Source organism: Cetorhinus maximus, unplaced genomic scaffold (genome assembly GCF_964194155.1).
Source record: "Cetorhinus maximus unplaced genomic scaffold, sCetMax3.hap1.1 HAP1_SCAFFOLD_749, whole genome shotgun sequence".
Classification (NCBI taxonomy): Eukaryota; Metazoa; Chordata; class Chondrichthyes; order Lamniformes; family Cetorhinidae; genus Cetorhinus; species Cetorhinus maximus.
The window spans coordinates 1-56,180 of record NW_027596691.1 but is presented as its reverse complement, the minus strand read 5'-3'; the positions used below and the strand labels follow the sequence as shown (position 1 = coordinate 56,180).

Sequence of the window (56,180 nt, the reverse complement as noted above, 5' to 3'; positions counted from 1 at the left end):
CGAGGTGAATAGCATTTAAGGGAAAGAGTTAGGGTGGGGGTGGTGGTAGTGAGACTAACCCGATCGCTCGTCAGAAGTGCTGGCACGGACTCAATGGGCTCAATGGTCTCCTTCAGTGCTGCACAAATTTGGTGAATGGGAGCAAAATTTCTGCCAAGTTTTCTTTCTATATCCAAACTGGTTGGGTTCAGTCCTGTCAACACATATTTGTACCGCCCTGTGGTAACCCACTCCCTCTCGAAGGTGCCGCACTGCCTCCCTCGTGGGGAATAGGGGACAGCTCTGGAGCACCGGAAGTTTGTTTCTCAGGCAGTGGGTTCAACAACCTCGGTCGTTGGTAAGATTTTAGAGTCCATTATTAAGGATGAGATTTCAGAATACTTGGAAGTGCATGGTAAAATAGGGCAAAGTCAGCATGGTTTCATCAAGGGGAGGTCATGCCTGACAAATCTGTTAGAATTCTTTAAGGAGGTAACGAGTAGGTTAGACAAAGGAGAGCCAATTGATGTTATCTACTTGGACTTCCAGAAGGCCTTTGACAAGGTGCCGCACAGGAGGCTGCTCAGTAAGATAAGAGCCCATGGTGTTAGAGGCAAGGTACTAGCATGGATAGAAGATTGGCTATCTGGCAGGAGGCAGAGAGTGGGGATAAGGGGGTCTTTCTCAGAATGGCGGCCGGTGATTAATGGAGTTCTGCAGGGGTCAGTATTTGGACCACAACTTTTCACTTTATACATTAATGATAGAGATGAAGGAACTGAGGGCATTCTGGCTAAGTTTGCAGATGATACAAAGATAGGTGGAGGGACAGGTAGTATTGAGGAGGCGGGGAGGCTGCAGAAGGAGTTGGACAGGTTAGGAGAATGGGCGAATAAGTGGCAGATGGAATACAACGTGGGGAAATGTGAGGTCATGCACTTTGGTAGGAAGAATAGAGGCATAGACTATTTTCTAAATGGGGAGAGAATTCAGCAATCTGGAGTGCAAAGGGACTTGGGAGTTCTAGTCCAGGATTCTCTTAAGGTTAACTTGCAGGTTGAATCGGTAGTTAGGAAGGCAAATGCAATGTTGACATTTATTTCGAGAGGACTAGAATATAAAAGCAGGGATGTGCTGCTGAGGCTTTATAAGGCTCTGGTCAGACCACATTTAGAATATTGTGAGCAATTTCGGGCCCCGTACCTCAGGAAGAATGTTCTGGCCCTGGAGAGGGTCCAGAGGTGGTTCACGAGAACGATCCAAGGAATGAAAGGCTTAACATATGAGGAACGTATAAGGACTCTGGGATGGAGTTTAGAAGGATGAGGGGGGATTTAATTGAAACTTACAGAATACTGAAAGGCCTGGATAGAGTGGACGTGGGGAAGATGTTTCCATTAGTAAGAGAGACTAGGACCCGAGACCACAGCCCCAGAGTAAAGGGAAGACCTTTTAGAACAGAGATGAGGAGAAACTTCTTTAGCCAGAGAGTGGTGAATCTATGGAATTCATTGCCACAGAAGGCTGTGGAGGCCAGGTCATTGAGTGTATTTAAGACCGAGATAGATAGGTTCTTGATTGGTAAGGGGATCAAAGGTTACGGGGCGAAGGCGGGAGATTGGGGTTGAGAAACTTATCAGCCATGATTGAATAGCAGAGCAGACTCGATGGGCCGAATGGTCTAATTTCTGCTCCTATGTCTTATGGTCTTATGGGTTCGGCACAGCTCCGGGGAAAACAGTACGGAGCCAGGAAAAGGCTGCTGGTGCCCTCCTGCCACACCTGGTATAGCCTGGCACCTTCACAGTCAGCTATTTGAGCTGTAAATGATTGGGCATTGATATCGTGACACCTTACCTACGACCATCAGGGTTTTCGCTGGAGTAAACAAGGAGAAACTGTTTCCAGTGGCAGGAGGGTCGGTGAACAGAGGGACACAGATTGAAGAGAATCGGGAAAAGAACCAGAGGGGGAGATGAGGGGGATTTTTTTTTTTACACAGCGAGTTGTTGTGATCTGGGAGGTGCTGCCTGAAAGGGTGGTGGAAGCAGATTCAACAGGAACTTTCAAAAGGGGAATTGAACAAATACTTGAGGGGGAAATGTTTTCAGGGCTATGGGGGAAAGAGCAACGTGGGGGAAGTGGGACTAATTGGATAGATCTTTCCGAGAGCCAACACAAGCACAATGGGCTGAATGGCCTCTTCCTGTGTTGTAAGATTTTATGATTCATTTCTTTCTGCCCACACACTGGATTGTGCATCCTCCACAGTCACTAACTAGCACATTTGCTTGTTTTTGTCACTGTTTTCTTCTGGTTCTCTGTCATGTCCGCCTTCCTCTCCCTCTTCCGTTTTCCCTCTCCTCCTCTGCTGCTCTCCCACTCTCCCCAGTCTCTCTCTCTCCTTCCCTCCGACTCTCCCATTCTCCCCACTCTCCTTCTCGTTCTCTCCCGCTCTCCCACTTCCCCGGTCTCCCTCTCCTTCTCTCCCACTCTCCCACTCCTCCTGGTCTCCCTCTCCTTCTCACCCGCTCTCCCATTCTCACCGGTCTCTCTTTCTCTCCTTCTCTCCTGCTCTCCCACTCCCCAGTCTCTCTCTCTTGTTCTCTCCCACTCCCTGGTCTCCGTCCCTTTCCGTCCTGCTCTCCCACTCCCTGGTCTCCCTCCCCTTCCTTCCTGCTCTCCCACTCCCCCTGATCTTCCTCTCCTCGCCTGCTCTCCCACTCCTCCCAGTCTCTGTCTCCTTCTCTCCCGCTCTCCCACTCTCCCCAGTCTCTGTCACCTTCTCTCCCACTCCTCCTAGTCTCTGTCTCCTTCCCTCCTAGTCTCCCTCTCCTTCCCTCCTACTGTCCCACTCCACCAGTCTCCCTCTCCTTCTCTCCCGCTCGCCCACTCTCCCTGTTCTCTCTCTCCTTCTCTCCCACACCCCCGGTGTTTCCTTCTCTCCCGCTCTCCCATTTTCCCTGGTCTCTCTCTCTCGCTCTCCCGTTCTCCCCGGTCTCTCCTTCCCTCCCACTCTCCCACACCCCGGTCTCTCCTTCTATCCCACTCTCCCACTCCCCATGGTCTCTCTCTCCTCTCCCGCTCTCCCATTCTCTCCAGTCTCTCTTTCCCGCTCTCCCGTTCTCTCTGGTCTCTCTCTACCACTCTCCCATTCTCTCGGGTCTCTCTCTCCTTCTCTCCCGCTCTCCCACTCCCCCCAGTCTCTCTCCCACCCTTCCATTCTCCCAGGTCTCTCTCTCCTTCTCTCCTGCTCTGCCATTCTCTCCAGTTTCTCTCTCCTTCTCTCCCACTCTCCCATTCTCCCCGGTCTCTCTCTCTCCTTCTCTCCTGCTCTCCCGTTCTCTCCAGTCTCTCTCTCTCCTTCTCTTCTGCTCTCCCACTTCCCAGTTAGGGGAGGCGATGGCGTAGTGGTATTGTCGCTGGACTAGTAGTCCAGAGACCCAGGGTAATGCTCTGGGGGCCTGGGTTCGAACGGTGGTGGGTTCAGATGGTGGAATTTGAATTCAGTAAAAATCTGGAATTAAAAGTCTTACGATAACCATGAAACCATTGTTGATTGTTGTGAAAACCCATCTGGTTCACTAATGCCCCTTTAAGGAGGTCATCCTTACCTGGTCTGGCCTACATGTGACCCCAGACCCACAGCAATGTGGTTGACTCCTAAATGCCCTCTGAAATGGCCAAGCTGACACTCAGTTGTATCAAAACCGCTACAAAGTCTCGAAAAAGGAACGAAACAGCATGGGCCATCTGGCATTGACATAGGCACCGGAAACGACAACAGCAATCTCAGCCCCGTCGACCCTAAGTCCTCCTTACCAACACCTGGAGGAGCCATTTAAATACTGTGGCTACAAGAGCAGGTCAAAGGCTAGGAATCCTGCGACAAGTAACTCACCTCCTGACTCCCCAAAGCATGTCCACCATCTACAAGGCACAAGTCAGGAGTGTGATGGAATAATCCCCGCTTGTCTGGATGTGTGCAGCTATGGTTCCTGTTAAAGTTTCTCAACCAAGGACAGACATGTCTCCGATGTCTCTGTCGGAGTGGAAGACACTGAACTGCCTGTGCCTAATGAGGTACCTGATGTTAATGCGGTTCCAGAGAATATGGTTCCTGCAAAAGAATCGGAAGTCGTGGAGCTTCGACATTCCACACAGATCAGGAAACCATCTTAAAGACTGAATTTGTAATTTCATGACCTGTGTAAATATTGTGATGGCATGAGATAAATGCAAAAGGTACAGAAAAGTTTAAGGTTGGGGGCGGGGGCGGGGGCGGGGGTGGGGGGGGTGGCTGCAGTAATTATAGTTCTGATAAATGTAGGACTGTAGCTTTAAGAATACTCCTGTGTTGTAAGATCACATGATCTGTATGGACCAATGAGTTAGCAGCACGGGGACCCACGAGGAGAGAATTCTTCTGTAGATATAGAGTTAGATGCACACATGTAACTGCTGCTGCCGTCTTTTAAATAAAGTTCAACGTTTCCACCAAGCAAAGCTGCCTAGAAAATCAACTCTATCACACTTTCCTTCCCGAAAGTACATCAGTGAAACAAACAGGGTATTTATGACAATTGATGGTCACCATTACTGAGACTAGCTTTCAATTCCAGATTTATTAATTGAATTTAAATTCCACCTACCACTGTGGTGGGAATTGAACCCATGTCTCCCAGAGCATTAGCCTAGGCCTCTGGCTTAGTAGTCCAAACATTAATGCTATGCCACCATCTCACCTTTTAGTGACAATCAAATATTGATAGCCCTTAGTTCTGGTCTCACCCCACACAGATAGAAAGACTTTCTCTACCCTATCGAAAAACCCCTTTCATCGTCATAATCAGGTCACCCCTCAGCTTTCTCATTTCTAGAGAAAAGAGCCCCAGCCTGTTCAGTCTTTCCCGAGAGTTATAACCTCGCGGATTTTGGCAGTGTAGGAAATGCAGAATAGATGAAGAATAGCCTTCTTCGGTGCTGTGAAGTCCTGAGATGATCGGGAAAAGGAGTTTAATTTCACTCCACCTGGCGGAAACTGCACAGCAACAGACTTAAAATGGTAGCGGACAACTTGCTTCTCTCCAGCCCTTTTGGCACCGGGTGGCGGGGCTGTGACAGGAAGAATAAAAAATAGGCATATTATCTAAATGGTGAGAGATTGCAGAGCTCTGAGATGCAAAGGGATCTGGGTGTCCTAGTGCATGAATCACAAAAGGCTAATAGCCTTTACATCAAGTAATTAGGAAGGCTAATAGAATGTTATCGTTTATTGCGAGGAGAATTGATTGTAGGGAGGTTATGCTTCAGTTCTACGGGGCACTGGTGAGACCGTATCTGGAGTACTGTGTACAGTATTGGTCACCTTATTTAAGGAAAGGTGTCAATGCGTTAGAAGCAGTTCAGAAGATGTTTACCAGGCTAATACAAAGAATGTGTGGATTGTCTTATGAGGAAAGGTTGGACAGGTTAGGCTCGTATCCACTGGAATTTAGATGAGTAAGAGGTGACTTGATTGAAACATTTAAGATCCCGAGGGGTCTTGACAGGGTGGATGTGGAGAGGATGTTTCCTCTTGTGGGAGAATCTAGAACGAGGGGTCACTGTTTAAAAATAAGGGGTCGCTCATTTAAGACAGAGATGAGGAGAACTATTTTCTCACAGAGGGTCGTGAGTCTTTGGAACTCTCTTCCTCAAAAGGCGGTAGATGCAGAGTCTTTGAATATTTCTAAGGCAGAGCTCGATAAGTTCTTCGTTAACAAGGGGTTGAAAGGTTATCGGGGGTGGGCAGGAATGTGGGGTTGAGGTTACAATCAGGTCAGCCAAGATCTTATTGAATGGAAGAACAGGCTCAAGGGGCCGAGTGGCCTACTCGTGCTCCTTATTCATAATTTGTGATGTGTCCATCTGAATTCATACACATCAGGGCTCCAGTGGGGTACAGGACACACGTGTGCCATTGTCAGTGGAGTGCCCTCTGGGCTGTACAAGGGTAATTAGACTCTTCCTCCCTCTCTTCACCACCCCCCGCCCCCACCTCCCTCCTCAGGCCTTTACCCACCACCCTCCCTCCTTCCTCCATTACTTTCCCTGGGCTCCCTAGTTTTGGGAGAAGTGGGGCCAGCGAGACCCAACGGCCAGCGAGAGGCCCTTTCATTACTCCAGGTTCTCCAGATGTGCATTGACAAGGTTCGCCCCCTCCTCCCTGCAGCTCAATAGAGAATGGGACCCTCCCATGGGAGCGGCTGTCCCGCTTGTGATCCTGGTTGGAAATGGTGGGAAACTGGGAAATATTGGTGTGCAGAGGGACCTGGGTCTCCTTGTACACGAATCACAGAAAGTCAGCATGTAGGTACAGCAAGGAACTCGAAAGGTAAATGGCATGTTCGCTTTTATTGCAAACGGATTGGCATATAAAAGTAAAGAAATCTTAAAATAATTATATAGATCTTTGGTGAGACTACACCCGAATATTGTGCACAGTTCTGGATCCCTAACCTCAAACCCAACCCTAACTCCCTAACCCCATCCCTAACTCTCCAACCCCATCCCAACTCCCAACTCCAGCCCTAACCCCATCCCTAACTCCCCAAACCCCACGCCTAACTCACTACCCCTAACCTAACCCCATCCCTAACTCCCTACTCCTAACCCTAACTCCTTAACCCCATCCTTAACTCCCTAACCCCATCCCTAACTCTAACTAAACTCATTCCTGGGATGAGAGGGATGTCCTATGAGGGGAGATTGAGCAGAATGGCCCTATATTCTCTGGAGTTTAGAAGAATGAGAGGTGATCTAATTGAAATGTACAAAATTCTTCAGGGGTTTAACAGGGTCGATTCTGGGAGGCTGTTAACCCCCACCCCCTCCCATGGCTGGGTAGTCTGGAACAATGGTGGGGGTCACAGTCTTAGGTTAAGAGGTCAGCCATTTTGGACTGAGATGAGGAGAAATTTCTTCACTCAGAGGATTGGGAATCTTTGGAATTATCTACCCCAGAGAGCTATGGATGCTCCATCATTGGGTATACTCAAGACTCAGATTGATAGATTTTTGGGCACTGAGGGTGGGAAAGTGGAGTTGAAGTAGAACATCATCCATGATCTTATTGAATGGGTGGGGCAGGCTCGAGAGGCCGAATGGCCTCCTCCTGCTCCGATTTGTCTGGTTGTTTGCTAGTTCTTGGGAGTATTGTGTACCTTTTTCCGATTGGATCAATGGATCCTCATCCTCAACCTCCCTTGGTTGTCATGGCTACAGGAGTACGCCATTTGACCTATTGAACTTACTTCCCTGCTTCACTCACCACCTATTTTGGAGCTTTTTAAAGACCATCCGGTTCATTAACAGCTCTAACCTGTTTCTTGTACACCCCTTGCAGGTATACAGCGGGTGCCATGCCAATGCTCTACAATATCCAAGCGGAGAGTCACGTTGATGATAACCATGGTTTGGATGCTGTCCTTCGCAATCTCATGCCCGCTTCTTTCGGGCTAAGAAAACACCCTGGTAAGCTGTGCCCATAAAGAACCCTTCTTTCATCTTTTATTCCTCTATTGTCTCCTTCTATGATAAGGGAGCGGCATGAGAATTCTCACAGCAGTCCCAAGGATTGGGGAATTCAGTTATATGGAGAGACCAGATCAGCTGGGATTATTCTCCTTAGAGCAGAGAAGGTTCAGGGGGAGATTTAATTGAGGCATGCAAAATCATGAGAGATTTTGACAGAGTAAATAAGGAGAAAGTGTTTCCAGTGGCAGGAGGGTCGGTAACCAGAGGACCACAGATTGAAGAGAATCGGGAAAACAACCAGAGGTGGGGAGGAGGAGAATTTATACTCCACATGAGCCCACTCCCACCCCCTCTTTATCTCCCCTATCATCATTTCCTTCTATTCCTTTCTCCCTCATTTGTTTATCCAACTTCCCCATTAAATACATCGATATTATTAACCTCAACCACTCCCTGTGGGAGTGTGTTCCACATTTTCCCCACTCTCTGGGTGAAGAAGTTTCTCCTGAATTCCCCATTGGATTTACAAGTTGTTGCCCTATACTGATAGTGCTGGTATCCCACCACTGCCAACCATATTGTATTATGGTGTGCAGTGGTGTCTCAACGATGTGACCTTGAGACTTGTAGATTTAAACATGAACTCTTTATCTATTTACAGATCTCAAGTTACTGTCATGCATGGCGCTGCTACCTCCATGCAGGCTGGTTCCAGAGTGTTCTCTCTAGACTGTTCTCTCAGTCTGTTACCATGTGACTTTATACATCATACCGTGGGTGGTGCTATTCTCCAGTCCCTCTCTAACCCTTACTCTGCCGTGTACCTTTACATTACAGTGGCATGCAGGCACATACAACACTAGTGACTATCTTATATTGAGGGCCGTCTAGTTCTGGTCTCCCACCAGCCCTACCCTCCCCCACCCCACCCCAAAAATGGAAACAACTTCTCTACGTTCACCCTGTCAAAACTCTTTCATAGTTTTAAAGGCTTCTATCAGGTCACCCCTCAGCCTTCTCTTTTCTAGAGGAAAGAGTCCCAGCCTGTTCAGTCTTGCCTGATAGTTATAAGCTCGTAATTCGAGTGCCATCTTTGTGAACCTTTAGTTACACCTTCCCCAGTGCTCAATGACAGTTTTTGCAATTATGGAGACCAGGAATGTGCTCTGTCCTCTTCCAGATAAAAGGGAAGAGACCATCTGTGCCATCATGAACACTTCTTTCATCTTATATTCTTCCATTGTCTCCTTCTACGTTCCCATCATCATGACGCTGTTAGTTTACGTCCAGATCTATGCCATGCTGAGATGGAGGAGGAAGCGCATGGCAGCTAAGAGGATCAGCGTTGCCATGGAGCATGAAACCCAACCTCCCATAAAGGCCGAAAGAGTAAATAACAAGCTCAAATATTAAAATGAGGGGATGTGCGTACTGGGCGTGGTGTAAGTGACTGACCTTTAACCTCTAGACATTGCAATTAAATCCTGCCCAAGTTTGCTTTGCGTAGAGGCTGCACGGGTTCAATTCGACATGGGTTAGAGTGGCTTCGATCCATTTTGTATCAGACACGCTGTCATGATGCAGAGTTGCTTTCAACCTGTCATTTAAGGGAGGATACAGGATGACTGAAGAAGTGATGTCACCACAAGTATAGGATGTTGGTCATTTGTAAGAGGCTGCAGATTGGCAGGGATAGAGGGAAATATACATTTAACCCCATGTAGTAGCTGCCCTGGGAGTGTTTGATGGGGACAGTGTAGAGGGAGCTTTACTCTGTATCTAACCCCGTGCTGTACCTGTCCTGGGAGTGTTTGGTGGGGACAGTGTGGAGGGAGCTTTACTCTGTATCTAACCCCGTGCTGTACCTGTCCTGGGAGTGTTTGAAGGGGACAGTATCTTGCTTTATTATTTAAAAAACATGCTTTTTAGAGTGAAATTTCCTTGTGCAATATTACTGTACGTTTCACACAATCATATTCCACCTGAAACATTCACTCCCTCCACCACCGACGCACAGTGGCAGCACAGAGTACCATCTACAAGACGCACTGCAGCAACTCACCAAGCCTCCTTAGACCGTACCTCCCAAACCCATGACCATGACCATCTAGAAGGACAAGGGTAGCAGATAGATGGGAACACCACCACCTGGAGGTTCCTCACCAAGTCACTCACTATCCTGACTTAGAAATACATCGGCTGTTCCTTCACTGTCACTGGGTCAAAATCCTGGAGCTCCCTCCCTAGCAGCAATGGGTGTACCTATACCACATGGACTGCAACGGTTCAAGAAGGCAGCTTACCCCCACCTTCTCAAGGGGCAATTAGGGATGGGCAACAAATGCTGGCCCAGCCGGCGAAGCCCACATCCCATGAACGAGTAATGTTTTTAAAATGCAGTACTTAAGTGAGTAATTTTGAAAGGATTTTTGCCCTATTTAATGGATAATCTCTCAATTCAAATTGTAAACAATGGGTTTTCTTTATGGCCAATATGAAGTATTTGTATCCATGTTCGTGCCTACACTGTTGCCAGGGTCGATAATTCCATTTTTTGTTTTATTTAGTTTCAGAATAAGTGCACACACCTGGAAGATGTCAAACTTTGCACTTTAATGGTCCAATCAAACGGGAGCACCAGTGTGAGTAAAAAGAAATTGGTGAGGCCTCATCTGGAGACATCAGAATCCTCGGAGCTGATTGACAAATTCCCAGTTCAATTTGAGTGGCCGAAATTCCCACTTGTCACTAAGGTCACCAATCATTCCAAAGGTCATTGATCAACTCTCTTCCCATTCGCTGCCATCGCACAGAATCTCAATGGACCCAAACCTCTTCCCACTCACTCCCATTGTACACAATCCCAATGGAACAAGCCCCTTCTCCTTCAGTCCTATTGCGCAGAATGTCAATAGATGGATCCATTACCATCGCACAGAACCCCAATTCCTTTCACTTCCATGGGGAGATTGGAGAAGTTGGGATTGTTCTCCTTAGAGCAGAGAATGTTAAAAGAGAGATTTAATCGAGATGGGTGAAATCATGAGGGGTTCGGATAGAGTAAATAAGGAGAAACTGATTCCTGTGTCAGGAGGGTCGGTAACCAGAGGGACACAGATTGAAGAGAATCAGTGAAAGAAAGAGGGGGAGATGAAGAGATTTTTTTTTTCTTTTTGCACAGTGAGTTTCTGTGATCTGGAAGGCACTGCCTGAAAGGGCGGTGGAAGCAGATTCAGTAGGAACTTTCAAAAGGGGAACTGGATAAATAGTTGAAGGGGAAAAATTTGCTGGGCTGTTAGGCTAAGAGCGGGCGGAAGTGTGGGACTAATTGGAAAGCTCTTTCAAAGAGCCAGCAAAGGTTCGATGGGCTTAATGGCCTTCTCCTGTGCAGTATGATTCTGTGAACAAGTTGACTGCCCACACCCCATGTACAAAATGGTGACTTGGAGACAAGGGCCCTTTGTCATTCCCTTCCTTGTCCTCTCCTGTGATTTGTGTGTGCTCTGGTCTGTGCTATTGGCTGTTGGTAACACCCATTTTCTCTTCTTTTTGGCATCCTAGACACTGGTGCGAGAAGCAATCCCTTACTCCGAAGAATCTGAGAGAGCCCGCTTTGTGGGGCCTCCAGAGAGGTCAAGGCCAATAGGAACTCCGCTGCCTTTCCAGCTCGGGACCACTTCCAGATCGTGCCTGATGGCTGCTAAATGGAAGGCCCCTTCCCCCATCGAGGTATCCGCGGACCCCGAGTGCGATGGCCAAGCAAGGTTCTTCAGGCGGAGCGCTTTTGTGGTGTGGATGGTGTCAGATGAGAAACAGGTGCCAGTGGCCAAATCAGCAGCGAAAGCAAACTGTCCCACCAGAGGGAGAAGAAAGCAACAAATGTTGGTGGTTGTCTTAGGTGAGTCGAGAACAAACTAGAACAATAGACTATGTTCCACCGAGTCACAATGCTCTAGAACAATAGCCCAAGATCCACCGTCTCTGTGGTCTAGAACAATTGGTTAGGTGCTGTTGTGTCACAATGATCGAGAATAGGCAAACGTCTACCGGTTCTTACAATGGTCTAGAACAACAGACCGAGTTCTATGTAGTTACAACTATCTAGAACAATAGACGAGGTTCCATTGTGTCTCAATGATTTCGAAGAACAGGATAGATTCCTTGGATCTTGCAATGATCTTGGACTGTAGGCTAAATTACATGCTCTTTAACTGTGGACTAACTTCCATAGTCTTGAAATGATCTAGAAAAATAGGCAAAGTTTCGTTGTGGCACAGTGATCTAGAACCATAGGTTAAGTTGCATTGTAGCACAATGATTTAGATCAACAGTCCAAGTTCATGGGTTTTGCTGTGATCTAGAACAATAGGCTGCGTTCCACCAGACCGCAAAGTTCAAGAGCAATAGGCCAAGCTGCACGGAAATGTAATTATCTAGATTAATTGGCTGTGTATAGTGTTACCATACTCCCAGTAGATTAGTCTGAGTCCTATAGTGTCACAATGATCTAGAACAATAGGCTAAGTTGTATGAAATCGCTATGTTCTAGGATTGGATTCTATACTGATGATACCAAATTTGTAAGCTTGTGTGCCAGAGATGTAATGTGAATTTTAGCAAAGAACTAACAACTATAAGTAATTAATGGATGCCCTGTTGCCATATGGTTGAGGAGTTGAGTGGGGTAGGAACCCTTTCGCGAGTCACTGTGTTGCGATGACAAATGGCCCACACGTGCATTGACGACTCTTTTCCTTTCTCTCTCTCTCTCTCTGTCGGATTGGCAGTCGTCTTCATCATCTGCTGGCTGCCGTTTTTCATTACTCACATCCTGAACGTCCACTGCCAGAGGTGCTACACCCCGCCGGCGCTCTACAGCGCCTGCGCCTGGCTGGGTTACGTCATCAATCCCATCATCTACACGACCTTCAACGTGGCGTTCCGCAAAGCCTTCATGAAGACCTTGCATTGCTGACTCTGGAACAGGGACTGACTCTGGAACAGGGACTGCTGAAGCACAGTCGCTGGCAACTGAGAGCCAAGCGGACCAGACCATGAAACTTTCAACTGATGTCTCCACATGAGAGACACAGGCTTTTAAGGATCCCAGACTATAAACACCTTGTCTCTGCTGTCTTCACCACACCATAACAGGAAGCCAGAATGATCCCTTCCTGCCAAAGATGGAGGAACATGAGTGCACCACACACTGGCACCTTCTGAACACGACAAGAAAAGGATGAGTGCTCACAACACAATGTTAAGTAGTTTACATACAATCTCTCTACACCTAAACACCTTCCATCGCCACCTACTCTGAGTTTAGTTGTTGTGTTCCTTACTGAAGTTCCCACTTCCTCGCACCCAAGCTAGTATCCTCAGAATGAAATGCAACCCTTGATTATTGTGCCACCACGAAATGTAACGTATGGGTCATGTGGAGATGAGCAGAGAGGCATTGGGCCAAACCTAAAGGTGGCAGGTCCCTTATTTTGTTCATTCATGGCTGGCATTTATTGCCCCTCCCTCATTTCCCCTTGAGAAGATGATGGGGATTTGCCTTCTTGAATTCCACTGAGTGGCTTGCTGGGCCATTGCAGAGGGCAGCTAGGAGTCAACCACATTGCTGTGGTTCTGGAATCTCATGCAGGCCAGACCGGGTCAGGATGACAGATTTCCTTCCCTAAAGGACATTAATGAACCAGATGGTTTTTTACAACAATAATTATAGTATCATGATCACTTTTACTCACTTTTAATTCCAGATTCATTTAATGAACCTAATTTAAATTCCTTCTGGCCATGGTGGGATTTGAACTCACGTTTCGAGATTATTAGTCCAGTAACATGACCACAAGGCTACTGTTCAACTCAACAGAGTTGGTAAGGTGGTAATAAAAGCAAATGGGTTCCTTGAGTTTATAAATGGAGGCACAGAATATAAAAGCAATGTGATTGTACCAGAACTTGCATGACTGTTCTTTCAGAGAGCCAGCAGTCACAATGGGCCAAATAGCCATCTTCTGTGCTGTAACTTAATGGCAACGCAAGCCTTTTCTTCTCCTTAATCCACTCTTGGACAGAGATAATGCCTCGAAGCAGTGAATATACTGAGAAATATACGCAATTATCCTGATTCCCGTTTGGGTAGAGATGTGACCTCTGTCCTTGTCTCACTTTACAGATTGTGATGGAAAGCTCAAATCTTTATCGATCTCTAGTCATGCACATTGTGCTAGATGATTCACCAAAGCTGTCCCAGAAACGAGATGGTGCCTGAAAAAAATACCATATGCCAATCTGTCCACCATCAAGTTAGAATTTGAGACAATAAGCGATCACTTTATTTTAAAAAACCATTCACAGGATGTGGGCTTCGTTGGCTGGGCCAGCATTTATTGTCCATCCCTAATCGCCCCTTGAGAAGGTGGTGTTGAGCTGCCTATTTGAACCGCTGCGGTCCATGTGGTGTAGGTACACCCACGGTGCTGTTAGAGAGGGAGTTCCAAGATTTTGACCCAGCGACAGTGAAGGAACGGCGATATATTTCCAAGTCCGGATTTCCACCTTGGCTGGAGAGGCAGAACGGGGGCGGGGGCGGGGGTGGGGTGGCGGGGTGGTGGGTGGTGGGTGGGTGGTGGAGTGGGTGGGCGGGCCGGCGCAGCCTCAGGATAAAGGGTTGGCAATTTCGGACTGAGATGAGGAGAAAGTTCTTCGCTCAGTGCATTGTGAACCTTTGGAATTCCCTGCCCTAAAAAATTGTGGATGCTCAGTCGTTGAGTATATTCAAGACTGAGATTGATACGTTTTTGGATATTAAGGGATATGGGGATATGTCAGGCGAGGAAGTGGAGTGAGGTAGAAGATCAGCTACGATCTTATTGAATGGCGGAGCAGGCCCTTCTGCTCCATGATGGCCCCTTCTTGCCTAATAATCTATTGTCTGACTGATTAAACTTCGCCATTCAGTATAACCTTAGCAGTGCACTCAGCTAAATTGTACAGTGACACACTAAACTCAGGAGCATCTTGGGGGATGAACAATTTGAACCATTTCTTTAAGTAACATTCGTGAATCGTTAAGTGCCAGGCAATGACAATTGCCAACAAGAGAGAATCTAACCATCTCCCCTTGATGTTCAATGACACTACCATCACTGAAACCCCCACTATCAACACCTTGGGAGGGCACCATTGGCCAGAAACTGAACTGGACGAGCCATATAAAATACTATAGCTACAAGAGCTACAGACTGGGAATTCTGAGGTGAGCAACTCACCTCCTGACTTCCCAAAGCCTGTCCACCATCTGCAAGGCACAAGTCAGGAGTGTGATGGAATACTCTTCACTTGCCTATATGAGTGTAGCTCCCACAACACACAAGAAGCTCGACACAATCCAGTTCAAAGCAGCCCGCTTGATTGGCACCACATCCACAAACATTCACTCCCTCCACCACCGACGCACAATGGCAGCAGTGTGCCCCATCTAAAAGATACACTGCAGCAACTCACCAAGGATCCTTTGACAGTACGTCCCAAACCTGCAACCTGCATCGCCTTGAAGGACAAGGGCAGCAGATAAATGGGAACACCACCACCTGGAAGTTCTCCTCCACGTCACATACTATCCTGACTTGGAAGTATATCGCCATTCCTTCACTATCGCTGGAACTCCCTCCCTAACAGCACTGTGGGTGTACCTACAACACAGGGACTGCAGCTGTTCAAACTCTTTCGAGTTATCAACAGTCACAACTCTTTCGAGTACAATCACAGTTCTTGGTTTTCCGGGAGTGGGACATGAACCCACAACCCTCTGATTCAAAGGCGAGGGTGCTATGAACTGAGACACAGCTGACACCTCCCTGCAGCTGTTCAAACTCTTTCGAGTTATCAACAGTCACAGATTGCAACTCTTTCGAGTACAATCACAGTTCTTGGTTTTCTGGGAGTGGGACATGAACCCACAACCCTCTGATTCAAAGGCGAGGGTGCTATGAACTGAGCCACAGCTGACACCTCCCTGCAGCTGTTCAAGAAGGAAGCTCACCACCACCTTCTCAAGAGGCAATTAGGAATGGGCAATAAATGAAAGAATGAAAAAACAATTTTACAACAGGACAAACTATCTTTAAGTTTTAAAAAAAAAGTTTTTAATTTTAACCATACCAATTCCTAGCCCTGTGTAAGCACGTCTAGAGGATTGGGTATTAAATGTCATACATTGATAGAGACAACAAGAAGATGGCCAGTAATCATTGATCATCCCAATAATTTCTTAGTTCCACAGGAAGGTGGGTTGCATGGAGCACATCAACGGTAACAAGCAATTCAGTTGAAGAGAATTAGCTGCTAAATGCCAACTGGAGAAGACAGGGCCTCAGTTTAATGTGTCATCCGAATGTCATCCCTCCGACAGTGCAGCATTCCCTCAGGACTCATCCTCTGACAGTGCAGCACTCCCTCAATACTGATCCTCCGTCAGTGCAGTGCTCCCTCAATACTGACCCTCTGACAGGGCAGCGCTCCCTCAGTACTGACCCTCCGACAGGGCAGCGCTCCCTCAGTACTGACCCTCCGACAGGGCAACACTCATCCTCTGACAGTGCACCACTCCCTCAGCACTGACCCTCCAACAGGCCTGCACTCCCTCAGTACTGACCCTCCGACAGGGCAACACTCATCCTCTGATAGTGCACCACTCCCTCAGCACTGACCCTCCAACAGGCCTGCACTCCCTCAGTACTGACCCAACCCACTCCCTCAACAGTGCAGCACTCCCTCTGCACTGACCCTCCAACAGTGCAGCGCTCCCTTAGTACTCACCCTCTGACAGGGTAGTGCTCCCTGAGTACTGACCCTTCGACAGGGCAGCGTTCCCTCAGTACTGACCCTCCGACAGAGCTGCACTCCCTCAGTACTCACCCTCCAACATTGCAGCATTCCCTCAGTACTCACCCTCCAACATTGCAGCATTCCCTCAGTACTCACCCTCTGTCAGTGCAGCACTCCCTCAGCACTGACTCTCCAACTGTGCAGCACTGCCTCAGTCCTCACCCTCTGACAGTGTTTCACTCCCTCAGTACTGAATCTCCAACAGTGCCAAACTCCCTCAGTATTCACCCTCTGACAGTGCAGCACTCCCTCAATACTGACCCTCCGTCAGTGCAGCGCTCCCTCAGTACTGACCCTCTGACCGGGCATCGCTCCCTCAGTACTGACCCTCCGACAGGGCGGCGCTCCCTCAGTACTCACCCTCCCCACCCCTAACAGTGCAGCACACCCTCAGTACATCTTGCCTTCAGTGCTGACCCTCTAAGAGGCAGCACTCCCTCTGTTCTGACCCCCGCTCCAACACTGCAGCACTCTCTCAGTACTGACCCTCCAACAATACAGTGCTCCTCATTTCTGACCCTCTGACAGTGCAGATCATCCTCAGTGCTGACCCTCTGACAGAGCAGCACTCTCTCAATACTGGCCCTCTGACAGGGCAGCACACCCTCAGTACTGGCACTGAGGAGTGTGAGACTTGATGTTGTGCTCATGTCTTTGGAATGGGACTACAAATCTACAACCTTTTGATTCGGGGGCGAGATTGCTACCCCTTGCACCCTGACTACTATTTAACTGTCGTGTCCCAAGGGGGTGGCCATTTTACTTGACCATGATCATGTCTAAGTGGATGCAACATTTCACAATTGGTTTCTGAGTCAAGTTAGTCACTTTGGATGCCCCTTTGCTTCCATTAACCAATAATTGGCTCAATGAGATGGTGGAGATGTTACATAATAAATATTCTGAGAGGCGACAATGAGTCAATGGAAACTGGGCTGCACCTTTTTCAAATTGACATAGGTGCTTCAGTTAAGTAGTCAGAAGAGATCAATTAGCATTATATAAAAGCTGTGGGAGCATTTAGCAGAGTTGAATGATTGGGTGGTTAGTGAAGGATATTCATCCAGGTAAGTGGATGATGGACCTTCAGTTGAAGGCAAACCGGAAATGTTGGGAGCAATCAGCAGGTTGGGCACTATCTGTGGGGAGAAAGGAGAAAAACAAGTAGAGTTAATGTTTCAGGTTGATGACCTTTTATCAGAACTGAGTAAAGATAGAAATGGAATAGATTTTCAGCAAGTGGAGAGGATTGTTTTCAAAATTGAAATGTAAGTGATTGAAGGATGAGTGGTTTTATGGTGTGGTGTCAAGGGAATTAGTTTTAGGATAAGTAAAGAAACAAAATGTGTCTATAGGTGTGAAGGGCAGAATTTTTAAAGCCGCTGTTGTCTGAATGCTTTTTTTAAAAAAAAAAGTAAAAGTGAAACTGGCAAAAGAAACAAAATGGGGGCAGAGATTAGTCTGAAATTGTTGAACTTTGAAGGCTGTAGGCAGTGTCTGATTTGAGATGAAGTGCTGTTCCTTGGGCTTCACTGGAATAGTGGAGTAGGCTGAGGACAGGTTGGAGTGAGAGTAAGGTAGAGAATTAAAATGGCTGGCAACAATTTTTGTGAACTATTGAGGAAAAAACTCATTGTTCCCCTCATCTCTTGGTCATGGCACTACTATCGTTTTTAGCATGCTTGTTACTTTGGTGAGTGAGGAACCTAAAGGTCTTGAAGTAACATTCCCTTTGCGTTTTTGACAATTTGAATTGCTGAGCAGCTCCTTGTCTGTCCTTCCACTAAACAAATTAGGGAGGCTCTGATTGTTTCCAGTGATCTCAGACTTTTCCAAAACCATTAAAGTTTCTTAGTGAATGAAATGGAATAACATGTCTAAGAGGAAGAAGGCTATTTGTGTTGGATTATTTGAAAGAGCTACCTCTTTGTCCTGTGATAGTGACTGGTAGCGCAGAGCCGATCCTCCTTTAATAAGGCTAATGTTCGTTGGAGCTGTTGGCCTCCAGCCTAAACCAGAAAACAGATTTGAAATTGAGATAGAAATGGTTATTGGGAGAAGGAAGGTGATGTTGGGTCTGTAATTAATTCCCAGTACCTTTTTTATCACGATATAATCTCAGTTGAATAATGCTGTCTTGGTGGAGATATATGTTAAATCTAAATGTGCTAAACACTGCAGTGATAGATTAATCAGGCCATTGAGCAGCTTTTCATAATTAATTTGATTTGAAATCCTATTGATTTTTCCTGACAAATAATGATGCTCATTAATTTGAGTTACTAGTATAAAGTTCTGACTGAGTTTTAATGTTACATTATTTTGCAATGAAAAATCTGACTTTGTTCTAAATTGGATATTCTGGCTTGTTTTTTTTTTTGAGAATCATCCAATCACGTTCCCTAGTACTTAGCTTTTAGATGCTGTCTGGGGTCTTTTAAAACATATAAATGTGATTATAATAGGTTTCCACTTGTGGGGGAGACCAGATTTAGGGATCCTCAGAGTGCGGGAGAGTGTGGAACTCGCTCCCACAGGGAGTGGTTGAGGTGAATAGTGTAGATGTATTTATCCATCTTCCCCCTTTAAATACATTAGGGAAATGGGAATAGAGAGGTATACTGAGTTAGGTGGGAGGAGGCTTGACTGGAGCATTACCACTCGTGTGATTAGGAGGAGTTGTATTAGGTTTCCCTATGTTCCAAAGAAAATATTGATTGATATATTCTCTAGATTCACAATGATTCCTGGGATGAAGAACTGTAGCTATAAGGATAGGCTGGGACTCTTTTGGAGAAAATAAGGCTGAGAAGAGACTAGATAAGAGAGATTCAAGATCCTGAGGGGTATGGACAGGGTAAATAGTGAGAAACTGTTACCACTCAAGAGAACATCAAGAGCTAGAGGGTACAGATTCAAAATAATTGTGGGAAAAGGAGTAAATGTGATGTGAGGAAAATTATTTCACCCAGAGGGTGGTTGGAGTCTTGAACTAACTTCCTGAAAGGTTGGTGGAGGCAGGTTCAACCGCGCTATTCAAAGGGAAATTGGATTGCTCCCTGAAAAGTGTGCGAGGTTACAGGGATAAGGCAGAGGAGTGGGACTATGCAGAATGCTCTTTCAGAGAGACAGTGCAGACACAACGGGCCAAGTGTTGTCCTCTTGCACTGTAAAGATACTTCTGGCATTGTATCATAGTATTTCTTGGATTGATGTGCAAATCAAAGGTTGAATTTGAGTGGTTTGTTTCGTTCTATGCTGTCAGAATTGACTTCCCCTGGTCAGTGACCCTGATAGCCTGCTTGAGATCTTTTGAAGAAATGATTTACCCGCACACTAACATAGACAACTGGTCATAGAGGGCCCTGTGCCTTGCGGTTGTCCTCTCTACATCTGAGTAGAAATGGGTTTGGTTGACTTCTTACATATGGGACTTGCCTCCATCAGATGTAATTAATCCTGCATTTATTTACACTGCCGTCCAGCTGAATGCTAGACCATCACGGTTGACCATCTGCAGGCTAAACAGTTTCTGCATTTGTACAGCACGGGGAGGCCATTCAGCCCACCCTGCATGTACTGACTCTTATCTGATTAGTTCCGCTCTTGCGGTGTTCCCTGTAGCCTTAAAGTTCCACAAATAGGAATATTCATTTTAGAATCTGCTACTGCCATCATTTCACAACCGTTTTTTAAAAAAACTTTCTCGTGTTGCTACGGTATTTTCAGCAATCCCCCGTTTAAAATCTAACTCTGCTGCCATTGAACGGTTTGTGATATTTTTTTCAGAACCTCAATATCCTCTTAAGCTTCTCCATGCTCAAGAGAGCAATCCCAGCTTCTCCACGTTTTTCCTGTACGAGTAAAAGCTGATGATACCAAGGACTAGGAACAGATTTTAGTTGAGGCGGGGGGAGGGGTTGGAGGAGAAGTGTGAAGAACATTTTTATTTTTTAACACTGCGAGTGTGGTGCCCGTGAGGGGTGGTGGAAGTGGTGGGGATGAGTGATTTCAAAAGTGGTGGCATTTTTTTCCCCCCAAGCCTCAGTTTTGATGTGATCCAATTTTTGTTAACCACTCCACGGCAAACTCGAGGGTAGAATCGGAAGAGTTTATTTTACACGTACAAAGCAGGAAGGAGGGTTTGCCACAACACCCACCCGCCCCCCCCCCCCCCCCCGACTTTTACATTCATACAAAAGAGGGATAAAGGAAGAAGTACAGGGCAAAGACCACAGAAAATAAAAATTATTTCACTGGACTCCAGAATCAAAGGTCCAATGATGTATTCCTTTCAGAGTCGGCAGGTTGAAGACTAATCCTGGATAATTCGCTTTTCCAGTGCGCAGAACTTCTATGATGAGATGAATTAGTCTTGTAGGCGCTGGTGCAGTAAGTTCTGGTAGAAACAGTGTAGATGGGGGGGCTAGGGTCATTTAAACTTGGACAGAGTCCTGGCTCTGCTGCCACTTGCTCTATGGAAGATAGCAATCTGCTTCGCAGTTCCACAAGGCAGGGTAACTGGTTCTCCCAGCTAGGATGCTGGGGAAATCATGTGATATTACTCCCACTTCTCCACTTTGGTTCGGACAAAGGATTTATTTATATTCCTTAGTCTGCATTCTTGATGGTTAATGTTTCAACCATTAATCATTCCAAGAGGTTTTGGGGTCCTTTGAACTATCAGACTGGTCTTCTCTGTTGGCCAGGCCTTGGCCTCAGAAATGTAATTGGTCTTTGTACAATTCCCTTGGATTTGATCTTTGCAGTCACAACAATCATTGGCATCTCTTCAGAGATAACGAGGTGGCAGCTGTTCTGAGTGCCAGGAAGTTACTTTTGTTTGAGTCAGCCAGCAATGGCTCCAGTCATTTGAAAGCCTTTATCCAGTTTTTTTAAGTATGTAACTTAGCGATTTAAGTTTTATAAAAATAGTGAGATCTTGGCTACAGGACAGCAGAATATGCAGGACTACAGGGGAATGGCACTAGTTGAATTGCTCAGTTGACAGATCGAATGGCCTCCTTGCGTGCTAGTCTGCTAGATACAACAACAAGATTTGTCTCACAAGAGATTAAAATCAGGCCTCCATCTATACAAAGTGACCTGTCTGTTTCCTCAAGGCCTGAGAAAAAGGTGACTTCCCTCAGTTGGCATTGATTTAAATTTTCTTCTTCATTCATGGGGCGTGGGTATCAGAATTAACGGCATGTAGGCCAGACCAGGTAAGGACAGCGGCAGATTTCCTTCCCGAAAGGGCATTAGTGAACCAGATCGGTTCGTGGCCGTCAATAGATTTTTAGTTCCAGATTTTTATGGAATTCTAATTCCACCAACCCGGGCCCATACAGCATTGCCCTGTGTCTCTGGATTACTAGTGCCATCCATTATGTGGCACCTCCACTCCCTCTCTCCTCCCACGTGTTGTTTGTGGGTCTAAGAAACGGAAGGAGGACTCTTGGAGATCATCGGTGTGTTCATTCTTTGTTCTACGCTGTAGATTAGATTATAATTCTGGTTTATTTTTCTCTCAGTTTACGAGCATGGATTTGGAAATTGAGGGGATAATAGGAAGATTTTCAGATGCCATGAGCCGTGGCGGGATATCCGAAGTGGCATCTTTGGTGAAAGCTGAGAGGAGCAGATTGGAAAGCGTGACGGTTCATGTGGCGGTCACCGGGACCCCGAGAGCGGGGAAGTCTGCTTTCATTAATTCAGTCATGGGTTACAAGGATGGCGAAGATGGCGCGGCACCCACCGGCCCCGCCCAACAGGTGACCAAGCCGGTGCCTTACAGCCGGCTGGGGAACCCCAGCTCCGTGTTTTGGGAGCTGCCCAGCGTTCGGGGACCCGGCTTCTCGTCGGGCAACTACCTGAAGGCGGTGGAGGTCGACAAGTACGTCGGCTTCTTCATCCTGTCATCGACGTGGTTCACGTGGGAGGTCGCAACCCTTGCCAGCGAGCTCAGGCGGGTTGGCAAGCAGTTCTACCTCATCCGCACCAAGATTGACTTGGGCCCTCCTGGCTACAGGGAGAAGGAGTTCGTTGAGGACGTCCTGAATGTTTTCACCGTCGACTACTTTGCAAACCTGGACATTGAATACGCGATTGCTCACTTCTTCTGTGCCTCCTCCCACCAGGTTGACCGGTTCGACTTTCTGGAGTGCGTCCAGGCTCTGCAGAGAAATTCCTCTCCCCCACTCCAGAAACACGCCCTGCTGCTCTCCCTGCACTACCTGGCCAACAAGATGGAGCTGAAGGACTCTCTGAGGGAGTTCATTCCGGTGTCGGCGATCTACAGCTGCCTCATCAACCCCATCCCGGTCGAGCAGCTGCCTTACCAGGCCAATGTCCACTTTCTGTACAACGAGATCCGGCTTTACCGCGTCCTGTTAGGGTTGGACTACCCGGCCTTGAGCAAAAGGGCCAAGCTGGTTCGCCAGCCGACCTTTGTCCTCTCGGATGAGATCCAGACCACGATGGCGAAGATGCTGACGGAGAAGGGCGTTTCGGAGGAGCTGCTGAAGTGGACGGAGATAAACGTGTCGGTCCCCAACAGCTACGTGAAGTGGATTCCCTTCCTCGAGACGCTGCCTGGAGGGAAGCTGCCTGGGGCTTCCACCATCCGCTTGTTGGATACCATGCTGCAGAAGTTTACGGACGATGCCTGCCGTGTTCAGAGGAAAATGGAGGATGTACTGAAGGGTGAATAACATTGTTTGAGGCCCAACAATCTAATGGTGTTAGGTACAAATGAAGGGAGAGGAAACCTCAACTTCAGTATCAAAGGCATCCTCTGGTGGGTGACGTGGCTTAATTCCCTATTCTTTTCCTCCATAGTCTGCAATGTAACCTTTGTTGCAGAGGCATTCCATGCTCTGCCAGTCCAAGATTGTTAATGCACAATGCATTCTCTTCAAGTACAAAACATAGCCATTTCATCCCAAGACCTTCACCTGTCACAACTAACTAAATGAGATTGGCTTGCAGATGAAATTCTACTTGGCAGTCTACATGGGCATGGGCCAAAATTGAAGGCTAGGCACTACAAGACTCGTATTTCACTGCAGCTGGTAGCTACCATGCTAGCTGGGTGTGAGGTTTCGCTTAAGCACATTACTGCAACCATCCAGCTGCTGTCAATGCAACATATTGACTGACCCTCTTTGTCTGAATGAGCAACATAATCCAGATGTGTTTTCTTTTGTAAGTTTAAGCTGTATTGTACATCCAAGTGTTGATGCAATATTGGGGATCATTTCTTCTATCCTTCCCATATTAAAAGTAGCAATAGCTCTTGTAGATGTTGTAATAGTAAACACCATCATTAAACAGCTGATGACGGTCTTTGGAAACCCTAGTGTAGATTGAATTGCTGACTCTCCACTTTTAAAGGTGATGGGCATGATATTTTTGACTTAAACCGGAGTCCAGTGTGGTTGTCGAGCAACACTTCAATTTTAAATAAAATTTGAACCTTTGTTTCACGCACATCAACACTAATTGAGCCCAATATTTTGGCAGAATGGCTGACTATTGACGGCACTGCTTTGTTTTCCTCTCCTCCCAACAGGAGGAGATATTAGAAACTTGTCACTGCAGGGGGAGTTGGTGGGTGAAAGGCCAGGATTCAAAAAGGAAATGCCAAGTGTGTGCAAAAGAAATGGAAGATGTGATTTCTGAGCAATGCAAGTAAACTCACTTTTTTTGCTGAAAATGTAAACAAAGCTGTTTCTTGTACAGATTACAGCTGAGTGAGTCTCATTTTATTTCACGAAAGGAATGCTATTGGGAGTGTCAAAATTCGCACAACTTAACGTTTCAGTCTATTTCCAATTGATAACTGAACTCACTACGGTTATTTGAGAAACTTCAGAATTTAAATAAAATTATTAATGTGTACAGTGACTGTTATCTGACTTTTCAAAGTAGCTTTAGTGAAGGGTTTAACTGCAGTTGACTTTTTAAAAATTTTTTTAAAAAAGCTTCAACATTTTGTTAACTGCTGCATGTAACCTGTTTGTCGTCCAGTTTTTCATTTTCCAGTTTTGTTCAAGAATTTCCTGTAAATACTGTTTTCATAAATGCAGGTTTGTATGTGGGTCATCAAAGACTTTTGTATTGGAGCTGTCTGTCACCCGTGAGGAATTGATTTATTAAAATGAATAACTTATGCAATTTATCCTGGAGTCAGCTACCTTGGAATTTTTTTCTCTATGATAACTGTGTAGTTATGTTTCTGTAAAACTGGATTAGGTATACACACGTTCCCAAACCCTGGATAACTTTAAAAGCAATTTTTGTTTTGATTTGCAGCATAGTGAAGCTATTTGGCCCATGTCTGTGCCAACTGGGTTTGGTCCCTAGCCTTGTGGGTTACAGCATGACACGCAGATTTCCAAGTGTACTTTTTGGGGAAGTGGTGGTGTAGTGGTATTGTCACCAGGCTGGTATTCCAGAGACTTAGGGTAATGCTCTGGGGCCCTAGGTTCAAATCCCAATGGTGAAATTTGAAGTCAATTTATAAAATAAAATAGACTCCATGTCTGACCATTTTTCTTGTTGTAAAATCCCATCTGGTTCACTGACCTTCAGATGTCCTTATCTGGCCTACATGTGACGCCAGATCCACAGCAACGTGGTTGACTCTTCATGTCTGAACAATGTCAGTTAGGGATGGGCAATAAATGCTGACCAGGCCAGCGATGTCCACATCCAATAAATGTGTATAAGGTTGCTGCCTGTACCCCATCACATGAATTTCTAAAAATTCATTCATGGGATGTGGGCTATGCTGGCTGGGCCAGCATTTATTGCCCATCCCTAGTCGCCCTTCAGGGTGGTAGTGAGCTGCCTTGTGGTACAGATACACTCAGTGCTGTTAGGGAGGGAGTTCCAGGAGTTTGACCCAATGACAGTGAAGGAATGGCTGATATATTTCCAACTCGGGATGGTGAGTGACAATGATGGGCACTTCCAGGTGGTGGTATTCCCATGTCTGCTGCCCTTGTCCTTCTAGGTAGTGGTGGTTGTGGGTTTGGAAGGTGCTTTGAAGGGGATTTGGTGAATTCCTGCAGTGCGTCTTGTAGATGGTACATATTGCTGCTACTGTCGGTGGTGGAGGGAGTGAATGTTTGTGGATGGGGTGCCAATCAAGCGGGGCTGCTTTGTCCTGGATGGTGTCGAGCTTCTTGAGTGTTGTGGGAGCTGCACTCATCCAGACAATTGGAGTATTCCATCACACTCCTGACTTGTGCCTTGCAGATGGTGGACAAGCTTTGGAGTCAGGATATGAGTTACTTGTCACATGGTACCTGGCCTCTGACCTCTCGTAGCCACAATATTTATATGGATAGTTCCGTTTCTATGCCCATCTAATCCTTCTGCCAATGACATTAAATTTGTCTCCTGGTTGTTGAAGGACACCAACATTCCCCTTGGTGAGGTCAATCTGTGGGCAATGGTGGGCAGGTAGCAAATGATCCATTCAGAGGGGTGTCTTCACTTGGTGTACCTTTCTCTTTGAAGGCCAAGTGACAGGTTCTGTCTCAGGCATTGCACCATGAAGCTGCCAAGTGACATTGGGGATTGTTGCCACTGGCCATTTGTGGCATAGCATACCAACCTAAAATAATTGACTTCCATGTGCAATTGTCGATGGTTAGGGCCTTCGTGTCATGGCTACAATTATCCCTGAACCATAGCTTTTGCTGTCCACTAGTAATTTGGGTCCATGTACCTTGCTACACGGAAGGTCCTTGGGAGTGTGGCCATCTTCCATTGTTATAACCACAGCCGGTGTTAATTGCTGAGCAAACCAAATCTCAGGGAAACTTGTCTTATGGACTATACCCTTTGTTTTGTATTCTGAAAACAAGGCGATGTACCGATCTTAGTAAGAAGTCCAGTAATGCTTTTACTTTTATTTCTTAAAATCCCAAAAGTTTTATTAGCAACAATAAAAGGAAACACAAGATTAGTTACACCATTAATGTTAGTTTTTAAAAAACATTCCCCAAAAAAAAGCAAAATTCTACTTGGTCAATCCCACAAGTAAACACCTCCCAGGCAACACCTCCCAGGCAACAGTCCCTTTATAGATGGTTAACTATAAAATCCAGTAATATTACACAAAGCGAAGTGTTGTAGCTTTAATAAAGGCATAGCACATGACCTCTAACCTCTTCCACTCTACGTAGGAATCCACTTCAGAATAAAACTGCTTGTTGCAGCCCAGGACTTTTCTGTTGACTGAATGGCCGGTTCAAATGGCAAGCTCTCCGGGCCCAGAGTTCCAGCTATCTCTAATCCTAAACTCTTTCCCCTTCCATCCCGGTTCCACTGTTCTCACACCTTTGAAACTCAAATCCTTCCACACAAAATCTTTTTATGTTTCTGTCTTGTCTGCTTTTTGGGTCAATAAAATATCGTCACCCCACTACTCTACCTATGGAACTCCCTGCGAAATGTAAAGATGTTTTTTGGTACCTCTGACTCCCCTTTGATATTCAAACAAACTCTCAACTTCTCTAAAAATGCAAATTTTAGATCTAACCTAGTTACTTGTACCTCAAGCTTAACACCCCTATCCTTTCCATCTTTCAAAACCTAAAGACAACCTGACTCCAATTAATCTCCTGCACGCGCACGTATCAACGCAATTAGGCAGTCCTCTCAAATACAGAGGTCCTTGAGGAAATGGGTACTTCATATCCACTCTGCATCATGGCCCTCTCCATTATAGATAAAATGCTTAACTTTGTACATCACTTACATTCTATTCCTTGGTCTCCTCTGTTCCAAATAAAGCGAAACAGCGAACATTTCCTTTGGGGAAGCCCCTTTGGAAGGGCCAGATTTAAGGTGAGATCGCAGCCAATAAATTGGGTTCCGTTTTAGATAGGAAGCCTGCGAGTTTGAAGTGGGCGTGGAGGATTCTGACGACTAAACCTCAAAGTTTTGCATTTTGGCGAACAAAGAATATCATTACCACGTTGATGAGTTCCTCTGGGTAGCGTCTATGCTAGCAGAATGATTTAATATGCTACAACATCAGCACATTTGGCATCTGGACTTCCCAATGTATGGTGTGTTTGGGGGCAAAAAATCTGAAAAATGAGTCTCAAATGTCCAACCACCTCTATGCAGAATCCCTCAAAAGCATAATTATGCGTAATCATTCCTGCAGTTTATTTTCTTAAACTAGAAAGGCCATCCAACACCAGCTTCCTCTTCCCAAGCCAATATGCCCAGTGGTGAGGCGCAAATCACTCCAAACCCACTCTGGTGCGCAGGACAGTTCTTTGAAATGCCTGATACCAGACTCTGGAAGCAACTGCTGTACTCAGAACTCAGTGGAGGCAGGAGACACTTCAATGACGCTTCTCCTCCCCACCCCACCGCCCCCCCCCACACCACCCCCCCCACCTCCCCCGCCCCAAGTAACACCGACTCATGGGAGTCCCTGGCTTGTGACCGACCAAAATGGATGGAGGAGGTTCTTTTGTGAAGGTGAAGCCCAGGCGTCCGAAAGAGCGCGCAAACCCACAGGGGAGCCATCTGCCCCACCCTTCAATCGCCAGCCGCCTCTGCATGTGGCACAGTCTGCAGATCGTACGCTGGGCTTCTCAGCCATCTTAGACCCCATTGGACTGGAGTGGAGCAAGTCATCCTTGACACTGAAGGTCTGCCCAAGTAGGAGATGTTAAATCACTACACAAATAATCACCTCCTTTCAAAATATTAAACAGGAATTTTATCCAAATAAACATTTTAAAGTTTTCCCCTCTAGCATTTCATGTAAATAGTTTTTAAAAGTAATGCACGCACTGATGAGGGTTGAACCAGAACATTCAGTGACTCGTCTGTCTCAGTGCCATTATATTCCAGCTACCAAGGAGCCTTTGATATCTATTTAGACAGTGAAAATACAGCTGTAAGTGAATGGATATTGAGTCTTAAACCCAAAAAGGCTGGAAGAGGTTGAGACCTTTTGAATGGAAACTCCGATGGGGAATTCGGGAGAAACTTCCTTTCCCAGCGAGTGGTAAGAATGTGGAAATCGCTACCACCGGGAGGAGTTGAGGTGGACAGCATAGATATGTTTAAAGGGAAGTTGGAGAGACATTAGAGAGAAAGAAACAGAAGGATGTGGTATGCGGGTGGGAGGAGACTCATGTGGAGCAGAAATACTGGCATGCAGCAGATGGGCCGAATGGTCTGTTTCTGTGCTGCTGTCGTGTAGAAAAGTCGTCCCTTTCAAATAAAAACCCTATGGATAAATTTAATCATGTGAAATGTGTAATTGTTTAAAGCATCGATTTGCTTGCTAGAAGTTTCAATGAGTTGAAAAAGCAAATGGAAATTTGTGTGGAAAGTTTTTGGATATATGTAGGAAAAGAGACTTTAACATTTTGTTCAATAGTAGGGTATAAGGCCACAAATGATAGTCAATGAGCCATTACCGCTTAGAAGGGAGGCCATTTGGCCTATCGAGTCCATGCTGGTCCTCTGTAGAGCAATCCAGTCATTCCCATTCCCCCGACTCTATCACCGCACCCCTGCAAGTTTATTTCCATCAGGTTCCCACCCAATTTCCTTTTGAAATCATTCATCGTCTCTGCTTCCACTACCCTCGTGGGCAGCGAGTTCATTACCACTCGCTGTGCAAAAAAGTTCTTCCTCACATCTCCCCCGCATCCCCTGTGCAAAACCTCAAGTCTATGTCTCCTGTACCTCGCTCATGGGAACAGCTTTACTTTGTCTGCTTTATCTAAACCTGCCCTAATCTTATTCACCTCTAATAGTGGTGATTTTAACATTTTTTCCCCATAGGAAATATTGACATGATTGGAACATTAGAACATAACAAATAGGAACAGGAGTGGACCATTCAGCCCCTCGAGCCTGCTCCGCCATTCAATAAGATCATGACTGATCCTCTTGTGTTTCAATTTCCACATCCCCATCTAACCCCGGCAACCTTTGATTCCCTTGCCTCACAAGAATCTGTCCACCTCTGCCTTAAAAATATTCAATTACTCCGGCTCCACCATCTTCTGAGGCAGAGAATTCGAAAGTCGCACAACCCTCTGAGAGAAAAAAAATTCTCCTCATCTCTGTCCTAAAAGGGCCACCTCTAATTTTAAAACAGTGCCCCCTAGTTCTGGACTCACCCATAAGAGGAAACATCCTTTCGACATCCACCTTGTCAAGGCCGTTCGGGATCTTGTATACACTTCAATCAAGTCACCCTGATTTTTGAAAACAAAACCTGACTGTATACCCAGCATTGCTTGTTGGCTAGCAGCCTGGCCACAGGGTCAGAGGTTGTGGATTCAAGGCCCAGTCCAGTGACTCGAGCCCATAAGCTGGGCTGACACTCCTGATGCAGTGCTGAGGGAATGCTGCACTCCCGTATGAGGCTTTCAACCGAGGGCCCCCCATCTGCCCTCTCGGCTGGATGTAAAGGATTGCAAGGGTACTATTCCGAAGAAGAACAGGGGAATTATCCCTACTGTGCCATGAGCATTTATCTCTTGGCCAATGACACTGAAAAAAGCAGTAATCACATTGGTAATGCGACAGTGCTTACACTTCAAAAGTACTTCAATGACTTGTAAAGTACTTTGGGATGTCATGAAAGGTGCTTTATAAAGGCATCATATCTACCAAATTGTTTAGAATAGAGAAGAGTTGTGTATTGCTGAGGAGACATGCTGCGAAGATTTTCGTCTTGCACTTAGCAGATTGGTCAAGGTGTTACTTTGGACAATGCACCAAGGGAACTGTTTCCCCCCAGGCTTTTGTTTAATTCAAAAAAAGGCGTAATGTCTGGACATGTTCCTTTTGCCTGCAGAGGACAGGTTCCTGTTTCTGAATATATGTCGCTTCTGCTAAATCTTCTTGATCGGAACTCGTGTCCCCTGAGCGTTAACCTGGACCGCTGGATTACTAGCCCAGTGACAGTACCACTACACTGCCATCTCCCCCGAAACTCTTTGGGCTACATTTAAGTTTTTAGTGGGTGGTTGCACCTCAAGAAATTTTAGTGACTCTTGATGGCCTGTGTTGACAACTCTTGTTTGGACATGGAGGTAATTATTTGGCCTTGATCAACCATCCTGGCGTTGACCGTTGATTAACTTGCCTTCATATTTCCCCCCAATTTTTCAGAAATAAGATGAGGTTATGTTCTTTTTTAGCCAGCTTAATGCCTTTTAAGGAAATGTGTCCTCTTTTTCAATCCTCTTAATGCTTCTTAGGAAGATATTTTCCCTTTTTCCATATCTTAATGCCTTTTAAAGAAGATATTTTCCTTTGTTCAATTATCTTAATGCCTTTTGAGAAATGCTCTCTTTTTCAGTCATGTTAATGCCTTATAATATGCCGCCTCCATGCATTTGAGGAGATATTTGATCATCTTAATCCTTGTTAAGAAGCTTTTCACAATTCTCCAGATTTTGGGAAGGTTCCATTAGATAGGCATATAGCAAATGTGATTCCTTTATTCAAGAAGGGAGGGAGACAGGAAGCAGGAAACTACAGGTTCGTTAGCTTAACATCTGTCATAGGGAAAATGTTAGAAGCTATTATTAAGGATGTTATAGCAAGGCATTTAGAAAAACTCAAACCAGTCAGGCAGAGTCAACATGGTGTTTTGAAAGGGGAATCATGTTTAACCAATTTATTGGCCTTCTTTGAAGGAGCCACATGTGCTATGGATAAAGGGGAACCGGTAGATGTACTGTACTTAGATTTTCAGATGGCATTTGATAAAGTGCCACACAAACGCTATTGTGGAAAATAAAAGCTCGTGGGTGTAGGGATGTATTGACATGGATAGAAGATTGGCTGGCTAACAGGAAACAGAGGGTAGCCATAAATGGATTTTCTCTGGTTGGCAGGATGTGACGAGTGTTCTGCCGCAGGGATCAATGCTGGGACCTCAACTTTTTACAAATTACGTAAATGACTTGGATGAAGGGGCAGATGGTTTGGTGGCTACATTTGCTGCCGACACAAAGATAGGTAAGAAAGTAAGCTGTGAAGAGGACATAAAGAGGGAGACATAGATAGGTTAAGTGAGTGGACAAAGACCAGGCAAATGGAGTACAATGTGGGCAAATGTAAAATTGTTCATTTTGGCAGGAAGAATAAAAAAGAAGCATATTATCTAAATGGTGAGAGATTGCAGAGATCTAAGATTCTGGATGATCTGGGTGTCCTAGTGCATGAATCACAAAAGGTTAGTATGCAGATACAACAAGTGATTAGGAAAGCTAATAGAATGTAATAGTTTATGAGAGGTGAATTGAATACAAAAGTAGGGAGGTTATACTTCAGTTGTACAGGGCATTGGTGAGACCACGCCTGGAGAACTGTGTACAGTATTGGTCACCTTATTTAAGGAAGGTTGTAAGTGCATTGGAAGCAGTTCAGTGAAGGTTTACTAGACTAATACCAAGAATGGGTGGGTGTCTTATGAGGAAACATTGGACAGCTTAGGTTTGTATCCGCTGGAGTTTAGAAGAGTAAGAGGTGACTTGATCGAAACATTTATGATCCTGAGGGGTCAGTGGATGTGGAAAGGATGTTTTCTCGTGGGAGAATCTAGAACTAGGGGTCACTATTTAAAAATAAGGGGTCGCTCATTTAAGACAGAGATGAGGAGAAATTTTTTCTCTCGGAGGGTGGTGGGTCATGAAACTCTCTTATTTGAAAGGCGGTGGAAGCAAGGTTTTTTAATATTTTTAAGGCAGAGCTACATAGATTCTTGATTGACAAGGGGGTGACAGGTTATCAGGGGTAGGAGGAGGTTACAGTCAGATCAGCCATGATTTTATTGAATGGCGGAGCAGACTTGAAGGGTCTTGTGGCCTACTCCTGCTCCTAGTTCATATGTTTGTATATGTCCTCATTTTGGTTATCTTAATGCATTTAAGAAGATATGTTCCCTTTTTCAGTCATCTCAATGCCTTCTGAGAAAATATGTTCTGTATCTTAATGCATTTTAGAACATTTGTCCTCTTTTCCAGTCATTTGGGAAGATGTGTTCTATTTATCAATCATCTTAATGCCTTTTGAGAAAATATGTCCTTTTTAGTCATCTCATGGCCTTTTAAGAAGATGTGCTCTCCTTTTGCGAATGCCTTTTAAGATGTTCTCTTTTTCAGTCATCTTAATGTCTTCATCTTCATGTCTTTTGAGAAGATAGGTCCCCATATCCTTCAACATGTTAATGCCTTTTTGCGACGCATTTTTGGGGAAAGGGGCTTGTAATGGCTGGAGGGGCCGAATAACCACCCCAACCACGTGGTCCTCATTTTGAATTCCGACCGTTGGCGGGAAAGCTCGAGCCGCCCGCCGCCCGCGCGGGGTCTGGAGGTGGTGGGAAGCTGATTGGACGGCGGGCCGCCGCCGCGCGATGGACGAAGCAGAAACGCCCGCCGTGATTGGTCACGGGGGCGTGGCGATGGCTGTCCGCGCCCCCTCCCTGCGGCCGCCCCGGTATTTAAGCCGTTATATGGAGGGGGAAGCGACGCCATTTGAGGATGTGAGGGGCTGGTCATGGAATAAAGTAGAAATAAAACATTATAAGAGGGAACACTGTTTTTGAAATAAGGTTACTCTAATCAGGAGAGGCTCCCCTTTGTTTTAAAAAGTGAAATAAAAGGCAGCCAGGACCTCGTTGGGATGCCAGTTTAGGCAGGGTCAAAGGTCACCCAAACATTGGCCAACTAATGTGGCTCTGACTGCATGTCAGAACTGTTGGACTTAAATGAAAAGTTTCCCTCTTAAGAGGAAAGATAGGCTTTAAGAGATAGGAGAGGTTGCGACGTAGTGGTAGAGCAAGTCAGTGAAGCGTGTCAGGTTGGAGGTAGGCAAGTGACCAGTGGTAGGCTGAAGAGTTGAAATAAGGCAGTAAAGGGTCTCAGAGCACCAAAGGTCCAGGTAAGACGAAATGGCAGGAGTTACGTGCACGCACACACACCATCATCATCATCATCACACCATCATCATTGCATGTGGGGCAAAAGGGAGAACGGCGCCAATTTCACTTGGGATTCGCCGAGTGCCCCTCACTCAAAGGGAGCCAGGGCGACGCCCTGGAGTGAATTGCTTTGGCGTTGCACCCTTCAGCCACCTTGCGGAGCCCTGGCCAACGTTGGCGCGTGGGAGATTTGGGTGCCCCACACCCGAAACGCGGCAAGCTGCCCCGCTGGCAGCAGCAAGCAATAAAGGGCAGCGAATGGCATGTCGGCTCTTCCCTTGCGAGGGAGGTGCTGTTTTAAGAGTAAGGAAGTTTTGCCCCCATTATACAAAGCCTCGGCGAGACCACGCCTGGAGCACATGTGCACAAGTTTCAGTCTCCTTAGCTAAGGAGACTTGCCTTTGGTGGGGATGCAGTGAGGGTTCACGAGACTGATCCCTGGGATGCTGGCATGGGGGTGAAGCGCAGAATGGCCTCCTTTCTCATTCCGTGAATCCCTACGAGAGGGCCGTCCTACAAGGTGAGATTGAAGTAGGGGAGCCTGTTAACGCTGGAGTTTGGAAGAATGGGAGGTGATCTGATTGAAACTTTGAAGATTCTTCGAGGGTTTGACGGGGTCGGTGCCGACAGACTGTTTCCCTCCTGCGGCTGTAAAGTCTAGAATGGGGGGGGGGGCGGGGGCGTCACAGTCTCAGGGTGAGGGGTCGTCCATTTTGGACTGAGATGAGGGCAAATTCCTTCACTCGGAGGATTGTGAATCTTTGGAATTCTAAACCTCCTCCCCAAGAGCTGTGGATGCTCCGTCGCTAAGTCTATTCAAGTCTGAGACCGATAGGAATTTGGGCGCGAAGGGATAGGGCGGGAAGGTGGAGTCGAGGCAGAAGATCAGCCACCATCCTATTGAATGGGGGAGGGGGGCAGGCCCGAGGAGCTAAATAGCCTCTCCCTGTTCCCTGTGCTGCCGAATGGCCTGTTTCTGTGCCCTATGTCCTGTGTGGTTTCCGACAAGTGCCCCAGTTCCTTCTGCTAACGTCCCTCATGCGAAAAACCGACAGATTTGTAATAGCAGGCAGACCTTTAAACAGTGAATAAAAACGGGGCTCATGAAATAATTCATTATTTAGGAAGTAAATAGGAAGGGAAACCCCCGTTTAAAAATCGTACCATTGTAACTTATATTGACTTTCATCATTCTCTCAACCAAAATACAGCCGCTGACTCCCTCCCAACCGGAGCTCAAATTCAGTGGTATTGTGGTCACCCTTTGCAATGCAGTCATTGACTGTTGGATGATTAACAAACCCCCCCGGTTGTCCCTCCTCTCTAACTCTCGCCTGGCCTGTTCCCGAGCCAGTTTGAAAGTATATTGTTCTAGAAAAACTGTCCTGACTGTGTTCTAGAAATTTGAGACCGGGAGTAGAGTGCTGGTGTAGTGTTGTGGGTTTAAACTGCCCACCCGTGTACGTGACGGTGATGAGGAACGCTCGCATGTGACTCCTGAATGATTTCACGAGCCCCATTTTTATTCACTACTGTTTAAATCTCTGCCTATTATTACAAATGTGTTGGTTTTTGGCAGGAAGGATGTTAGCAGAAGGAATTGAGACACTGGTCGGAAACTACACAGGATTATACAGCACAGAAACAGACCAGTCGGCCCAACCAGCCCATGCTGCTGTTTATGCTTGACTCGAACCTCCTCCGATATTCCTCATCCAAATCTCTCATTGTAACCCCTCTATTCCTTTCTCCCTCATGTGTTCATCCAGCTTCCCCCTTAAATACATCTACACTATTCACCTCAACCACTCCCTGTGGGAGCGAGTCCCACATTCTCTCCCACTCTCTGGGTAAAGGAGTTTCTCCTGAATTCCCCATTGGATTTCGTGGTGACTGTCTTATATTGACAGTCTCTGGTTCTGCACTTACCCACAAGAGGAAACGTTCTCTCTGTATCCACTCTTATCGAAACCTTTCATCATTTTAAAGACTTCTACTAGGTCACCCCTCAGCCTTCCATTTTTTCCAAAAGAGACCCACCCTGCCAACCCTTGCCTGATATATATAACCACGCATTTCTGGGATCATCCTTATAAATCTTCCCTGCGCCCTCTCCAGTGCCCCTGTATCCTTTTTATAATATGGTGAACAGTTCTGCACACAGTACCATAAATCTGGTCTAATCTCGGTTTGGTGCTGGTTTAGCAGAACTTCCCTACTTTTCAATTCTAGCCCTCTAGAGATAAAGCCTGGTGTTTGTTTGCTTATTTTTATGGCCTCGCTAACCTGTGGCACGGTTTTCAATGATTGACATATTCGTAACCGAGACCCCTTTGTTCCTCTACTACACCTAGTCTACCATCTTCCAAGTAATTTGTGACCTCTCTGTTCTTCCTACCGAAATGAACTACCTCACATTTATCTGTGCTGAACTTTATTTGCCAATTATTTTCCCATCCTGCAGGTTTGTTGCTGTCCTCCTGTAATTTGTTGCAGCCCTCCTCAGTACTGACTCTTTCCCCCAGCACCCCCCTGCCAATTTGCCGTCAGAGGCAAATTTAGAGAATGCATTGTGAAACTATTCCGATACTCCCGAGACTGATATAGTGCCGGATATAGCAGAATACATATATTTCTTCTATTCCCCAAGACTTGCCCCAGTTTCAGTAGTATAATGCAGTCTTCCCTAGTTGAATATCTGATGAGAGATTAATCGCCTCCAAGCTTTTATTCTCATTCACGGGACTTGGGCACCGCTGGCAAAGTCAGGATTTAATGCCTTCCCCTAAATTGCTCCTTGAGAAAGTGGTGGCGAGCTGCTGCCTTGAGTATAACTGAGAGGCTTGCTAGGCCATTTCAGAAGGCAGTTAGGAGTCAACCATATTGTTGGGGCCTGGATTCACACGTGGGCCAGACCAGGTAATGTTGGCAGATTTCCTTCCCTGAAGGACAGTAGTGACTCAGATAGGTTTTTACAACAATCAGATAGTTTCATGGTCACCGTCACTGAGACTAGCTTTCAATTCCAGATTTATTTAATGAACTGAATTTAAATTCCCTCCTGCCAGGTTAGGATCCAAACACACATCCAGGCCTCTGGATTATTAGCCTAATAACATAACCGCCCAAGCAATCCCGTTTTATAAAAGTCTGAAGGAGTTCTTCCAAAAACACCCTTATGACACCAGTTGTTGAACCGCACGTTGAACATTTTGATCTTGTCTACTCTATGTCAAGTTACAGATGGATGAAATAGTAATCTAGAGGTTATTACTTTTGTTTTTGCTTTTTAATTTAGGCCCTAGCTGCTCATGCTCCCTGAGCAGAACCTCTTACACCATAATACCTATTTAGCTGGTACCTACATGAACCACGATAACTGGGCCCTCTCCCTCCCTCTCCACGTTACTCTGCAGCCCGAGGAGATGTCCTTAAATCCATTACTGAGCACAGAATGCACAACATTCGGAACTCACACCCTTGGCTACTGTCCCCGACTATTCCTACATTTTGCTCTCTCCGCCACCTCCCACCACCAACCTGAATGGTCCCCTGTAACTCGGTACCATGGTCACTTTGCTCATACATCATGCAGCTGTCCTCATGGCTCCAAGAACTTTGAATTTATTGGACAAGTGCAAAGGCTAATGCGCTTCCAGTGCTACCTTCTTGATACCCATACCTGTATCACCAGTAGTCACACCGTCCCACGCCTGACCACAGACTAAATCTCAGACTAAAATTATGTAACTTAAGGTGAGTGGCTGCTTGCTGAATCAAATTGTCCAGGCAACTTTCTCCCCATTGTCCAAAGTTCAGGCTCCAGCTGAACAACTCTGAACTGAAGTTCCATGAACTGCACTTACTGCAGCTGTGGTTGCTGTGGATCACATTGGTGCCAACCAACTTCCAAATGCTACGGCTGCAACACATCATATCAAGTCAATTCTGATCTGGAAGTTGCTCAATATCAGAGTATTTCCATCATTTTCTATTTTTATTGCATATTTTCAGCATCCACAGTATTTTTGCTTTTCTTTGACCAGGGAAATGTAAGAATATGGAAATCGTTATATTAAGAGTTTGCGAAGCATGTCTGAGCTGGGAACTCATGGGTACAATCACACCACAAAAACACCGTCTACCAGCTGTATGTAGACACGGATTCACTTGGTCATCCCATTTACTGACACAAGAACACAGTCACGTCAGAGGGAGACCATTCAGATACTTTATATGCGCAGAGGGATCTATTCAGTATTTCCACTATTCAGCTTTAAAAGTTCAAAGCAATTGATATACAATCAATTGGTGATGAGGAGCTGTTTAAATGTCTGTTTGCGAGAAAAGACACACTCGTTCACACCGCCTGCTAATAATCCAGTGAGTTCACATTTGACATTGAGGGTTTTTTCCTGCTGTTAATCAAATCCAGGATAGAACTATGGATGCTGTGTCAACTGACTTAACCATTTTATATCCAGGGTTCAAATCGTAATCGGACCACGAAAGATGATGTTGTATTCGATGAAACAGGTTGTCGATGGCGGTGGTGGTTACCCAGCATTCACCGTGAGACAAAATGTGCCCTATCTGTACAACAGGCGATTGTTGCGCAGGCGCAGTGCTGCTCTGACTAGAGCATGCGCAGTGCGGGTGTTGGGTCTGGTCGGCCGGGCTGGTGTCGGAGCCGCAGGGAGACAGAAACTGACTGGAGGCGGCGGGTGAGTGAGGCCGAATCGAGCCGGCGGGTCGGGGTGGAGAGGCTTCAGAAACACCCGGTGTAGGCCGCAATCCCGGATCACAGCCTCCATGACCCGTGTTTGCAGCTCCGGGGCTTCTTCCCGGTGACAGCGCCGGCTTCAGGGGAAGAGGCTCCGGAGCGGGAGATTCAGAAACTGCGGGGAGACCGCGGGCCGCCCGGGGGCTCAGAAACTGGGGGGACGGACTCAGGGTCCGGGTAAGACCCACCCGGGAGGGTCCCCCCTCCTGTGTCCCGCCCGACGGCAGCTGGGGTCCTGCCTGAGACCCTGAATCAGAGACACAGGAGCTGGAGAACTGAACCCAGGCAGAGGAGCGGGAGGGAGAAAACTGGGAGTGGAGGAAAGAAATGGTGGAGATGGTGAGATGGGTTTGGATTTCAGCCCAGGGAGGAGGGAGAGTGTGTGGCACGGGGATTTACAGCTTTGGGGGAACAAGAGAGAAATAAATGTTCCATAGAAACTACAATTGTCTGTTCTGAATTTCAGTCCTGGATTTAAAGCGATGACTTTTGTAAACTCGTTTTACAGGGTATTAAACGGAGGTGACTGGCAGACAGAAAACGCAAAGCAAACATCACATCAAGATCTGTCAGAGGCACTGAATTCATCAGGACCTGAGTATCATCAACTTTTGAATGTGGAAGGAGAAATGTTCGTCTATTCTGTCTTTGGGAAAGGATTTCAAACATCGGTGTGACTGGAAAAGCCTCAACACACACACACACCCGAGTGAGAGTGTTCCAGTGAACTGACTTTGGAAAAAACTTTAAGCAGTTACACAGTCTGCAAAAATATCACACCATTCACAGTGGGGAGAAACTGTTCACGTGTTGTGTGTGGACAAGGCTTCAACTAAGCCTCCAACCTGGACAGAGACAAGGACCCCCACACCATGGAAAAACCATGGAAATGTGTGGACTGTGGGAAGGGATTCAATTTCCCATCCCAACTGGAAGTTCATCGGCACAGTCAGACTGGGGAGAGACCATTCACCTGCTCCATCTGTGGGAAGGGATTCACCCATTTGTACAAACTTCGGACACACCAGCGAGTTCACACTGAGGAGAGGCCATTCACCTGCCCTGTGTGTGGGAAGGACTTCACTCGGTCATCCCACATTGTGACATACCAACTTGTTCACACTGATAAGAGACCGTTTACATGTTCTGACTGTGAGAAGAGTTTTAAATGCAGAAAAGATCTGCTGATACATCAACGTATTCACACTGGGGAGAGGCCGTTCACCTGCTCCGTGTGTGGGAAGGGATTCATTCAGTCATCCCACCTTCTGACACATCAACTTGTTCACTCTGATAACAAATTCTTTAATTGTTCTGACTGTGACAAGAGCTTTAAAAGCAAAAAGGATCTGCTAACACATCAATATACTCACACTGGAGAGAGGCCATTCACCTGTACCAACTGTGGGAAGGGATTCAGCCGTCCGTCTGCCCTACTGAATCACCAGCGAATTCACACTGGGGAGAGGCCGTTCACCTGCTCTGACTGTGGGAAGGGATTCATTAATTCATCCAACCTTCTGATACACCAGCAACTTCACACGGGGAATAGACCGTTCACCTGCTCTGACTGTGGGAAGGGAGTCACCCGTTCATCTAACCTTCTGACACATCAGCAGGTTCACACTGAGGAGAGACCGTTCACTTGCTCCGTGTGTGGGAAGGGATCCACTCGGTCATCCAACCTATTGAATCACCAGCGAGTACACACTGGAGAGAGGCCGTTCACCTGCTCTGTGTGTGGGAAGGGATTCACTCAGTTATCCAACCTGCTGACACACCAGAGCATTCACAGTGGGGAGAGGCCATTTACCTGCTCTGTGTGTGGGAAGAGATTTTCTCATTCATCCTATCTGCTGTAACACCAGCGAGTTCACAGTGGGGAGAGGCCGTTCGCCTGTAATGCCTGCGGAAAGGCATTCACTCAGTCATCACACCTGCGAACACACCAGTGGGTTCACAAGCGACTGCAAGGTTTGGATTCTACTCCTGTTGATGCTGTTAATCATACCAGGACTGAACCATGTTCATTCTGACTGTCCTGACCTGTTGATGAGGTTCAATATTCTGAATAAATGTGACATAAATCAGCTTTGTTTGTAGATTTTTGTTTTTCCCCACTTGAGTGTTTAACATCGCCTGACTGGAGTCAGAAAGGACAATCTGGGGGAGGATCTTACAGTAGGAACAAAACTTCAGCCTGGACACAGTCCATTAGGTTCACAGTGAGGGACCCCCAAACAACACTTTGGTTTTTCTCATCTTTCTTCACTGACTGCATAATCCCCATGTGGGTGAATCCTGAGGTGTATAAGAAATGTGTCTCAGCTGCTCTCTTCCATGGTTCAGAGCTCCTAGACACAGAACAGAAGGCTCTTTTACAACTGGGTTTAGAGTCAGGAAGAACAACGGTGAATGCTGGAAATGTGCTGCCAAATGAAAGATTGGTGTAAAATTGTGATCTGTTCCTGACTGAAAGTGAAACAGCAGGTTTAAGTTTCCAGACGGAAAATGGTTCTTAATAAGTCTAAAATGGTTCAACGTGTTTGTGTGTCAGTCCCGAGTTGCTGAATCGAAACATGCTGAAATTTATTGGGTTAAAATCTGCATTAAACTAGAAGCTGGAGGAGTTCACAGGAGAATGTTAACTGCTGGGACAATAATACAACAGTTTGATTCCCAGAAAAAGAATGACCTGCAGCGTATGTCCAAGAATTCCCAGTTTTATTGATGTGTGCTTCCCACACACTGTCCTTTTAAATATACCTCACTCCTACCAGCCTTTAACTATCAGAAAGGTAACAGAGAGAAGGCTGAAGCTGTGTCTGCCCCTTTAACTTCACAGTGTCAGGACCCCTTTGGTCCCTTTAAGAATGAGTGATGTGTTCAGCTGAAGATTCCTGTTGGTAGTTTTCTGGACGGTTTCCTTATTCTGATCATTCCCGGTGAGCCTTGGGTGTGTGAACCCGCCCCACCCCCAGACGCGGCAACCCACCCTGTCCCCGGGTGTGTGAACCTGCTCTATGTGGTACTCGCCTGTGGGCTCTCGTGTTTCTCTCCAGTTCGTTTATTCTGCTCCTTCTGCTTGAAGTTGCTGTTTGTGATTTTATCTGGAAGTTTAACAGTAACGGTATTAACCAATGTTATGGTCAAACTGTAGATGCAAAATGTCACCTTAGCTCCTTAAACATTTCGGTAGCAGCTTGGTTACAGTGACAACACTGATTTCAGGATCTCTAGATTGTGGATTTCACCTTCAGAACCTGAGCATATTGACCAGGCTTCTAACCTCATGATGATATTCAAAATCTGCAATTGAAATCTGGTCTCAGTGATGGTGTCCATGAAACTATCATTGATTGTTGTAAAAACCCATCTGCTTCACTAATGTCCTTTATGGAAGGAAATCTGCTATCCTCACCTGGTCTGGCCTACATGTGAGGCCAGACCCACAGCAATGTGATTAACCCTTAACTGCCCTCTGAAATTACTGAGGAAGCCACTCTGTTCAAGGGCAGTTAAGGTTGGGCAACAAATGTTGGCCTTGCCAGTGACACCAACATCCCATCAAAGAATAAAACAAAATATATTTTGCATGTGAAGATTTAATCATTTCAAGCATTAATTTAATCTCATTGACAGCTATCAGCAGCTATTAACCCTGTTATGTTTTTGATCATTAAAGGCTGGTAGGAGTGAAGTATATTTAAAAGGACAGTGTGTGGGAAGCACACATCAATTTCTAATGACTCCAGTGTTATGTGGGTAATATTTGTGTCGAAAGGATGGGGTGAATCTTGTAACAATCTCCCAGATTAACTGGGATTGAGGGGCAAGACTAAAGGTGAGCATTAGTGCACTGTACTGCACTGCACACTACTTAGTGACAAACCCTGTTGTGTTAAAAGTTTACTAATTCACACTGGTGTAGCACTGAGACAATTGCTCAGATAGATTTTTAATGTTAAGGATTATTTTCCCTGCAGGATTTTCTATTAAGCTTCCACCTGACCCACTGATGGTGTCAGACAGAATCTAGAACTGTCTCCTCAGTCGAATGGACTGCTGCAGGATCCTAATGGTATCCAATTAAAAATCTATCTTCTGGTTAACAGGCACAACTGAAACCAGCTCAACACAAAATGGTGTGTGTGAGTGTTTGCGCGCACACACTCGAGGGTAGCAGTGGAAGGATGCTTTTCTGAATGGAGAGCTGTGACTAGTGGAGTTCCGCAGTGATCAGTGCTGGGACCTTTGCTGTTTGTAGTATACGTAAATGATTTGGAGGAAAGTGTAACTGGGCTAATTAGTAAGTTTGCAGACGACACTAATGTTGGAGGAGTTGCAGATAGTGAAGAGGATTGTCAAAGGATACAACGGGATATAGATCGGTTGGAGACTTGGCAGATGGAGTTTAATCCGGACAAATGCGAGGTAATGCATTTTGGTAGGTCTAATACAGATAGGAATTATACAGTAAATGGCAGAACCCTTAAGTGCATTGACGGGCAGAGTGATCTTGGTGTACAGGTCCACAGGTCACTGAAAGTGGCAACGCAGGTGGATAAGGTAGTTAGGAAGGCACATGGCATGCTTGCCTTCATCAGCAGGGGTATTGAGTATAAAAGCTGGGAAGTCATGCTGCAGCTGTGTAGAACCTTGGTTAGGCCACACTTGGAGGTTTACCAGGATGCTGCCTGGTCTGGAGGTTATTACCTATGAGGAGAGGTTGGAGAAACTCGGATTGTTCTCACTAGAGTGACGGAGATTGAGGGATGACTTGATAGAAGTTTACAAAATTATGAGTGGCATGGACAGAGTAGATAGTCAGAAGCTTTTTCCCAGGGTGGAAGAGTCAATTACTAGGGGCATAGATTTAAGGGGAGAGGAGAAAACTTTAGAGGAGATGTGCGGGGCAAGTTTTTTACGCAGAGGGTAGTGAGTGTCTGGAATTCGCTGCCAGAGGAGGTGGTGGAAGCAGGTACGATAGTGGTGTTTAAGAGGCAACTTGACAAATACATGAATAGGATGGGAATAGAGGGATATGGACCCTGGAAGTGCAAAATGTCTTAGTTTGACAGGCAATATGATTGGCGCAGGCTTGGAGGGCCGAAGGGCCTGTTCCTGTGCTGTACTTTTCTTCTTTGTTCTTGTGTCTATGTGTCTGATTGTCAAGTTTGAGTCGGTTCTCCTTTCGGGTTCTTCAACAAATCCATTTCGACGGACAAGTGGCAGCTGAAATTTCATGTCTGGAAGTGTGAAGTGATTCATTTTCGTCGGAGAGGAGAGGAAACAGAAAATTAAGGTTACAATTTTAAAGGGGCTTCTATGTTGCACAGCCAATGGTTCGGATCTGGAATATATCAATTCGGTTCAGTTCCACGAGGGGGTGGACGCATTTTACCATCGCAAACTTCATTCACATTAGTTGTGTAGCTTCATAATAAAAAGGTTCAGGGAGAAAAAGCAGGTTGGGAAGATGCAAGAAGAGATTGTTTCTTTCCGTATGTTTTTACATTGGAGGCCGTTCAGTTACTGAGCGTTACAAAGTGGACGGCGTTTGAAATTTCCAGTCAAGGCAATGACAATTTTAGACGTCGCAGTGGCCGAGCGGTCTAAGGCGCTGGATTTAAGTTTCAGACTCTATGGAGGCGTGGCTTGAAATCCCATCGCTGCCAGAGTTTCAGACTGTCCGTATTTCGAATCAATTTTGCCACACCCTTCAGTCATTGAGTTGGAGAGGGCTGCAGCACAGAAAAAGGCCCTTCGGTCCATCGAGTCTGCGCCGGTCAAACAAATACCTAACTATTCTAATCCCATTTTCCAGCACTAGGCCCATAGCCTTGTATACCATGGCATCGCAAGTGCACATCCAAATACTTCTTAAATGTCATGAGGGTTTCTGCCTCTACCACCCTTTCAGGCAGTGAGTTCCAGATTCCCACCATCCTCTGGGTGAGAAAATTCTTCCTCGCATCCCCTCTAAACTTCCTACCCTTTACCTTAAAATCCGTCCACCAAGGGGAAAAGTTCGTTCCTGTGTGCCCTATTATGCCCCTCATAATTTTATGTACCTCAATCATGTGCCCACCATGTGCGCTCGGTGTGCAGTGCTCCATTCTGGCGGAAAGATCGAGGAGAGGCAGCAGAAATTGTAGGACAGCGAGGAATAGATGGGGCTGCATTTCTTCATTCCCCTCTGTAACCACTCTGTCCTTTTATGTACAGAACATTAAAAGGTACATGGCGACGATGTACGGAACTGACTTATTTAATGGGTTTGAAACCCTTTAGAGTTTCCTGGTACAGGTGAAAATCCAACATTTTGAACCTGCAATCTACATTTATTAGTTTACATTTCTCACAGTTCTGGTTTTAAGAATGAGTTACAGTAAATGATTATCTATTAAATGGACTAAAAAAAACCTTTCAAACGCTTCCCTGTATTTTTCATTTCCGTTCATCTGTCGGCATTCACCAAATTTGCAGTTGGAAATGGAACAAAAATGGAGCCAATTTGGTGACATCCTTGATTTCTGGATGTTTGTCTCTCCTTAGGCCGCTGTCTCTATCGGTGTCTATGTCTGTGTGTGTTCCTCTGCGTGTGTCAATATGATTCAGTTCCCTGAGGGAGATGAATGCATTTTTACCATCATAAACTTTACTCACTTTCGTTATGCATCTTCATAGTAAATGGCACAGAGAATAACAGTAGGTTTAAGAGTTGGAAGAGGACCTTAACCTTTCTGGCGCGGTTGGCGTAACCCGTGGTTAAAATAGTGGACTTATCAAACCAGATGCTGTGAGTTCGATCCCTGCTGGTGCCAGTGGATAAAGTTTAGCTGAGGGAAGCGGTGGAAATGTAAACTGTGGGGAGGAGTATCTCGGCTGTGAAGAGATTTAGACACGTCAGGGTAACAAGGATAGAACATGGGAGAATACTTTCCAGATGTGCAAAGCTATTAAGAAGGTCTGACAGAAATTGAAAAATGCTGAACTATTTAGGCACAACAAGTAATTAGGAAAGCTAATAGAATGTTATTATTTGCTGTGAGGGGGAATTGAAATAAGAAGGTTATACTTCAGTTGTACAGGACAGTGATATCAGGAGTACAGTGTAGAGTATTAGCCTCCTTATTTAAGGAAAATGTAAATGCGTTAGAAGCAGTTCAGAGAAGGCTTACTGAACTAATACCAAGAATGGGCGGCTTGTCTTATGAGGAAAGGTGGCAGGCTAGGCCTGCATCCGCTGGAGTTTAGAAGGCTAAGAGGCGACTTGATCGAAATCTTTCAGATCCTGAGGGGTCTTGACAGGGTGGATGTGGAGAGGATCTTTCGTCTTGTGGGAAAATTTAGAACTAGGGGTCATTGTTTAAAAATAAGGGATCGCTCATTTAAGACAGAGATGAAAGAAGTTTTTTTCTCAGAGTGTCGTGAGTAATTGTAACTCTCTCCTTCAAAAGGCAGTGGAAGCAGAGTCTTTGAATATTTTTAAGGCAGAGCTAGATTGATTCTTGATCAACAAGGGGGTGAAAGGTGATCGGGGTAAGCAGCAGGTTTCAATCAGATCAGCCGTGATCTTACTGAATGGCGGAGAAGGCTTGAAGGGCCGAGTGGCCTACTCCTGCTCCGAGTTTATATGTTCACATGTTCTTTGAGTCCAGACTGCTTCCCGGCTCAGTGCCCAAATGCCAAAAAGTCAAGGATGATTGAAATTTTCACTGAGCAACATGTAAACTGACAGTGGATTCATTCGGTGCGATGGTGTGTTCCAGTTCTATATGTGCAATCATAGAATCAATTTATATTTGTTATTTTGAACCCAATATTTCTAATGGGCTGGATGTTATGCACATGTTTGATATAATTTATCCCATTTACAAAAATAAATATTGGAAAACTATTTGTGTGGGAGGTTACTGGATAAAAGCAAGCCTGGAAATGGAGCAGAGAGAGAGGATCCCTGGAGTGATGTTCAGTCAGTTCAGGAGGATGGTATCAGAGGGAATGGAGCAGGGAGAGAGGATCCCTGGGGTGATCTTCAGTGAGTTCAGGAGGATGGTTTCAGAGTGAATGGAGAAGGGAGAGAGTATCCCTAGGGTGATGTTCAATGAGTTCAGAAGAAAGGTATGAGAGAGAATGGAGCAGGGAGAGAGGATCCCTGGGGTGATGTTCCGTGAATTCAGTTGTTTGTTGTGCCTGGCAGGCCGCAGGGCCTGGGAATTTCCACGATTTGTGCTCCCTGGTGTTCCTAATAAGCCCCAAACTGTGGTAATAATTTGAAGGATTACTGCTCGATAATGTGTTTGTGTCAGATTGGCCCTAGTCTCTAGGAATCTCCCATGGTTTGTGTCAACGGTTCAGTCTGCGGTATTTGTGAATTTTTTGTTATTCATTTATGCGATGTGGGCGTGGCTGTCTGGGCCAGCATTTATTGCCCATCCCTAATTGCATTGAGAAGGTGGATTGTGACGTCTCTGCCTTGTGAGTGTTTAATTGGACAAGGTGGAGAGAGTCCAGGCGAATGCTCTGGGCGCATGGGTTCAAATCCCAACATGGCAGCTGCTGGAATGTGAATTCAATTATTAAACCCTGGGATTGAAAACTAGCCTCAATAATGGTGACCATGACAACTATCACCGATTGTCGTAAAAATCCATCTGCTGCACTAATGTCCTTTAGTGAAGGGAATCTGCCATCTTTATCCAGCCTGGCCGACATGTGATTCCAGGTCCACAGCAATGTGACCTAACTGCCCTCTGAATTGGCCTCGGAAGCCGGGCTGTTCTGGGCGGCCTTGCCAGCGACACCCACATCTCATGAAAGGATAAAGAGAAAAAAAAATTTTACTCCCAATCTAACCCCTGCTACACAGACCCTGGGAGTGTTTAATGGGACAGTGTAAAGGAAACTTTAGTCCTCCATATGCTGTCCTGTGTGGGCATCTGATGAAGCAGACCCCTGCTGTTTACTATTACCTGACATGTGACTGTGACAGACCTGAGTATGAGTGAAATCACCGAGGCTCCCCTCGCTGTGCAATCATCCTGGCTTTGGGGTTTACTATAAAAAGGCAGAGGTAAAAGTGTATTAACACCGATGGGTCGCTGGATGGCGCAGTGACTCTTTCACTGAAGGACCTTGGGCTCTGAAGAAGAGTCATGAGGACTCGAAACGTTAACTCATTTTTTCTCCACAGATGCTGTTGGGCCTGCTGAGTTTTTCCAGCATTTTCTGTTTTTGATTCACATCCCAAACAGGAATGGTTAAAAAAAATCTGGGAAAGGGGAGGAAACAGTGTAATAGGGGAAATGGAGCGGTGTCGATGGGCCTTGGGGAAAGGAGTTCAGCAAAGTCAGTTCGTTTCACATTCATGATTTATTAACAATTTCGGAGAACATTTTACAGAAAAGTTTATTTTAAAGTCAACTGGACTGAATAAGATGACTGAGAGTCACACTGAGAACAGAACACATTCGCTCTGAGCTGCCAACTGTATGTACAGCTGTAACAGAGACCAGAAAGAGAAAACCGGAGCTCAACATAAAGGGAAGGGAATAATTGTGAATGAGGAAAGCTACTTATTTACACATGGAATTCAAACTACTGGGGAATTATAAGCTACAATTACAACACAGCCATAATTATCTCGCACATTTCAAACAGAGAAGCGGAAATACCGTCCATGACTGTCTTAGTTACAAATTCGGAAACATGAACTGAAGGTATTTCATTTTTAGATTCACCGAGAGGACATATTTTAAATTCGTAATACAGAGATCTCAATAAACGGCTGAGGAAAATCTACGGTGTCCAAAATTCAACAGGTCACTTGATCTGCAAAAGAGGATAAAATAATGAAGCAGATGTTTAGAATGTGGGACATTTATGTTAGTGTTTTAATCAATGAAACATTGAGAGATTTTTCAAACTGCTTCTGTCAGTTTGAAGTGTGAGTGGATTGAATCTTCTCACCTTCACCAGAGTGACGGCAGTGCTGTAGAAAATGCTCAGGAAGAACAGAATGATGAATGTGGAAGCGGTTGTCCAGATGTTGCCGTTATCATCCTCAGAGTCTTCAATCCAGGTGCTATCTGTGGAATCTGCGAGGATGTAACCGAGGAAATATAATTAGGTTATTTATTAATCTAGGATATCTTTTAAAAATATACTCTTTACTCTTTCCTAAGTTATTAATGCATTCTCTAATTTAATGTTCAATATATATCTACTGTTAAGCTCGTGAATTTCAGCAACCTATCTCTGTAACTATCTCCACAGCTGTTCTTCCTTTACAATCCTCGTATAGTCCGAGTCGGAAAATATAGAAAATTATCTCCAATATCATTTTATTTTCGAACAATTTCGTACGATCTATTATTGGAGAATATTATGATGGATATCAAGAGAGATTCACTGAGCAACTTATTTGGAAACTGTGAACGTTGCTTTTTTAAATCTCGGATGTGAGTTCCCATCTTGTTTGTCTATTTGTGATGGGAATGTTTGGTGCGTCATTAACTTAAATCAGATTCTCAGTAAGAACATTGTTTCAGTGTGCTTTTCGGATCATTATGTAATAGGGACAATTGCCGGAGGATACGTCGGTTAAAAAAGTGCATTTGAATTAAACCTTCTTCAATAGCCTGGCGTTTGTGTCATGCTTTAGCTTTTATGTATGTGTGCATGAGTATATCGTGCCTTGCATCACTCTTTGTTTCTGTGTCCATATGTCTGAAAGAGTATTGAGGTGTGTTCATTTGCCAATGAGTGCTGACTTGTGCATTTTTGTGTCTGCGTCTGCATGTATATTTTGTTTTTTTTTGCCAATGTGTATGTATGAGTGTGTTATTGTGTGTGTTTATGTATTGATATCTATGTTTATTTATTACTATCTGTGTTAGTGTGTGTTTATGCGTTCTTGTCTGCTAATATGTGTTAATGTTTCTTTTTGTGTTCCACGTATGTGTCAGCATATTAATGTCTGTGTCACAGCGTGTGTGTGTGAGAGAGAGAGAGAGAGAGTTTTTAATGTGTGCATTTGTGTGTTGATGGATATTTAAAACTATGTATCAATGTGTGTTTATGTTTTCAAACGTACTAACGTGTGTTTTTTGTGTTCTCGTGTGTATAAGCGTGTTTCATGTTTGTGTCTACATGTGTGCCTGTGAATGTGTTAGTCTGTTCCTCTATGTTTTTGTCTGTCTGGGTGTCGTCTGCTCATGTGTGTGCATGTGTTCATGTGTATCCATGTACTTGTTTTAATGTGTATGATATTGTGTGTCTTTTTGTCTGTATTTCTGTCATTGTGAATGTGTGATAATGCATATTTGTGTCCTTGTATGAGTCTGCTTGTCTGATTTTATCTGTCTGTGTGTGTGAGATTGTGTATATGTGTGTGAGTGTGTGTGTATGTGTGTGTGCACGTGTGTATTTGTGTGTGTGTGTGTGATTGTGTATATGTGTGTTCCTGTGCCTGCATTTGTGTGTGTATTTGTGTTTATGTGTGATTGTGTGTGCGTGTGTGTCTGTCTGTGCCTGTGTTTGTGTGTGTGCAAATGTGTATTTGTCTATGTGTGTGTGTTTGTGTGTCTGCCCGTGTTTGTGTGTGTGTCTGTGCCTGTGTGTGTGTGTGTGCCTATGTATGTATGTGTGTGTCTGCCTGTACTGTGTGTGTTTGTGTCTGCGTGTCTGTGCCTATGTGTGTATGTATGTATGTTTGTGTGCGTCCATTTGTGTCCCTTGTGTGCAATTTTACTATTTTTCAGTGTTTCACCAGGTCCCAACGATCGAGTCTGACCCTGATAGTGAAAATTTTGGTGAATATTTTCAATGTTCTATATAAACGTGTTTTCTGTGAGGTGCAAGGTGATATCAGGTGAACGAATGCAAACAATCAACCATCTGCCTCATGAAATTCAGGGGCAGAACCGTGAACAACCCAGGGAGGATTTAATCATCAGTTTAGATTCGGATGATGGGAAATCAATCTTAGCATAAGATTAACAGGAACAAGAGTGTGGAAACTTCTTAAAATTATGTTGCATAAATATATATTTTACAACATTTTAAGCATGATGGGACTTTAAAACCTGTGGCCAGTAAGCTAGAAGCCGACTTCTGCTGTTGGTAACTGGGTCCTTACAGCAGAGGCCCGTTCCCTTCCAGATTCTCTGCTCGGGGACTGAGAGTCCAGTGAGTTCATAGTTTTGCTCCGTCTGCTTGGCTAAGCTATTTCCCTTTCGGTTCTCTCTGCTGAGAAGGTGGAGACACACCGGGTTAACTAATGGCCTTCCTCGTCTTTCTGTTTAGCAAGTGGAGGTAAAATTGGCTAAAAATTTTCCTTTCAGTTTTCTCTGTTGGGGAAGCGGAGGTACAGGGGGTTAATAATTTCCCTTCCCCCTCTCTCTGTTGGGGAAGTGGAGGTATAGCGGGTTAACAATTTCCCTTCCCCCTCTCTCTGTTAGTGAAGTGGGGGTACAGTGGGTTAACAATTTCTCTTCCCCTTCTCTCTGTTAGTGAAGTGGGGGTATAGTGGGTTAACAATTTCCATTCCCCCTCTCTCTGTCGGGGAAATGGGGGTACAGTGGGTTAACAATTTCCCTTCCCCCTCTCTCTGTTGGAGAAGTGGGGGTACAGTGGGTTAATAATTTCTCCCCCCCCCTCTCTCTGTTGGTGAAGTGAGGGGGTGCAGTGGGTTAACAATTTCCCTTCCCCCGCTCTCTGTTGGGGAAGTGGGGGTACAGTGGGTTAACAATTTCCCCTCCCCCTCTCTCTGTTGGGGAAGTGGGGGGTACAGTGGGTTAACAATTTTTCTTCCCCCTCTCTCTGATGGGGCATTGTTGGGACATGTTTCTGTGTGACCCTCACTTCAATTCCCAGTGGGTGCGATGCTGCAACTTAAAGCTGATATCCATTTTAAAGGATTGGACAATAAGAGAAGCAGCAACACTGAGATCTAAATGCGCTGAGTTTGTTTGCCGGAAATGGGAAATTGTCAGATTTCTCCTCAGTGGGAGGAGAGTTGGTGATGTTATTTTGCAGAATCCCGTTATGAATGAGCTTTACTCTGTCTCTAACCCAGGATGCATCTGAGCTGGGAGCACTGGGTGTACAAGACTTGGTTCTGAGCCCTGGAAATATCCGATTTTAACTAAACAGCTCTAACATTAGCAAAAGTGGAAAACAAAATTAATTAAGCGACTGTGCATTTAAATCACGATTGGAGAAAATGACTTTATTTTTTTTTTATTGAAGTTTGAAATGTAACCGAGAGATTCTCATTGACATGAATTAACGGTGTCCATCAGTGCAAGGGAAATATTCACAAAACTCGGTTTACCGCTGGATTTATCAACCGTTCTGTTGATGATCTTCAAGGGGATCGCTTCATGTCCCACCACACAGGAGTAAGAAGCGCCGCTGGCCCACTCCTCCGCTGCAATGGATAACAGGCTGTACATGAAGAAGGAGCTATTGCCGTTCTCCGCCACCACCCCGGTGTTCTTGTAGTTCCCGGGATTCACTGGCTTGTCATTGACGGTCCACTTGACGAAAATCTCTCGTGGGGAGAAACCTCTCACTAAGCAGCTGAGGGAGACGAATCTCTGAGCGGAGACATCTTCTGCCGAGGGCAGCAGGACAGACACGGACGGTTCTCGCAGAAAACCTGCATAAAAATTACAATAACTGTTAATAAACTGGACAATTTCAGAGCCAAAAAAAAAACGCTGCTTAGATGTGAGAGAAATGCGATTTGTATTGAATCTTAAAAGTTTCCATTTTCCATTTTGGGATCTATCTGGTTTTCCAGCTCGGAGCAGGGTTGGATGTCTAAGAAATTGAGGTCTTCAAAAGCTGCTATTTTCTGGATAATAATGAACCTTTAAAGAGTTGCTAAATAGTATGGATTCTCTCTGGAAACAGGATTTCTAAACACTTTGACCTCTTAACAGTCTCAGTTCAGGCTGCCATGTTGACACTCCTGAGTTGGGAGGCTGTAGTCTTGTGCACCCCCTCATCTATGCAAATGTTTAGAAAGGACCAGGATGTGAGCATCAGCATGATGTAAACTTAAAATCTGACCTCGAGCAGGGGGGCGAACAGGATGTTGGGGATGTGGTAGCCACCCTGGCAGTTTGGGTATATATCCTGTAACCTTTGGTGAGAAGAGTTTGCATTGGTAATTGACACTGGATAAGTTAATAGCCCCCAGAGAAAGGTTATATTAACAAGTGCTCAGGCAAAGGGCCTAGGTCCTGGTGGGGTCATATGCTGGTGAGGTGCCGTGGTGAGGCTGCAGTGCCCGGTGGCAGCTGCCTTCCTCAAAACGGCCAAGGAGGAGCAGGAAGGTGAGATCAATTCACTTTGTGCCAACCATTTGTCCGCCGCCTGGGACCAGTAAACTGCTGTCAGCTGTCACCCGTCGTATACTTTTCCGGTCCAATGAATTCCTGCATCGGCCTAAACTGTTGTTTCTTAATAAACTTTTAAAAAATCTTAAATTTCCTGATGACCAGCTGACTGTCCCTTTCGGGATTTTGGCCCCCGAATCCAACATCTTACAGATACAATCCTTTTATCTGAGAACTTAAGGAGTTGGATTGGAAAGCTGCTTAAAGTTTACAGCACAGAAACAGGTCATTCGGTCCACCTGGTCTGTGCTGGTGTTTAAGCTCCACACCAAGCTCCTCCCACCTGACTTCATCTAAATCCAATAGCACAGCCTTCAATTCATTGTTCCTACATTTACTTATCAATTTTCCCCTTAAAGTCTACAGGCCCAGAACGTTTAATTAGTGAAATTGCCAATCAGATGAGACCATTAATACACTGGATTCTAAATGTTGACCCTAGCACTTAGCCTGGAAATAGACACAATGGCTCACTTATTGCTTCAATCTCACCGCTCACCTTGTTCCTTGTGGATGGAACTTCTTAAAGGAGTCGGCAGATCCTGATGGCTCACCACGCAGTAGAACTCAGCCCCACTCAGCCAGGCTTGTGTCGAGATGTTTACGTTGCTGACCACGCTGTCATGATCCGCTCCCGGTTGGACGGCGATCTCTGATTTCAAAGGCTTCTTCTCTTGTGTCCAGGACACAAGGACTCCATAAGGAGCATTAGAAACGATGCAGGTTAATGTCACGGTCGCCTCCAGTAAGACCTGTTCTATTGGCGGTGGCAGTAGAGTAATTGTGGGATCATTGCGGCAGTCGTGATCACCTGTGAGACAGAAATGAAAATCAACCAAAGTTTCACATTCAGAATCAGGACAGCAGTATTCAGCCTTCACTCCCTGAAGGAGAATAAATCACCTTGCACATATCAACCTCTAAATATCGTCTTTAATTTTCTTTACACAAAGGAAAACCAGCTTGGTCTGTGTAAATTGTTCTCATAATTTAAGTCGTTCAGCCCCGGTAACATTCTCATGAATCTGCGTTGCCCCAGTCCCAATACAAATATACCATTCCTGGGCCCTGGAATGCAGTACTGAAAGCCGTTTTATAAATAGGGTGGATGCACTTTCCAACACTCTAACCCGAAGCTGTTACCAGTGAAGGGTTCCAGACACCTTCTGCCTCTCCAAATATGATCAGCTGACTCAGGGTAAAGCTAATGTCAAGTCCACCCCACTCACTCTGTGACGTCAATGTAGCGACGTGACGTGATAAAATCCTGAATGGTGAACAATCCGAATGCAGCCCTTACATCGGAATTAAACAATAACTACATGATAGTAAATTAGAAGTTGTTCCGTCTACTAACTCCAATAAATTCCTGATTTGATTAACATCGGAGAGCAGAATGATCTATTGCTTCCTCGGTTTGTATTTCTTACCCTCACACTTGGTGGCGTTTCGACTTTGGGTGACCCCTTGATGAGTGACCTGACAGGTATAGACCGCGTCGCTGAACCATTCCCCAGCGGAGACATTCAGCCGACTGGTCGCCGAGAAGGTCCCCTTCACTTCAAAGGCGGGAGAGGTGACAATTCCTGAATCCATGGGTTGTCCATTCTTCAGCCACTTCACGGTCATTGACTTTGGACGGAAATCGACGATTGAACAGACGGCGATGGCAAATTTGTTGGTTGTGATTTCTTCCCGGGAACTCACGGTGAGGAGAACAGTTGGAAGTAAGCCAGAAGGAGGGCCTTCAAAAAACACAGGTTAGCCATTTCTTGCAGAAGAAATTGATAACAGATACAATGAGTTCTTATATTTTAACAGGCTCTTTGCGGTCAATGGACACTAACCTGGAATTTCCAGGAATCAAAACTATGCAGAGCACTATAAATGTATTATAACCCTATAACCAAGGTCCTATACAGGTCAATTACAGCCTTTCTGTTTCTCACAGGTTCCCCAACACTTACATTGCATTCCAATGCTCTTGGTTGAGCCGCTGTATTGAACCTCACACTTGATATTACTGCAATCCCCCTCTGACTCGGTGATGATTATCTGGCTGCTCAGGGTGAAGGTTCCCTTCTGGTTTCTCACTGACGGGTAAGTCTTAAATCCAGTGGTGATCGGCTGCCCATCTTTCTTCCAGGTCAGGCTGGTGATTTCTGGGGAATAGTCCATCGCCAAACAGCCGTAGGTGATGGAGCCGTCGGGGTTGTGTTGCTGACAGGAGGAGACCAGGCTGTAGAGAGTGGGCGGAGACGGTGTCGCTGGGAAAGAATGGCCGATTGAAAAAGTTAGACTCTGTGATTTGTGATCATTAAGTAACCAAACAACTCAAAATTTGACTATAACTCTAAACATATCCTACTTATTCCAACTAAAACCCACATCCACATTTGATCATTTATTATTTCCATCGTTTGGTGATCCTCATCTGTCGGTTCCCTCTTTAGAAACCCACACCTCTTTTTCCGCCTCTATCCCATGACTAAAATAGAACATTTTGATGTCATCTGAATGACGTACCTTTAAGTGGATTAAAATGGAAGAGCAGAGGATTTCCCCCATTATTTCGCCACCATTTATTTCTCAATCAACAGCACTTGGTGATAGAGAAATTGTCTCGTCATTCATATCATTGAAGTTTGGAAATTGGCTCTGTTCAAATTGGCTGATGCCCCCTCCCCTCTCCACGTCCCCCCAAAACAGAGAATAGCAACGACCCTTCGAAAGTACCTTTGTAATGGTACCTATATAATGACCATAGAACTCTAAACTGAATACCAGTTACAGTAATTACGACATTTTCCAATCGTATGTACATGTGAACACGCGGATTAGTAGCGGGAGTAGGCCATTCTGCCTCTGGAGCCTCCTCCACCATTCACTCCGATCATAGCTGATTGATTGTGGCGTTAACTTCACATTCCCGCCTACTCTCTGCTAACCTTTGACTCCCTTGTCAATGAAGAATCTCTAACTCTGCCTTGAAATATTAATGACTCCTCCTCCATCGCGCTCTGGGGAAGAGAGTTCCAAAGTTTCACGACCCCTTGAGAGAAAAATAAAATCCCCCCATTTCCGTCTGAAATGGGAGACCTCTTATTTTTAAACCGTGTTCCCTATCGTTAGTCTCTCTCACAAGGGGAAACATCCTTTCAGCAACCACCCTGTCAATTTCCCTCAGGATCTTATACGTTTCAATAAAATCAGCTCTCATTCATCTAAACTCCAATGGATACAGGCCCAGCCAATCCAAATTCCCTCATAAGATAACAGACAACACCTCCCAGTATCATTTAAATGAACATTCTCCGAACAGCTTCTAATGCTTTTATATCCTTTCTGAAAAGAGACCAAATCTGGACACAGTAATTCAGACGAGGCCTCATCGACGCCCTGTTAAACTGTAGCAAAACATCTTTACTTTTATATTCTATTCCCTTGTAATAAATGACAACAATCCCTTTGCCTTCCTCATCACTTGCTGTTCCTGTATTGTATTTTTTTATGATTCATGCACCAAGGGATCCACATCCCTCTGTACCTCAGGGTTCAGCAATCTCTCCCCCTTTCAATAATATGCTGCTTTTCT

At 45.4% G+C, this 56,180-nt stretch overlaps 3 protein-coding genes and 1 gene segment (V, D, J or C); 3 read left to right on the top strand and 1 right to left on the bottom strand.

Annotated features, from left to right (window-relative positions):
• Nucleotides 1-1,690: 1,690 nt before the first annotated feature.
• On the top strand, nucleotides 1,691-12,472 carry LOC144674683 (D(2)-like dopamine receptor). Its single transcript, XM_078535923.1, has 6 exons — nucleotides 1,691-1,764; nucleotides 7,367-7,494; nucleotides 8,678-8,886; nucleotides 10,065-10,157; nucleotides 11,059-11,395; nucleotides 12,285-12,472. Exons 1-6 carry the CDS (start codon nucleotides 1,691-1,693, stop codon nucleotides 12,470-12,472), a joined length of 1,029 nt encoding a protein of 342 aa, XP_078392049.1.
• Nucleotides 12,473-21,938: 9,466 nt separating this feature from the next.
• On the top strand, nucleotides 21,939-23,108 carry LOC144674682 (interferon-inducible GTPase 5-like). Its single transcript, XM_078535922.1, has one exon. It carries the CDS (start codon nucleotides 21,939-21,941, stop codon nucleotides 23,106-23,108), a length of 1,170 nt encoding a protein of 389 aa, XP_078392048.1.
• A 14,943-nt stretch (nucleotides 23,109-38,051) lies between these two features.
• LOC144674676 (uncharacterized) lies at nucleotides 38,052-40,275 on the top strand. Its single transcript, XM_078535919.1, has 2 exons — nucleotides 38,052-38,112; nucleotides 38,680-40,275. The coding sequence occupies exon 2, from the start codon at nucleotides 39,044-39,046 to the stop codon at nucleotides 40,031-40,033; it is 990 nt and encodes a 329-aa protein (XP_078392045.1). The 5' UTR covers nucleotides 38,052-38,112; nucleotides 38,680-39,043; the 3' UTR covers nucleotides 40,034-40,275.
• A 7,257-nt stretch (nucleotides 40,276-47,532) lies between these two features.
• On the bottom strand, nucleotides 47,533-54,852 carry LOC144674681 (Ig heavy chain C region, membrane-bound form-like; the record flags this gene model as incomplete). The annotated part of the segment is given in 6 exon segments: nucleotides 47,533-48,008; nucleotides 48,147-48,274; nucleotides 51,514-51,840; nucleotides 53,085-53,396; nucleotides 54,016-54,330; nucleotides 54,553-54,852. Coding segments are annotated over 6 exon segments (1,391 nt in total), but the record flags the coding sequence as incomplete, so codon positions are not given.
• Nucleotides 54,853-56,180: the final 1,328 nt, after the last annotated feature.

Coding starts and splice junctions, on each gene's coding strand:
- LOC144674682 (XM_078535922.1), top strand. CDS start 21,939: ATGGATTTGGAAATTGAGGGGATAATAGGAAGATTTTCAGATGCCATG.
- LOC144674683 (XM_078535923.1), top strand. CDS start 1,691: ATGGGTTCGGCACAGCTCCGGGGAAAACAGTACGGAGCCAGGAAAAGG. Junction 1,765..7,366: donor GTGCCCTCCTGCCACACCTG/GTATAGCCTGGC, acceptor CACCCCTTGCAG/GTATACAGCGGGTGCCATGC. Junction 7,495..8,677: donor CGGGCTAAGAAAACACCCTG/GTAAGCTGTGCC, acceptor GTCCTCTTCCAG/ATAAAAGGGAAGAGACCATC.
- LOC144674676 (XM_078535919.1), top strand. CDS start 39,044: ATGGAAAAACCATGGAAATGTGTGGACTGTGGGAAGGGATTCAATTTC.